The sequence below is a fragment of the Ceratina calcarata genome, unplaced genomic scaffold, assembly GCF_001652005.2.
Source record: "Ceratina calcarata isolate Rehan_Ccalc_2016 unplaced genomic scaffold, ASM165200v1 scaffold9, whole genome shotgun sequence".
In the NCBI taxonomy this organism is placed as follows: domain Eukaryota; kingdom Metazoa; phylum Arthropoda; class Insecta; order Hymenoptera; family Apidae; genus Ceratina; species Ceratina calcarata.
The window spans coordinates 999761-1071849 of record NW_017180367.1 but is presented as its reverse complement, the minus strand read 5'-3'; the positions used below and the strand labels follow the sequence as shown (position 1 = coordinate 1071849).

General features: G+C 42.8%; 2 protein-coding genes across 6 annotated transcripts in view; both read right to left on the bottom strand.

Annotated features, from left to right (window-relative positions):
- The window catches only part of LOC108631391 (segmentation polarity homeobox protein engrailed), a 66482-nt gene extending 61778 nt beyond the window's left edge, over positions 1 to 4704 (bottom strand). For all 3 annotated transcript variants that reach the window (XM_026818828.1, XM_026818829.1, XM_026818830.1), the window contains exon 1: positions 2369 to 4704. In XM_026818828.1, coding sequence (XP_026674629.1) covers positions 2369 to 3743 — 1375 coding nt within the window. In that variant the 5' untranslated portion in view covers positions 3744 to 4704. The remainder of the gene's footprint in view (positions 1 to 2368) is intronic.
- A 7567-nt stretch (positions 4705 to 12271) lies between these two features.
- Positions 12272 to 64540, bottom strand: LOC108631395 (uncharacterized). Of its 3 annotated transcripts, none has more exons than XM_026818827.1 (11): positions 63867 to 64540; positions 23032 to 23077; positions 22780 to 22944; positions 20031 to 20250; positions 17223 to 17306; positions 16179 to 16312; positions 15569 to 15705; positions 15072 to 15226; positions 14372 to 14622; positions 14103 to 14289; positions 12272 to 14026 (listed from the first exon to the last, which is right to left on the bottom strand). In XM_026818827.1, exons 1-11 carry the CDS (start codon positions 63935 to 63937, stop codon positions 13830 to 13832), a joined length of 1647 nt encoding a protein of 548 aa, XP_026674628.1. In that variant the 5' UTR covers positions 63938 to 64540; the 3' UTR covers positions 12272 to 13829. The 3 variants fall into 3 exon arrangements, with proteins under 3 accessions (XP_026674628.1, XP_026674627.1, XP_017890740.2); XM_026818826.1 differs by lacking the exon at positions 63867 to 64540 and adding an exon at positions 23137 to 23222; XM_018035251.2 differs by lacking the exon at positions 63867 to 64540 and adding an exon at positions 23137 to 23222 and having other exon boundaries at positions 14381 to 14622.
- Between the last annotated feature and the right edge of the window lie 7549 nt (positions 64541 to 72089).

The window sequence follows — 72089 nt, the reverse complement described above, 5'->3', positions numbered from 1 at the left end:
GCACGACCGGTGCAATAACAGTGATTAAGCTTTATCGTGGCCGTTTCAACGGACTATTTATCTGTCCGTCGCGAAATTACGCGCTGTAAAGACATAATAGGAACGTGATCCAATATTGTCGTTTGTCCAAAGCGAGGCGTTCACGCAACCGGCCCGAATAAAACTATTCGTTATTAATCGAGAATTTAGTACTTTTGTGTGTTCTGCGAGGGCACGACTTCATTCGACAAACAGACTGCATTAATCTCTGAGCAGACGTTTAAATATAGTACATTATTTCATATAATATTGTCCCAATGTAAGAATGTTTTACAAAATCTAATGATTTGTAGTAGACTGCGGATTTTACATATTCATATAAAATATACAAATTGTACATGTAATGGGAAAGGATTAGACAGAATGTTTCAAGCAGATAAATAATAAAATAAATTGCTACTTAAAACGCATTTTTTTTAATTGATACCATAAATGTTTCATTTTATATAAAAATCCGCAGCTTACCTGGTGGGAAGCATCTAATAACTAGTAGCTTTCGAATAGAAAGATGCCAAGTAGCTACATGCGTTCATCGATGAGAGAAAGAATGACCGTGAGAAATTCGTAGCATTCCCATTAGCCATGTCCCGACACGGCACAGGACCGTGTATTAAAATACAATAGGGTGGCGAGGCGACGGCAAACCAGTCGCGTTATCCGCGGATTTTTTTCTAACACAATGCGATCGAGCGCGGGCAGTAATAATTTTCAACGAACACGCATCCGCGGCGTACACGTGGTGCGTGGTTCGGGTGTAAAGAGGGACACCCGCGAGGAGAATGCCGCGCGATCAGTGCCGTGTAGTCGTGGTACGAAAACAGAGAACCGATCTAATAGGGTGCGATTATTTACCGATGGTTTGCATAAGAATACGACAACTGAATGACCTATAGGAAATTGTTGTACGCGTAAGTAGCGAACCGGGCGGCCGAGAAATAGTCGGGTTGCATATCGCGGTTGATTTATGGGGCAGAGAGCAGCTTATTTCTCCCGAGTGCTTAACAATTGTTTCCTGACAATGAGCGTATATCAGATATGAGTGACACGAAGAAACGTTTTCTACCATTCATCAAGCTGGCACTCGGTCGGCGAGTAAAGTAATTACACGTTTTCCTGTGTCGTTTCAAAGGGTCATCCATCTGCTCGTGAAACCGGTGGAAACAATTCCGCCGAGAGGCGACAGTATAAATCTCTAATTAGCGTGTCGCGAAAACCAAAGCCGTAGAGGGATTTTCAGTTTAAAACTGATGAACAAAAACTCGCTGAATATTCCGGGATAGAAATCGATCGAACGGAATCGTTCATTTTTACACGAATTCGTACGAGCCGGCCAGTATTCACCGATAATTAAGTTAACGCGTGGATCGAACGTCTTAATCAATCCGAGTGATGTAATAACGAGAGAGTTACGAGACTGTTACAGCGTGGGACTATAATGAATTTTATTTTCCGTGTTTCGTGGTTCGATGAATTATTAATATCTCAATTAAAATCGGGCGCTCCTCTCTATCTCGGACGTGAATCGGATTCGATGAACGTTACCGACGAGTTTTATTTATACCTGCGATATCGTCTCGAGCACGTTTTTACTCGCGAGATAATTAGTTAACCGTTGCTAACAAAAAGGCCTGATTGTTGATAATCTAAATAAAATTGTTGGAATCGTGACAGAGCGTTAATCCGTAAGAAACCATTCGCTTGCATAACGACTTTTTTAAGCAACGAAATATAATTCCTTTGTACCGTTTAAATTTATGAGCTGATGAACTTTCGGCCATTAAACTGTTCTAATGAGAAATTCCGTTATTGGGCAATCGCTCGCTAACAGCGAACAGTGTATCCACGAGTCTAATCCCTCCTGGACAAAAATCATTATACCTCCGCGAGCGTTACGGGGGGGAGGGAGGAATAAATCCAACGGAGATCACGACCGAGTATGCAGGAAATACCTTTGGTTGATTATATTAAACTGACCTTTCGCCGTGCGCAACAATTATTCCGATGTTCGGTGGAAATTTATCTACGAACCGTGTGGAACGATCGACGCGGTTCTTCGTATCGATTCGAGTTGCGCAACCGACGTGAGACTATTTTGACTTTCATAAGTTATAAAGATTACGACGTTGCCTCTTTATAAGAATTCTTTGTTAACCAGCCGAGTTAACGAAGTTGCATATCAGCACCTGTTTGAAATTTTTACATGGTGTAAAAACCGTATAGCGATAGATTACCCGGCGTATCTACCATCTATAAGCGTTAATGACTGTCATTAGTAGGAAAGACCACGGTCACGTACACAGCGGAACGACATGAAGCGAACGGAACTCACCGGAGGAAGGTCGGTCCGAGTATCTGGTGCAGTAGACCCAGGCTGGCCACGGCAACTGTTTCCCGGCTTCGGTCGCAGGTGGTCCGGACGCGTTCGACGTTGGATTCCCGGCCGTCGCGACGCCGGGTGACGCGTTGTTCGTCGCCGAGCTCGTTTCCGAATTACTCTTCTCCGAACTCTCCGATACCGATTCTAGGAAGTCCTTGGTCAAGTCGATAGGTCTCGAGCTGACTTTTTTCGGACGCGACTTTTTCAACGAGATCGGATCGGTGATCCTCCTGCCGAAGTCCGCCTTCAATATGTTGTCTATACTGAACTTTAAACTCGGCTGATGTTGCATGTTGTTGTTATGATTGTTGTGGTGGTTGTTGTTAACACCGTTGTTTTGAACACTGTTAGCGCCAGGCATGGTTCTCCCGTTCTCTTCCCTCGCCCCGGGAGATGCAGGACTACCGGGTTCCCGCTGTAGAATCTTGCTAACCGACAATCGATGCTGATGCACCGAGTTCGCCGGTACGTGTTGCACTTGGGACGTTTGATGAAGGTGAACGTGACTATTCGTGTGATGCAGATGCTGACCGGGATGCGGCATCAGCGAAGCCGTTTCCCTAAGGTCCCTGCAAACTGTGGGGTGGAGGACCGGGGTAGTAGCTTGCAAACCGGTAACTGTCATGGCCGACGGCGGTGATAACGACAGTCTGGTCACTAGAGGAACGCTGATAGGGGTTCTATGTAGCCTCTCCACGGTAGGGTAAACAATCTCGTGGCTCAGGCTGTGTTGAACGCGGGCCGGATAGTCGGGAATTTCGGTTTCCCTCGACGAATATCGCGGTAACAAGTGTGGCGGATGAGTGGACTGATACCTGGGCACTATAACGTCCTGGATACCCTCGGGACGGCCGGGGGACGAGGCAGTGGCCGAGGAAGAAGCCGGTGACCTGACCGAGGATGGAGCAGGCGATGACGGCGGTTGACTATAAGCCGGGGGACTCGGCGCGGAGATATGGTTAGAAGTTCGTTGGTAGAATCCATCGTTGCAGCTCGCCGAACTCGAAGGCGATGGTGTCGCCGACGTTCTCGTGTTATCCTCGTCCCGGAAGTCGCCGCGGCTGCTCGCCGACTCCTGGTCGTATCTGACCGAACCGCAGCCATGGATCCCGACGACGCTGGTGGGCGTCGGTTCGCTACCGACGCTCAGCACCTCGCTGGTGTCGCTCTCGCAATCGCTGTCCACGTTGTTCCCGTCACTTCCTCGTATCTGATCTCGTTTCTCGGAGTCCTCAGAGTCGAGCCGCGTCGACAAGTGATTCTGTCTGATCTCGGGGAGATCGTTCGAATCTAAACCGGTGGACGATTCCGGTGGCGTGTTAGACATGTTTTTCTAAATATTCTTTTTTTAGTCAGCTGAACTGCTTCCCGTACTCTGTCGTCCAGTTTACCGGCACGATAGGAGTTAAAGCTTATTCTACTTTAATCTTCCCATGACGACTGTTAGAGATACTCGTTGTTGATGACCGGACGAGTTTTGGGACCGTTTAGTGTACCTACCTAACGGATTCCGTTCGCTGCACGTTGCCTGGAGGGATCATCATTTTTGACCAGGGCATCTGTCCGATCATTGGTAGCTGCCAGTGTGTGATGAACAACGAATTCCAGACACGTTAGTAACATAGTATGACAAATTCTTTCGACGGTGCGCACTACCCTCGCTAATATATCCGCACAGTTTACTATGTCATTTATCGAACACTAGCTATTCTTCCCCAGTTTCTTTCCGACGGACACTGTTCAGCCCAGTTCATGATGGACTGTCGCGACGATTATCGAATTTATCTCTCATCTTCCCGGAAGAACCGTCTCTGCGATGGTAACAACACTAAGAACCAGTCCACTCGAGATGCCGGATCATTACTCCAGCCAATAGTCCAACCGATTACGAACGATATAGTTCTCACCGAAGCTGCCGGTGATTACCAACCAATTATACCGCCTCGAAATCTTCCCGACCCATCCATAATCCATCGCACTCTCACTTTCGCGTTTCTCTTTCGCCGGATGATCCCTCCAACCTCGAACGGTAACCGGGTACACGGATGGTGTCGAGCACAGGGATCAACACGCACCGAACGGAAAGACGGCGAGCATGGAACCGAGACGAGAACGCCGGGCAACGGTTCGGATGGAACAGAGACCCGGAAGAGAGACGAAGAGAATACGATGCTCCGGATGACGATCCTGTGGAAGCGTGGAGTCGGTGCACGGCGCTGGCAGACGCGGGTTTCAACGGAACCGTTGTGCGACGCTGTGGATCCAGGCCGGGCTGGTTGTCCAGTTGGTTGCCGTGAAGCGTCTGCGGCGAGGAAGCGGCGGGAGGGTCGACGATGGGCGTTCCTGGGCGTCGTTACAACGTCCGCTACGCCCCTGAGGTGACCTCTGCAGGGGTGAAGACCCCGTCTAGGGGCGCGACCACTCGACATCTGTCGGCTGCCACGAGAAATCGGGAACCGGTGGCCGCCCAGCTTTCCACCACTTCCACGAAAGGAACCGCTGATAGGCAATCCGCGCAGCCGGTTTCCCCTCTACGGGACCAGTTCCTCGTTCCCACTTTCACTCGCGCACCTTCGCACGTTCGTCTCGGTCTCACCTTTGCGTACGATGGGTTATTCGTCCCCACTCGCGTCCGCGCGAGCCTCCACCGTCTTCGTGTTTACTCGTACCCTCACTCCTCGGCGAAACCTCCTCTTCGTCGCACCAGGACGAGGCGCGTTCTCCGTTTTACTTCTGGTTCCTCTATCTATCTGCTCGTCCAGTGATCCAGTACGCTGCCCCTGTTCGGTTGTCCTTTTTAGTCGGCCGTGTTCGTCTTCTTCCTGCTAGTGCTCGATTTATCCCCTCCAGGCATTATCGCGTCAGGTTTCCAGATTGTCCCTCTCCACTTGCCGAGCATCTCGCTCACCCCGTTTTCACCCTCTCGTTTTATATCCCGTTCATACGCGTCTCCCTCTGTCTCTACCGCGTTCCGCCTGTTCTTTCTGATTCCTCTATCTGCTCTTAGGTGATCTAGCTCTTAGCCCTACCACGCCGCGTTTAGCTTCTCCTTACCTACCCCGGCTTTCTTCTCCCGTCTATTTTTCTTGGCTCGAGATTCGCCGTCGCTTTCCACTCGGGAACAAACAGAGTTTGTTCACGCTAATTCGATCCGTTTGCTTCTCCTCATTTTCTTCGCCGCATGAGTGTAGGTGAGTCTAGATTTTCCTATTTATCTATCCCTCGAACGCCGTTCCGTGGCCTAGGATCGTTTCCGGTAACTGGATAAATCAATTTTGTAGCGAGCACCAATCCTTTGATCGCGGCTATCACAGTAATACAGAATACACGTTCGGGACATCGTAAAGCCTCTATCTATCCAATTTCATCTATAGTCGGTGAGTTGTATACGGAACTGGATACTAATGTCTTCGAACACGTGCATTTATTAATCGAGCGTGGACCGAACATTTTTTCGAGAACCGATTACTCATCACCTCTCATGCATATTTATTCGGATGCAATCGAGGAACGTTGTAGTTGAATTCCATTCGTTTAAATTTTAAATTCATTCGCGCGATCCAATTACCGTGTAATTCAGATTAAACTGGACTTACGGTAAACAAATTTCTCATTCCATCCAACTAACGAGCGTACGATTGTTTGACCAGCGGTTCTTTAAGAGTCACATGACTTTTCTAACATTTGTCGGTAAATTTTTCTCCGTTTCATCGATAAGCAAACAAAAATAGTGTAAACTATGAGTTTACGCCATTCGATTCTACGTCTTCATTTCTCAGAGAATCAAGATAAAATGCGTTTTAAGGTTCGTTCCAGGTTTGGTTCTTATTTTACACAGAAGAATTTCTCTTTAATATAAAATTGCCTAAAATTCAAAGCGTAGTAACTACGATTTTTTATTAAATATTGGTATAATCTCATTGAATAATGACCAGAGCGCCTCAGAGTGAACCTTAAACTAAAGTTTTATTACTTCCCCTTTTTATAAATTGGGTCTCATTTAGAAAACCTCTAAGGTTCTTTTTTATAATTCCAACACCGTATAAATACTTTATTATTCTCTCGTTAGACTAACTCTGGAATATTGCTCCACGGTCTAGTCTGTATATTATAAAATTCGTTCACCGACTGTCGAAGAAATTCAACATCATTCCTTACGGCTCTTTGCGTATCATGAGAAAAAATCCCGAGTAGGAACAGTACTTAAAGATTCAGTAAACAGCATTATTCACTTATCAATGACCGGAACTTGGTCGTCGATTATAAAATTGTGTCTAGAAATTACTAACCAGTTACTGGCCAGTAACTGGTGTCACCCGAAGATATGTATTTCTACTAGGGATAAAAGCTTGAATTTCTATCTAATCTTTTCGATAACCTCGATTCGCAGGACTCGAATAAACTTTGGAATGAAATTTAACGAACGTGTCCGAGACTACGGTGAGAAGTTAGCTCCTCGAATATCGATTCACCCTGCGCCGGTTTTTCTTCGGCGATGGAGAACAGTGGCGTGCATGCGCGCCGTGAATCACGTATTCATTTTTCGTCGGCTTCGTGAGGAGCCCGGGTGCGCGTCAACGTACTCTTAGGGCGATCGTTAAGCCTCATTATGTGCCGATCTTTCAGCGGATAGGAGGCGGTGAAGGCAAGAAGAAGAGAGAGAGAGAGAGAGAGAGAGAGAGATAGACAGAGAAAAATAACGTCGGCTCCTAAATCGTCCAGGTGAAGTTAAAGTGCGTCAACATCGATCCCTGACATGTAACTTCCTCTCGCCGAGCATCGGGACCAATTTCCATAGATTGCCTCCCCATCGACCGGTTGAGGAGATTATCAAGGAGAGAAACCACGATGATCGATAGAGATCTATCCATACTCCTGGCACATGGTAACTTTCACCTCGTTCGTTTATTCATAAACCGATGGCGTTTAAATAATTATTATGCAAGACGCGCAGCAAACTTGGTTAACGCAATCTAACGTCGACGCCAATTAAAAGCATTCATTTGTACTCGCTGCCCTTTTTTTATTACTGTTTAATAAAGTTATGGTTGCGGCGATAGTCGCGGGGACGAGTTTGACGCTTTAGGAAGTCGCTCATTAAGAGCCGTTCCCTGCACGAGTTGCGATATTGGTTCGCGCCTTCCCCTTTTCTTACCCCATTCATTCATACTTCGTACAGGTAGAATTTACTACCGAGTAATTCCTGGTTTACACGGTGACCCTTTACCTACGGAAAAACACAGAAATCTATGCTAATCCGATCGAATCCTATCGGGATAGTGTCCAACATTTTATGCCTTGTTTCATTGGAAATTGTCATTTATCTGAATTAAAGGTATAGAAATAAGTGTGTGAATGTTTAGACAATCTACTCTCGCTTTACTCGAACAATTGATAAACTCCAAGATGAATCGTCTAGTTGTAATCAAAGTAAGCATTCTGCAAGCGTATCAATCTTCGAGCGCAATATCTCCTCACGACACCGGAGCCATAATGATATTCCGTGGTAATTGAAATTGGACTGACATCAGCAATCGTTGATTAATAAAGCTGTCGTCGAGTCATAGATCAAGTTCCTCCTACCGTCCCGCAGGATGCTGATTAACATTGATTAATAACAAATAACAGGATCGTGCACTCGCGCTTATACGCCATTCATTTTTTACCACTGATGATTCTATATGAGTGTACACGATATTTACCGGTACAAGAATGTATGAAATTGTAGTACTATCCGTGTTTGCAACAATGCAATGGTTGGGCAGCAATGATGGGTTCTCGACTCAATTGTAGAAAATCTGTGGAATGCATCGTTTGTGCCTCAGTCGTATGGATTGCGTCTGATTATTATTCATTAACGTCGAAAGTATGGTTTTCGACGTTAATGACGTGGTCGGACTTGATCTGCTCGACTGAGGCGTGGGCGATGTGTTCTGCAGGTTTTCTACGAGCTAAGTAGAAAACTGATGACATGAATCGAAAACCCATCACTGTTGGTCAGTCATTGACAAAAAATGTTTCTTGAGAATTTCAAATAGTAGTACCTCAATTTTCCACGAAATCCGTATTATTAACACGTGGCTCGCGTTTGAGGCTCACCCGACGGTATCATTTTCGCGATTACTCAGTTGATTTCTTTCTCATTAAGATGCTATCGTTTTGATTGACCGAGACGTTAGGGACCATACCTCGTTCGCGGATCGATTTCTCAAGCATCGAGCCATCGTGCATATTAGCATGAAAAAGAAGGTGCCAATTTGCTTTTGATAACCGACTGCTCGTACGAACAACGACAAGAAACGACTCCTCTATTGACTCTTCCCTATTTTTCTAGCCACGCAGTTTTCAGCATTTTTGTTTCGTAAAATCGCCCCTGTATACTCGTTATCCTTGGCTCCCTTGTTTCGCGCCAAGAAAATAAGCAAGCGAAAGATAATTATTATGCAAAAGACTGTAGTGGAGGTTTCAACGAAATGAGAGTATGAAGTGTACCAGACTATCCTTTTTTTGGAATATTATCAGCGAAACTTTGAAATATCTTACATTAAATTATCTCCAATTAGCTGAAAGATTTTATATCGCCAATTTTTTCTGAAACGTTTTGCCACGACTTCAACGTGGAACCGAATTCTCGGATCCTTGATCACATTTTTCTCCGGGGACACTCTCATTATCCCTGTCCGCGATAATCATGCGAAATCACGCGAGAGTCCTTGAGTTATACTCACAGATACGTCACAGAGGAAATCGACGAGGAGCATTCATCAGATTTTATCTGACGACCACCTCGTTTATACTCCCTCTATCGGATCAGTAATCTCGTTTATAGATCACAACCGGGAATCGGTTGGTTAATAAAATGATTTAATTAAAAGTAAACGCGCGAAAGGCAGTGAAAAAGTTTTCGAGGGTCGACAAGAAATGAAGGGTGCCATGTATCATCATTTTTTCTCTATTTTTAAACGCAATGGTACAATTCAAAGTGAATTATAATGAATATACAGAAGCTGAAGAATGAAACCGGATTATCAGGCTCGCATTTAATTACACTTTTACTTATTAAATGATCGCTGATGAAATGCAACCAATTCGATAAGGGTCGGAAATGATCGTGGCGTGGATTGGTAGTGCGGGGAATCGGGAAACAGAGTGGATCGCTGTGTTATTTGCAGTCCTCGGTCGGCAATAATTCAGGAAACATTGCCACGACTTAACGGCGATTCCGGCCGGGCATAACTTCCGCGAGCCGCTATCGCGGAACTCCACACCTCTATTTTATTAAGTGTACACGTACACGTAAATACGTGCGCAGTGGTTCGACCGCTAGCCTGCGAGATACTTGATACGCGATGATACCGTATTCGAGGACGAGTACAGAGTCGTTCGTGAAGTAATGAAAAGTAATCCTGCGACTCGTTTCGTAACAGGATTAAGAGCGGATCGAAAGGACCGAGTAATTGTAGAAGCTCGATTGCGTGCCTGGATAATTGGAAAGTTATATGTGTGTACTGCGCAGATTCTAATCGTGTTACTGAATAAATTAATCTTCCACTTTCTTGTGTTCGACGACTTCTTATAACAAGTTTATTTTATTAGTGAAAAATAAAACCAACTCTAGAAACGACCAACCCAAAATAGAAGAAAATGTTACAAACTAAAAAGGCATCGATAGAAAACTTTCATTATCTAACTTGAACTATGATAAGCCAACAAGTTTAATGGAAATCGGTTCAGCAGTTATCAAGACATTCATCATGTCGAATTAAGAACCTTCTTTTTTGAAGTCCAACAAGTTCAGTATAACAGGAAAATAATGTATATTCTCAGATATTCAACAGATATTTTCAAGGAATTTGTGAATTCTTAAATTATCTAATAAGAATCTCTTGGTATCGCAATGATAACTCGATTGCTTTTGATAAAGAATATTTACTAATTCATTTTAATACCTACTGCTCCCTCTGCTGCGATCTTATGCAACGATGCGTCCCAACTAGTGATGGCTAGAACTGCTACTTTCGAAACAGGAATGATTCGATCACGTTTGTTCACAGTGATTTCCGATTTCCATGATTGTTTCTGATTGGTGTACAAAAAGCAGAACCTGCTACTTGCGCGAGTCGTGCATATTTAAAGTAAGCTGTGGCATTACCTAAACTTACCTAACTTTACATAACACTGTTAGATACGTCATTTTGTACATCTATGGACCCATCCAGAAATTGCACATTCAGAGACACGTGCGAAATCAAAAAAGATTGAAACATTGACTCATAGGGCACAGCTTCCTTTAAATTCCTTTAATTACTTAGCAAGACTTTAAGCGAAGAGAAGATTCAAGAATTGTAAGAAATATTATCATTAACTTGTAATCGTAATCAAAATTCGATCACATTTTCTTTCATTGATCGATCGATACTTAACATTCCCTGGGAATACTTTCACTCTGTTTTCTCAACTGCGTTTTGCGCTTCGACCCACGCGTGTTTTTAATACCGCACGAAATACGAGCGAATAAAAATTCTCCCGACAATTAATGCGAGTGTCTCGCGATGGAGCGGAGCAGTAAAACGCTCAGTGGAGAATTACTCTCAAATGACGACGTCTTCGAGCAAGGTGTATGATCCCGATGTAATTACTGTTCCAATCGATAAGCGATATTCAACGGGGTAATAAAATTGCGCAAAACGGTAGCAGGCAATCTGATATTTCGCGTGACCCTTCTTCGGTGTATATGCATTAATTCGTTGTAACGTTGCAAGCGTCTGATTTGTATCGTCGATTTATTAATTTATTAATCGCGGTTCTTTACTGAAATTAAACACGGTTCCAAGGATAGGGGTTCGATCGAGATATACTTACATATCGAATTACGAGCGAATTATCGTCTCGCTGAGTGATCAACGCGTTATGCCGTAGCACACGATAATTATTTCTGCGTTAGCCATAATTATTGTCGGGGTGGCAATTAATTTCTGCCCGAGCCGCAATTAATTTATTGCGGCTTGATTAATTGCCGCGTGCTCGCCGACAAGAGACAGTTCGTTACTGTGTTGTATTGCCCGATCGCCCTTCTGGCTTGCTACTAAATCGACCGGTGTCATTACCCTTTAACCAGGAGAATTCTATGAGGTACTAACACAGAAATAAGTAGTCTCACTTGTGTCGATAAACGGTGATGGAAAATTCTTCTAGAAAATGTTAAACCTAAACGGAAGAGTCGTGTAGTCATTTGTTAAATTAACGTGGGCCACACAGAAAAATCATAGACATTTCACAGACCCACGGCTTTATTAATTATCTCTATCCAAAAAGCACTCGGGAACGTTTCGTCTTGTCGTGTCGTCGAAGAAAAGTGCAGGGCGTCGATAATACATTGCTTCGCCCTGAAACGAACTATCGTATTTTTCTTTCGTTATCGGGGGAGGATCGAGCGATAAATGGAGGGACCCAGGATCCATTTTGCGGATGAGATATTGCGTAGATTTTCACTTTTCACCGTGGATCGTGAGCCATTTGCGGCGATCTTTGAGCGCGTCGAAGCATCACGATGAAGGATACCCTGTTTGGAAAACACAATTCGTTCCGTGCCGTGGCCATTGTGGCCCTGGGAACGCGACGAATTTTTCAAAATCGACCAGGTAGAGCTCCCTTTCGTCACGCTGGTTTTCGGCCCCGTTGAATAGCTCCCAGAAACACGGAAACCGAATAAAATCTTCGAGATGCATTCTCTGCTAGCGATCCCTTGTGATACGTGAATTTCTCGGTTTCCAGGGCATAAAGAATAGCGTCATCAATATTTGACTTCTTAAAAATGTTGTTCTAATGTCGGTAGATATTCAACGATCATTTTCTTTCTATTGTTTATTGGAAACCTTGATACACTCGAGCTTAATTATAAATATTATGGATCGTACAATGCTATATTTACAAGTAATTCGATCGAGCAGGTGAATCCTGTTACTAATTGACGATTATAAAAAGAGAAGTAGTGGACGGATATACGTGGAAACGAGAACGTACAAAAATGGTTCTGGAAAACGATCAGGAGGGGAAATTAATATTTCATCGCGGTGGCGAAAATAATTTTCGCGTCGTGAAAGAGGCTTCCGTGAAAATTTGGGAACAAATTATTCAGGATGAGAGCCGAGCTTCTTTAGCTTTTGCTCTCTTTCTTCCCCTGATTCACGCGCGGAGTGATCTCGTGAAATATTATTTAATCCTCGCTGACCGTTCACGCTCGTGGCAATTCCGTGATGCTCCTGCCTCTCGAGAATTTTAAAACATGATATAAAAAGTGTAGTATGAAAAAGAACATAAGAGGAAATCCAGACACACTTGGACGCTACGTATATGTATATCGTTATGCATATTAAGTATTAACTAGATATTGTAATTGTTTATTCCATAGCGTTGTTTAATATCATACGATAATGCATTATTCGCGAACATTCAGAAACTGTGAAAGCAGGATCAGTCGTTACGGTTTTTGAATCGTTGCTCGAAGATGCAGCTGGAAGTGAAATTGAAGTATAGCTCGCGTTGTAAATTATAAATCGGCTAATAATCGTTTCGCATCAGTGATTAATTGTTTACGCAGCTGCAGCTCGAGATAATTTGTGCGTTCCTGAATATGGCGAGTAATGTTTATTAGACATACATGCTTAAAGTACTGAATCTCAGCAACGGCATTTACGCCTTTATATCTAATTACTTATTGATAACCTCGCATGATATCGTTCGCGTGAGCGAAAGCAGTTTCGTCAAATATAATATAATCCGGCGATGCTCGAATTCAAAACTCGTTCCGATCGCGCGTACGATCGACGAGGCCGTGGCAAAATCCTCGACTTCTAAATTCCGCCTTCGCTCTTCCGTATCGATGAGCGGCAACTCGCGTGTACTCGCGAAGAACGACTTGCCGTTGAACGAAGATAGGAAAATAATCAAGAACAACGTTTACAGGAAATGAAAGCGCAAATTCAGTAATTGTCAACGATCTATCGGACTAACTTTCATCGACGGTGAATCTACTATTTGTGAAAAACAAAACAGAAGTATACGCCTAATCCGTGTTTATCACAATCCTTTACAACTTTTCTAATTAAATTTTCTAACTATTCATCTAAGTATGTGTGTGCTTCGCTTTAGATGTACATACATTTTCTTTAAGTACATCCGTGTTCATTTTTTAAACTTGCCCCTTCGTTTCTTATTGACCGTCGACTGGAGCTTACCGGCCGAGATTGCGCTCGGCCGTTTACCGTCCTCGGACATGATCGTCCCCTCGCATTATCAGCAAAGACTGTTCCTCCGAAGACTTCCTCGGATACGCGGCAGTACCGACGGAAGCGGTATGAAGAAGAAGAAGAGGAAGGAGAATCTCGCTTGTACATTCGAACTGAGCCGCGGTTTAGTTGATTCTACCCTTGTGGGTCATGTAACTTATACTGTCGGATAATAATTTCTCTCTGGCCTGTCGTCTCATTCGCGAGCACATCGCCAATATTGTTCCTGCCATTAAGCATAGGAAACCGCAACCGATCCCGATCATCGAACTGAGAATCGATGATTTAAGGCACACTCGGTCGTTCGTGGGTTCACTGAGACCTGCAAAAACAATCCAAATCAATATAAATCCATTATTACGAGTATATGAAATACAGTTATTTTCAAGTGAAATTACCGCTTCGGACAGATGTAGTAGAATTCTGGAAGAATTCCGTATCCGCCTCACCCTCTTGCAGCACGCGCAACGATTGAAAGAGATTAACGTTTTCTGAAAGACTGGTCGCCGCTGTTGACGGGCCACCGATTTCTGGCAACGAACGTTTAGCCACGTTTTTGGCGTTCCTCCAGTGACACGGTTGACTCTGTACAATTATAGAATCGTATAACAACAGATACATGATCTCGTTGAGCGTGTTGGGAATAGTAATCAAAAATCGATCGTACTGCGCTTACCGGACATCTCCCGTGGCACATTCTCACGTCGCATTCAATGTATAAAGCCGGCGAGCCGGTGAACCTGAACGTCTTCATGTAGGCGAACACTTGGGTCTCAAAGAGGCCGCTCTCCGACCAGGATCCACGGAATCTGCTGATCAATTTATCATCGACCGGGCATCCGTATTGATCGATCAGTTGGATCCTCTTATTTCCACCATTGTGGGCGTAGCAATCGTTCACAACGATGTCGAAACCATCTGTCAGACAAACAACCAATTCGTCACTTTTGTTTCGTGTAAATATCTGATTTGATAAAATCATGTTTTGTGATTATCGTTGCTTTGAATCTCTCATTCGAAAAAGGGTACCAGGATCTTTTTACTTCACTAGTGATGTTGTATTATGCTTTGACTGATCAGTTCTTTATATGTTAATAAGAAGCCCTCGGCCTTGATCTATTGGGAACTCCGTATTGATCCTGATTGTTAGACCGAAAGCTCTATTAACTAATGTTAAGTCGTTGAATGGGGAAAGGTTTTTGTTTTGAGAAACCGAAGCTCTCTCTTTGTATCCCGTTATCCCATCGAATAACACCCGGCAGATGTAGCGCCACGCGATTAGGCCTCCGGGCGAACGTAATGGACGCATATACATACATAGGTAAAGAGTAACGAGCAGCGTAAAGCGAAAATGCGTGCGGCTGTACCGTATTTGCTGCGCATGTAGATAATGAGAGTCAGGGGATCGCCAACGCGAACTGGTCCAGCCACTCTAGTTCCAGTGGTCCCGTAACCGTATCTGATTTCCATGTAGCACTCCGGTGGCTGCAGGGTGAACACTACGGGATTTCCCGTCGCGACTCTGGAAGAAGATATCCGCATTAGAGGCTTCTGTTAGAAACGACTTCCCGTTAACCGGCACTGGGACGACGATAGAAAATTACGCGACAGGTTCAACCGCTCTCGCACATTTATTAATAACTACTTTAAAACATCTTTTTATATGTTTGATCTACAACTGGATTCATAAGGATATCTACGAGAAGTGATTCGTCGAATGGTACTAGTAACACAACGCGATGCGGGGTTTTCTTCCGGGTTTCCGTAATAAAATCAAATACTTCATATTGATTATTTCTGTATTACATTTGTACATATTGAAAACATCCTGTCGAGAGTAGTAGAAAAATTTCTAGTAACTTACTCGACATCGAGGAATGGAAAAGTGACGGTCTTCCAGAAGTCGTATCCGTACTCGCAGGTAACTTTGAAATGTTCGTCGAACTCCTCTTCGATCAACGGATTGTACTGCACCGTGACCGTGTTCCACATCAAGTTTTTCTGTAGCACAACAAGAAATCGAGCATCGAGTAAGTGCTAAAAAAATACCATTGAATCAAAGCGACGTTCGAGACAAAAATGTATCATATTCCGTCCACAGATTTGGATTAATCTTGACACGTGTTGAGCGCGTACCCGGTCTTGCGGCGGCATAAATCAAGTTCGCATTCAGGCGCGTTTAATAAATCATAAGCGGGGCTACGTAACAGAATTACTAGCATCGGCTTGTCTTTATGATTCGTTATTACTAAGGGTCTCTAACCGCGCGTGTATATTAATACATCGAGCTGTGAGACGCGGCCGATCGTTAAACGAATCGCGAAATAAGAGCTGAACGATCGCTAGCCGATTTTTCCGTGAACGTTGATCATTATTATTCCTTGTCAAAAGAGGCAAGTGGTCACGCTGCGATCTTAACCACGCCAGCGCTTCTATTCCGATGAGTTTGCTGTTACACAGCTTGTCTTACGTACCGTAGGATTCTTTCGGCTGTCTTGATGATGAGTGTTCTCACCAAGGGTGCCGCAACGATTAAGTTGGATGTAGAACTCGTAATAATCGCGGCCCGTCCCATTCACGTACATGCAGTCCGGATCGTAAGAGTACCCTGCAATTGAAATTGATTGTCAACGACTTTCAAGACGTTCTCCAAATTCCTCGCGCTCGATAGAATATCATACTTTAGTGACAATTATAAATTGCATCAATTTTAAGAATTCATTCAATCATAAATAACATTGTAAATAATAAAAAGTGTTTGGTTGGCGCATACGAAATGTTTTCAATATACATAGCAGATGTAGTTCATGTTTTTCGTGCAATAATTTAGTAAATAATTTTGCAATGCATCTTGTCAATGTAATCTAAAGCTATTTCACTTTCATTTGTAGCATGAAATAATAAATGATAAATTAAAAAATTCAAACTTGGGAAATTAAGCTATGTTTCATATGCATCGATCTAATAAATTTTATTCTTAAAACTGGTAGATGAGAATTGAGTCAGCAACTCGAAGACTAGCGATCAGATTTAATAAGCAAGCAGACGATCGTTCATTCACATTGAACTCTGAGGAGGAACACGCATAGAATAGTTTGGAAGCACGACGATGGTCAACAAGGACGTGCTATTTGCAGGTGCATCGCGTGTATCCTGCGGAGGAGGAGCGCAACACGGTATGTTTCTTTCAAAATAACGGAAGCGAGGCGGTTCGACCACGCTGGTCCGAGGGGAGTTCGCCTTGGCAAAAGGAAAATTCTCTTCCTCTCTCTTTTTCCCCTTTGTGGTTCTCTGTTAACGGCGAACGTCCGCGAGATCGTTTGATGATAATGTACTGCCATTAGCTCGTCAGCATCGCGGTGGTTCGAGCGTTGTGTCCGCGGAGATGATGATTGCGAACAAGGCGAGCCGGTGAGGTCGTACGGTACGGACGTGATAGCATGATCCTTTTCATGCGGATGCTCTGCGAGCACGTCCGCGATTCCCGTCGCGATGTTAATTTCTCAAAGGCTACTTACCAGCCGAGTAAAGCAGCCCGGCGAACGAACCGTTGAAGCCGATCCTGATCTTCATGTAGTCGTCCTGGCACTCCGCCTCGATGTCTACAAATTTTAATTCATATATACTGTTTTTCTGTATATTCTGTATTTTAATATTAACAACTAAAATCACATTGTGGACAATATTATTCGATAGTACGTCATCTTTACATTGACTTACAAGTTAGCTCTAATCGAGCCACGCATAAAACGCTGTCTACCCTAAAACTTCCGACTCGGAAACTTCCCCACCACGCGGCAGTTTTCGCCGGGTGTACGACCTATAAAAGTCTTCAAGGGTTTTCGCGATTCAGACCGACCGATAAACGAACTTAACGAGGCGACCAACTTCGCGGGATGGTGGCCACAATGCCGAAACTGCGGTGTTGAAATGTCGGCGGTCGGAAAATCGGGGGCCATCCGGTGGGCGGAAAGCAGCGGAAAACCGGTCGCCGATGACGAGTGAAAGTGAACCGTCGCTGCGCGGAGCGGCGAAGAGGCCCCTCATAGGCGCTCTTCGTAGTAAGAAGCCGTTTCCATCGTAAAACAACGTAATCCAGCGGGAGTGTGGAAGATGTACGGCGTTAGATGGAGGCTGCCGATAGTCACACTCGAGGTAAGCCTCGATGATACAACCTTTTCTATACGGGGAGAACGTTTCTCGCCGCGTTCGTTCCCTCCTCGTCTTTCTCGCGGCGTGGGCGCGCGTGCTACCGCGTCGCGTCGCGTCGGTGCACGCGTTTTCGAACGGTATGCACGCACGCTTATTAGAATTGCGGATGCGTACTTTGTGTTCATCGGCCGGCAAAACGTTCCGTGAGTAAACAATGGAACCGGTTGCGTAACACCGATACTCGCGCTAGTGAGTAGGAGTTAGAGCGAGGAGGAGTTGTATTTCGGTGGCGAGACGAACGTAATTCACTTGCGATTTCGTCCATCACTTTTCTACCCGTGCAGTTAACTCTACCTTGCTGTAAGCATCTGTTGTACATAAAGAATCTATGACGTAATTATCGCGTAATTTGCGATTACATTTTGTCCATTGAATGAAACACAAAAATGTGAATTAACATCCCTCAAGATCCGCTGCCGTAAAAGTATGTTAAGACAGACGTTTACAATCAGCTCGCGAAATTAATTACGATCAGCTCATATTTTTAAAATTACGAAGGTGAACTTTTGATTAATTTATCACTTAACACCGTGCTGAATCATATCGCAATACCTTCTAATAAAAGTACAATGTCTTTCTTATAGATTTTGTTGAAATATAAATTATGTCTAATCACATTATCGTACGACGTTTCCATATGCGCCAAACACATACTGTGTTTTACTAACATGTAAGACGTTTATCTCTAAGTACCACCATTTTGCTGAAATTGCAAGTAAGAAAAGGAAACTAACGTGCTTTTGCGGAAGTAAAACGGAGGAATTACACGATTTTAAGTTTACTCAAATCAGACAGCTTCATTTAACTATCGTTACGTCCTAACTTTCGCGGTTCTAAATTGCGGATGAAACGACGAAGAACGTCGCTTAAAAAGCGACGACTTGCAGTCGTTAGAGCTCAATCATGGTTCTGCGTATCTAGCTCGATCATCACTCTTCCTTCCAGCAATTATATCGCGAAGGCGCCAAGTCATCTCGAAAATTATTTATCGCGAAGTCTCGTTTCCGGGTCGCCTTTACAATAAACTTTTACTTTCAAAAACACGAGTTTACTTTAATGGGGGTATATTTTGCAGAGAAACGCAATGAGAAAAGAAGGAAACTGCAAAGTAGTGTCCAACAGACACGATGATGAAGAGATAGGATAAGCAACGAGCAAAGTTGGAGTCTGAGTAGTCTCAAGCGTGCACAAGAGGATGCATTAAAGCTAATGGGTCTTCTTTCGCGTAATTGACGATACCGCGGGTGGCCGCCGCGAATCCCGCGGTGAGGCCCTTTACGACTTCATTCGGTCTCTGGAGAGCTCGCGTATCCATCATCGGTAAGCATCCTCATGCTCGCGCGTCCATTTCGGAAACGCATCGATCTTTTAACGATTCGTAATCATGCACCTCTTAATTAAGCCACCCTCTCTCCCCCCCTTCTCGCGAACAACGCGTTAACCTGCGTGCAATTACTGTCCGGGTTTCTCGTGCGCGGCCAGACCTCGTGAACCTGTGTAGCGTAAATCTCTGGAATTATAAAGGAGACGAACAAGCGGGTAACGCCTCGTACGACACGCCTCGAGGCTCGGTCCATTGGGGAAAAACAACTGAAACGCGCAATTTCACGAATTGCGGCCGCCACGGGTCACCACTTTCTCGAGATACGATCCATAGGGGTCCTCGATCGATACGGACGCGGATAATAACGATTCGCAGTTGATCGAAAGAGATACGAATGCTGTGCACGATCTTTTGGTGTCGGGAGTGCCGTACGACTTTCCGACACCGTTTTAATTGCGTCCACTCTAACGGTAGCCATTCAACATCGCGTTCTGAATCTAGAGAACTCCTGATGGATCAATTGATCAAATACTTCCTGGCTTTAGTCAGCGGCGGCGTCTCCCTTTGGACTTAGACAGAAATGGCAATAACAGATAGCGGATATGAATACGTGTGTGATAACGGTCTCAGACAACAAAACAAGATAGATTGCTGTTCCGATGGAGTTCATCCGTTCTAGTGTTTAGTTCGATAGGAATGTGATATATGTAGATCTTGATGATATAGAAATTTCAAAAATATCTGTATAAATGAAAAACGTAATATTGATGTACTTAGAATTCGTACTTACGTTGTACTCGTGTAGTATTGGGCCTGTATCTCCTATGTTCACGGTCCCACGACTCCGGCTGTCTTTTCCAGTCGTCATCTCCAACCACTCCTGTTCCGCCGCCTCCAGCAATTCCTTGTAAACCCTGTAGCGTCTGGAGGGCTTGCAGATTTGGGCTCAACGGTCGCCCTTTTAACGATGGTACCGGTACGTATGCCGCCCCCTCACCGACGTACACCACCTTCGTTAAAAATCGATACAATTTTTAATCGAAAAAGTGCTATAGAACTGCGGACTGCTTTTTATTACTTTTTTGTTACTTCTAAAGTGATTTTGCTTTTTCATGCATAAATTCATTTTTTCTCGTTGTAACGTAAAAATGACAGGAGAATCAACTTGTATTTTTGCTTGCAACTGTTGCTTACAAAAGATAGTGAAGTTTCAAAGAGGAAATAAAACATATTTTCCACAATAAACGTTGGAATCGTAGAGAGAGAGAGAAAAGTTTAATGTCTCTTTTACGCACACCGTGACTGTAGCCGCAATTCTCTGCGCGGAAACGAGCGGTTGCAAAGGAAAAGGGAAAATGACGAGGCGAGAAGGAAAAGAACATCGCGGCGCGTGACTAACGCCCCAATGCCAGTGTGAGCGTCTCGAATCGTGTACGATTGGGATGCACACTCGTTCGGATAATACTCGGTTTCGCTTGTCGCGCAACCTGTGGCTTCCACTTATTCAACGATCGCGAGGAATCTTCCTTCTTTTTCATTGCACGTACTTTATGGAACTGAGAACGTGCGTCAGTGTCCGACAATAGAGATTTCAAAAGGAGAATTTTGTTAGCTTGGCAATTCTGGTGTTAATAATTCACCTTGATTTCGTATACTTTTTATTTGAATATAATATGCACAATTCTTGATATCTAAAAATCCTTATAGTTACAAGCATCAGAGATGACTTAACTAGAATTAGTCTTTGACGTACACATTTATTCTGTCACTAGTAAAAAAATATATCACAGTCGAACTCCAATAAAACACAGAACTGTAAGAAGTTGTACAGAATAACCCTCTCTTATCAGCCGCCAGTGCTTCAAGATTAATACCTACAAAACAGCGTCGGAGTAAAAAAGCACTGCATCTTCCTTTACACTATCTCAGCGTGTAGCTACGCGACGGTCTCAGATATCCTCGCTCAGCTGGATCAGGTAAGAGGAGACACGTGGTTGGTGGTAAACGGCGGACCGCGCAAAAAGCCAGCAAACAGCCTCCATATGCCGGTGCCAGTGGAAACAATCGTGTCGTTACACGCTCTTCTTCGCCTCTTTCTTGCCCCCGTTTCCGCCCATTCCTCTGCCTGTTACCGCAGCTTTTACGTACAAAGCGACGGATTTCGAATTCCACCTCGGATTCTTCTCAGACGTGTTGTTCGCTCGTGTGAACATCTGACACGTGGCATTTCTCCTCCGCCTCCTTTTCCACTCGCGAACATCTGGAATTATTGCTTTTCACGGATTCCACTTTTCTGGCATTTCCGCAACTCGAGCGACGTTTATGGTCTACTAGGGTGGTTACTCGATCGTTTCGTATCTTATGTCTCGGTTTCGCGAAGGGCTGGAGGAAACTGACTTGAGAGGTTTCGAGGAATGCTTATTGAAAACCTAAACTCATGAAAAGAGTACAGATAAAATGAACAGTTTCTAAAGAAATAAATTTGCACTTTTGAATTTCACTTAGAAGGTGCATCGCTTGCTATCTGAAACTCATATCTGTGGCCTCTGTGTCTGCAATTCTCCAATTTCTATGTTTTGATATTTCAAATAAATAAAATGAGGAAAGACTTTTCTCATCCATCTGCATAATTAATTTCAAATCTAGCACGCGTCATACGATGCGACGTCTGCGGACGGTATGCTCCTTTTGAGACAAGATCAGCATCTTCCATGGCCTGTTGCTTATGGTTTCCTGAGTCTCATCGCGATACGAGCATTCATGCGATGATTAACGGTCGCGCGGTTAGAGTGTCGAAAGCCATTAGTCGAGCTACGATCGGTCAGAGCTAGGTGAATGCACTTATCTCTCTTAACTTAAACATGAACGCTAGCTTGACCCTGACCTACACTTGTTTCCCAATCAAAACTACATCATCCGATCGTTTAGCGTCTTTCGTGAATTCCGTCGGAACCGAAATCTTTGTTGCTAGCGATAAGAAATCGGTTGTGGCTGAACTAGATTCCAAAATATCCGCTTCTTGGGTTTACTTTACGGTCTCTTCTTTTGCGATTTGTTACATTGTTGCGTTGGTATTCAGTTCAGCAGGTATGCCAAGCAAGAGTCTGCCGATTATCCATCAAGAAAAAGAGCTGAAAATGTACTGTGTACGGATTCTTGGGATCACTTATCTCCTCTCCGTTGAGGGCTGGTTATTTCGCGCGCGAAACGAAAAATAATAAGCGGTTTCTGCGTAACTGTTCATCGAGTGTAGCCATGAACGAACGACTGGCAGACACGCGTCAATCTTCTAAATAATCGATCATGCAGAAAATACATAGGATTCGCTTAAAGAACAGCTTTCCCGTTCGCTACCCAAAACAGGAAAAAGTCTTTCGCTACCTAAACAAATCCCTTCTGGCAGAGCGAAGATAAATCACGCAACAGATGTTCGCAACAGTAATTCAGCTTATTAGAAGATGATTAACCTACAGGGAAGTCTTGGCCATATTGACACGCGTAATGGGGTTTGCAGTTCAAGTCGAGCAACGGATACTCACGGCATCGTGGTCGCTAGCTTCGTGAGTTAACGCTTCTCTGGTCTCGTTATGAATCGAGTCACTCTCATCGGGGCCGGATCCGCTTCCGGCCCAATAGTCCTCGGTCGTTTCATCCAGCACCGAGTCCTCTCCATTTGCGTCCTCCTCTCCATTCTGACTCGTTGCCTTTGAAAATTATTTATATATTGAATTTCGAATCGGACGGAATCGTATGAAAAAAATTATCCAGGAGTCGTGTCTGTCAGAACTTACATGGCAATGATGCGTTGCTACCATCAACAACCACACGGTTGCATATCTGGAACAGAAGAGAAAGATGTTCGTTATTTCATTCACACCCTCGATTATTGTTATTACAATTTCTGAATGTTTTCAAAATTCTCTTTACACGTATTCGATTTTTTGATATGAAAGATATTTAACATTTCCCTGAACATCGTGAAGAAAATTCGCGCGGTCTGAGAACGCCGCGCGCGGTCTTGGGAACGCGCACGTCCGTTCGCCGCGGGTAGACGCGGATTCGCGATAATAACGAAGGACAACGGGCGGATAGAAATCGCGGGAAACCATAATCGGATCATTGCCACGCGTGACTTGGCCTAATCGCCGCGCGGGATCGAGAGAATCCTCGTCAATGCGTCAGCAGAGGCTGCATGCCTCGCATACGAAACGCGCTTCACCTTCTCGTTTTCGGTTCGAAATGCTCGCAGTTCCCATAGTACTTGAAGAACCAGGAACACAGACAGGATGAGTCATGTCATGATAAAGACGCCGGCGAGATGAGCAGCGAGATGATCCCGAGTAGGTAGGAGATGAAGGTAACGCGTTGTGATCCACGTCAGCTCGCCGGTTCTCATACAGCGAACCGATGAATTCGTTCCCCGTTTTTTGCTCAGCGAACTTCCTCCTTCTCTTGGCTTCTTCGTGATCGGCTACCCCTACTTCTTCTATCGCGGCGTCGGTCGCACTTCATCGACTTCCTTTCTAGCGATCTGATATAACGGGTCTCTTTCTTTGACATTGATCCCGCCGGCTTTAACCCTGTAGTTTGTACACCTCGGAGATTGCTTAGCGAAAAGCGTGACTTAGTTTTAATGGTCCAGTGACCGTAGAAATGTGTTAGGATTGTGGAGAATCTCTCGAAGTTGGGAACGATCTAACAATTTTTTCACTTCGTTACGCTGGAAGGAAGCGTCGAATAAAAATTTGTAGAATAGCACATCGTAAAGAACATTAACCGCGATCCGTTCTAAATTAATTAGAAAAAGCCGCTCCGGAAAATCGATTCTCGTTTTAATACGTTCAATCCGTAATTCGCCGGCAACTACACGTTCACCTTGAATAAATACTTATTATACCGGTGGTAATGAAACGGTCGGTAGTTGCGTGATTTCTGTTATTCAGATAAACGCACCTGAACGTTGACTCCTCTTAATGACAGGTAAGAGCAGTTCTTTCTGGTTTGCTAATTGCGAGAGCATAGCTCGGCGTGAACTTTTTAATTCTGTACACAATAGAAGTTCCTCTTGCCCTATTTGCCAAAATCCAGACCAAGATCGGTTCGTCAATTATGCTGAATAAAAACTACCTAATATTTATCATTATACCTTAAACTGTAAAAGCACGTTTCATGTTTTTCCCATTTCTTGATACAGGCTTTTGAGAAATAGCCTCGATTTGGTAGAAAATTACACAGGCTAGATTTTGTGCTATTTGACCGGATATGTAGCTATTCCGAATGTACGCTTAAACTAAAAGGATCCCTCGAAGAAACGTAATCTGTGCTCACCAGGAAGCGTCAAGAGCTCGCAAACACACCGTGTTCAGGGGATGATGTAGTACCGCAAGAAACGCGTCAACGCGAGAGTGTTCAGGAAGTAAACGCGGTAAAAGCCAGGACTCGAAGTCTCGTTAAGACATTTCGTACGGTTTTTACTTGTTTGCGTTTACGCGAACGGATCATCCTGTTCGCCTCGTAATTATCATTCGCTCGCTGGCGGCGCGGAGCGAAATAGAGCGGAAGGTGTTAGGCGTGGGACGACCGAGTACGAGAGTAAAGTACATTGCACGAGGATCCTAGACGGCGGCCGTTAATCACTTGCGCGGTGTTACACGCGAACGTGGGCGTACGATTCGCGTGCGATACACGTTTAATCGTTTCGACTTCTACGCGAGTTTTAACATCGATCATCGATCGACGTTCAAGTTGTTCCAACTTAACATTAATTGCTGAGGAGGATCTCCCGTACGAGGGGAAAGGGTGAGTGATTAATCTTACTCGAGTCTCGAGTTGCCGGATATCTAGGGATTATATTTGGTAGCAGAAATAAATACGTTTCCAAGTACTTGATCCAGACATCTAATTAAAAAGTGTTATATAAAGTGCCCGAAAAATTCATTAAAAATGAAAGAAGGTCGAGTATTTCATGTACATAGCTTCAAGTACTATGAGCTTCGACTTGAATGCATTTCAACAACCGTTTTCTTAATTTAGTTCAGTATATAATTAGACAGTGCAAGATCAACAACCATCTGAAAGGTTCAAACAGTCACGGAATCTGGCGTAACGTTATTGGAAGTATGAAAATCTCTGAATATAATGAAACCTATCAAGTTCAGCCAGCAATTTCTTCTTTCCCAGAAATTACAAGGTAAAATGAAGCTGTGGTAAAAGAAAAGAAAAGAAAAGAAATGTCGGTGGAGGAGGAAGAGAGGTTGAACTGGAAGACGATCGTCTTTCAATTCCGTTATTCCGGCGTCAGGTAGCTCGGGATATTTTCAGTCGCCGCGGGCATGTCGGAAAATCTTTGTACTTAAGCGGTCGCGGATCTGCGTCGCGAGGATGGGAGCATAATTGGCGCGATTCGCGGCCGCTTCGCAGTGCAGTTGCAGCGCCCCGGCACGATTCGCTCACGATCATCGCCGCGAGCGATTCCGCGTCCCTGTGAGAAACGCGCCCGGTCTGAAATTCAAACCTCCTCCGTTCCGCTTGCGTACCACCCGCGGCTGACCGTACAGTTACGCATTTGAAAGTCAGATCGCGACGCAGCGCTGCGACAAAACGTCCGCGCGCGATTTATGAGACTTGCACGAGCACCGCGTTACAAATTGCCAAGCGGAGTGTCGGTGCTAATGGGTGACGATGTTTCCGCTGAAAGGGGTGATAAATGGCCCGCAAAATAGAAACTTGTCGCTTGTACAGTCGTCTTCATCTTTTATCTCGCTTTGATCTATATAGAAAGGGGTTGAAGAAAGCGTGCTCGCCTCCGGGAAGTCTGAGGTCGCGAACAGTCCCGAACGTGTTGGGCATGTGAATCAACGTTTTACTGCATTTTTCGATAAATGTGTTACAAACAAAGTATTTAAATGAAATTCGTTCGATAGAACAATTATCAGTTCGGTACTTTAGTAAGTCAGTAAATGTTTGTTGTAGAAGATAGAGCCCGGCAATTAAAAATTTCATTCCCGTCTTGAAAGAGAACAATGAAAACTTATCATGTTATAGCTCGTAAAATAGCGGTTAACAAGTTACCGCTTCTTTATTGTCAAAGTATGCGGCGCATTCTGTCTGTAGTACAGTCACGATCTCCCACTTGAAATTATCCTCGTCGCTTAATCTACAGCCAGATAAATTGAAATAAGAACACAAATGATTAGATTTGTGAAACAATCTTAATTAACTATCAAAGGAAAACATGTACGGTTCTCGTAATTTGAACAAATCTTCGATAGTTTCAAAAGCCTAAAATTTTAAATTCCATTTCCACAGGTAATAAACTAAGGCTATAATTCGCACATTAAGAAAAATTATGAAAAGAGGATAGGTTTTGGTAGATATGATTTTATTGCATTCTCCGCTTAGGGGTGTGCAAGTCGAGAACACGTCAAAGGAACGAGATAACTTCTTGTATCGGCAATGGGTGACCGTGAAAAAAAGCAGACATTAATTGCTGGCCCCAAGCAGGAAGCCGGTCTCACGATGTTTTCCTCGGTTAATGGCTAATTTACCGTTCTTAATCAATTCCGAGCTTCCAGGCGTCCGTGATTCACGGTTTCGTCTGATTAGGGAGCTGCAGCTCACCCGATCTCGATTGTTTTACCACAGGTATTGCTGTAGGCTATGAGAATTCTGACACGAGTTCGGAGAATTAGAACTTCATAATTCTAATAAAACTGCACTTGTTACGAAATAAGGTGCTACGTAGTTATAAAGAAATAACTCATCGTTTTTGTACTTATCTTCGAAAGTGACCAACAATCATAAATTTCTTGCATTGAAGAAAAAAACGGTGAACCCAAGTGGAGATCATAAATCCATGTTTCCCAGCGTTCACGCATTATAATGCATACCCATAAAATTACCTATAAATTAGGTACGTGCTCGCCAGCAGACATTCTGCGGTTAACCAGCGACTAAAGGGACCGATCGAGTACCTCACGATTCCTATCCAGGACAAAAGGGTTGTCAAGGACTTCTATGTGCAAACGTGACGTCCTTAGAATGGAGAACACAATTCACTTAAAATATCTTGCCGATATATAAACGTCTCTCCCAATATTTGCCAAAAATTCTTTATTATTAGACTACATCTCTTTATAATTAAGCATCGTGACATGCATGAGAGCTTTTAATATATTTTTACACATTACATACACTCTTTTATTTAATCTTCCTATAAATGTATAAAATTCGCGGTCTATTATTACTTTTAATAAATGATACCGTAAAATACATTTCAGGATGTGAACTTATCGATCGGGGTCACTTTGATGCATACGCAGTAGCCCAGCGGTATTAATTAATCTACGATCGTAATTCGCTAGGCATATCGCTCGCCATTAACGTATAATGATGTAATGTAAAACGAGTAAATGCTTCAATGTTGCGGTATCATGCCTCGCTTGTGTCCCGTGGCTTCACGTATCCTGGATCCACGGATCGATAACTTCAACAGGATTATAACAGTGGTAGCCAAACGTTATGGTAGTTCCTGGAGGGATTGACCGGTGGGTGGTCGCATCAGACAAGTATTTCTTACACCATACGCCATATGTGGAATGCGTCAGTATTCTTTTGTTTCATTGAAAGTGACCGAAATGCGACGCCCCATATGAAAATATTATACTCCTTGTTTTCGACTAGATTTTATGTGAGGAATCATCCCCTTGCTTGTTGTACCACGATTTCGCAAACACCCTGTATATCGCAGGTATTAATGCATACGAATGTTCGTCATTAATTGTTTAATTATTATTTTACGTATAGATAATTATCAATATGCACGTAAAAACTTCTTTCATTAATTTATTATTAATTACTTTGCAGCCGGCTACATTTTTCAAGCGTTCATATTCATTATTCTCATACTACACATATTGCCTTTCCATATTATTTTATAATCTCACAATCTTAATCGTGTAATCTAAGAATTAGAACTGTGTACGTTCTGTTTTACAACAGGTTTTTAGGAACGTTATAATCCTGTTTGGTATTAAACGTATACTCCTTTTGATCACCAATCAGTATCGTGGATTATCTTTCCATTCATGCTCTCCCTTTTAATAGGATCTTTGTAAAGATTACCGATCGGTAATAAGAATTAATAGTAGCTTAAGAAGAGTGTGCCTCGGAAAAAAGGATCGCCAGGATTCGTACGTGTAACCAATACGTAATTTATAGAAGTACGCACTAATGGAATGCTCATTTTCCGTGCATACACACGGCGCGGCGAGGTGCAGCGTATCCTTATCCTTGCAGGATCCCAAGTTGGAACGATTCATTAAGTTATCAATAACACGTCGCGGATCGGTAATCACCGGCCTCGCTTCGCTTATCCCTCTCGGCCCGTACACACAGAGTGTCCATCAAAAACCCGCTTCCTACGCCGCACCTGTACGATCCGGCTAACGACTCACTAAATCGTCAATAACGCCTCGAACATCCTGTCGACGGGGATCGATTTATCGCGCGATATCTATCTCCGGGTTAGATCTGACCAGTCTCCAGCTTTCCACGAGGTTCGAACCTTTCCCGCGGTGAATCACCGCAGCGCTCATCGTCTTTCCGCCTCCATTACGGTTTTTATGGAAAATCGTGAAAAATTCTAGTTACACAAACCGGAGCTCCTCTTCCGTTTAATTAAACACGCGCTCGTTGCGGATAGTATCGCGTAGTCTTCATTAAGCGGTCCCGGCACGCATGAATCACGATAATCGCGCGCCCGGACTCTCTCCCTGCACCATATTCGTCCACGCGAATTCCCACTTCCTCCGTCTCCCTCTCGCGCGTCTTTCGCCAAAGGATTTGCATGCGAACGCAATTAAGCTTCGATCGCCTCCGGAGACACGGGGAAGTAGCGTGAGAGTGGCACAAGTCGAGGGAGTAAGAACCCGTGTAACCCGAGCTGGAAAAATATTAAAAATTAATCCACGGAAGATATAACGTCGGCCGGAAATCGTAGTACAACCGGGCAGGAGATGATTCTACGTTAAAAAAGAAGAAAATATTTTGGTATAACAATCTTTCATCCGGAGCTTCGTTTTCGTGAAAATCGGCTCCAAAGTTTGTTCAAATTGTAATAGGACCCTATTTTCTTCCAGATACACTAACTGGTAGTGGATATTTGGAATTTGCTGTGGTAACGAAAGTGGTAAGTTGGAGCTCATTCAAGTACTGCGGTGTATTATAGAAAACCATATTAAATCATTAATGTTAGATTACGTATTCTTTATGTGTTAAATAAATTTTACAGATCCATAAAGTAAGATATTGAATTATTATTAGCTAGAAGTACTAATTAAACATATTTATTTTTCTCAGCTTACCAAGTTAAGGAGATCCTTAGACTGGAGTAATTTAAGGAGCGAACTTCAACAGCTTACAATTAAGTTTAAAGTCGAGCGTGGAACTCCAGATGGTAGCCATGAATTCCTCGAGTTTAAAACGTAGAGAAATATCTAGCAGAGATCGAGACGATCTCATCGTTGGTATCTGTGAAATGATCCTGACCCGGTTCGCGAGAGGGCGAGAGCGGAGCGTTCATCGAAGCGTGGATAAATTATACAGGCGCGAATTTCATAATTTCTCCGGGACGTAAATAGGAATAATTTCGCGGGTTAATCTTCCGCGATGTAAACTATCGTTATCGTATCGATCTTGGCGAATGAATGTTTATCAGAGCGTCTTGTTGGAACTCGATTTTACTCTTATCCGCGGTTCCGCGCCGTTTATTAATACCAGACTGAACTCGAATTTTCTTCGTCTTCCCGTTCCGTTTATTCTCATACCCTCTCGTTCTTGCAACGAGACGAAGAACAGGCGGGAACGCGGAAAAACTTAGCAACGAGTAGACGGAGGCAGAAAGAGGATACATAGAATGATCCACGAGTGCGGTTACCGTTGCTCTTATAATCGATCCGAGCTGGAGATTAGGCTAATGCGCCTCTCGCGATAATTATTATGCCTGCGCACCGCCAACGGCGGGAAAAGAAGCGCAGATTCCTTCGATCGATCGGCGAATTTAATACAACATCATAATCTCCGAGGAAGTGCTCTCCCTCTCGCGTTTAGATTGATCAGCCAGCGGATAGAAAAAATCAATAAAGCTCGTGAACGCAAAGAAAAAGAAATCTGCGAACGCTTCCATGGCTACCAACTACTAATTACGATTGTGTAAAAACTTGCTCGTGGCGCTCGCGAACTTAGAGATCGGATTTCCGTAGTCGCATTTGCTTTTTCCAAATGAAGCATTTAATAAAAGAGGTACGTGTCAGAAAAATGATACCTAAATGACATAGCTTCTAATCGAGCGCCCCGGAATTACGCTAGCTTTTTGTCCAAACGTGTCTGTAATTCTTTATGACGCTCCAAAAGTCTTAAGATATTTGAAAATTAACTATGAATTAACAATAGCTAATTAAATCAGCTAATTAAACTTCGTTTTCGTGCAAAATCAGCGAGCTAGTCCAAATTGCCAGCAGTTCTTGAAGAATCGTAACCAGAAAACCACACAAATCGCTCCCATCCGATTTCATGATCAATTCTCCACATCTCGGTCCTGGGAATCAGATTTCCTCGTCGTCGCGACAATTTCGCGTTTCGCGGTTGTTGACTCCGGCATCGATCGCTCTTCGATTCGTTTAGCCGTGAAATGAACGTATCGCGCCTGGAAATTGTCGTCTACACCATTATTAGTAGTTGCTATTGGATGATGTCTGATCTGCTGTGCGATACAAAAGAAAAGAGCAACGCGGCAGAAATCGGTGACGAGCAAGAAGCGTTCTTCATCCCATTGCCGATAGCGACCACGCGTTTATACTAGCGGCCGGATGCGTGGACTTCCCGTGTCACTCGATTTCTACTCATTTTACAAAGGAATCGAGGGGGCAAATCAACGTCTTCCTGCGCGTGCACGCCGCTTCGTGCACGCGCCCTCCTCGCGTCTTCCCATTGTGAGGCTCATCGCGAACGACGGCTTCTTTGCGAGCAACGGGTAAAACGTTGCTCTACATGTTCAAACGCGGATCTTCGAGCAATTGGTTGGAACGATTCGCGGAAAAGCCGCAATTCGTGTCGGTTCGCGCTGGAAAGAATGCTTGGTAATTGTTGCCAATGATCTTTCTCTTCGATGAAGGATGTACGTTTTTGTGAGCCTCGGATTAACTTCACGGTTTTTCTAAGTAAATTATATGATTTAGATTGGAATCGTATATGATTTTTCTTTATTGCAGATCAAATGAAAAATAGGTAATGTAAAAATATCGGATAATGTATACTATTCTAAGCTCGGGCAAAAAGCACAGCTCTCAAGCGTTTAAAACGAATTGCTTGAATTATAGAAAATTGACCGCTTTTCTTAAGAATTTGGTTTACAATTAGTAGGAGTACAGGATTCCATTCGAAGGCGGACATGTTCGGATCTTCAAAAAGAGGAAATCTGCGTTCTGCTAAAGGATTAACGGTTACACGATCCCACGGGCAAAGACGCCGACCGTCTTTAGGGATATCGAACGCGCCCAGAAATAGACCGTGGACGATTTGGACGATAATTGCAAGCATCGATCGGATTGAACCAGCTTCGGGCAGAATCTAAGACCTGTCTCTCTCTTTCCTTCGCACCACTGGCGAATTCCGGACCACGATAAATCCAGACCTGCACGGAAGAGAATGTTCGGTCACGCGTGGTTGCGGTCCTTTAGAGCGGTCTGATCACTTGCGAAGAAACTAGCTGAATCGGCATTAGCCCCCGATTTACATGTTACATAAATTGCACCGGATTAGACCGCTCGCCAAACAGTTATCCTCAATTCTCGTCGCCGCGTAACATTACTCAGATGACTCAACTGCCTGATTAATCGAATCGAAGCTTATAACCAGAGTTGACGTCGAAGTGGTTAATGAAATTCTTTTTTGTAGTTTCGAGTTTAAATTGCTTTGTGAGAACATGAAGATTCAACAGTGCGGTTATTGTGGTTAGACGTTATGAGACGTAGTGATTCCTGATTGAGATTTAAGGTTGGAACCGTGTACATATATTTATATATTATTCTATAACAAGTGAACTAAACATTCTAAAAACTAAGAAATTGTTTTCCTTTTTCCTTTTGTTGACCTAAATGCAATTTTTAATTGAATTAGAATAACAATAAGAACCGTGTGGAGGAAGACAAAAACAGGTACGAAATTGCGAGGCTCCTTTTCCTAGAAACATTTGTTAAACCAACAGGGAAGTGGTCGACATCAGCTGCACGCACGTCACCCAATCATTATCGGTTCATTAATTTCTTCTCGCACCGGTCGGCACGATTAGTCGACAGAGCGACTATATCACGTGCAAGGAAATATTACGTTTTTCACCGTGTCGCAAACCAACAGCATCTTCAAACGTGGTTTTCTTTTTAGTCAGCACGTCGCGGCGCGAGCGGTGCTATAATAGCTTCGCTCGAAATCGTAAAAGTGCATTTCCCGTTTCCCGGCTGCTTCTTCGCTTTTCTTTCTCCGGATTCCAGCGCGTGACACCTCCAGCGCCATTCGCTTCCACTCTTTATTGGAACCAGTCGGTTACAAGACATCGAATTATTAGGTTGGTGCATATAAAATATCGTCATCTTCAAGCCTAACAGGCGATCATGTAAAACACTCCTCTATGTACGTATCATATATCAAATAATTTATCAATTACTTTTACGCATTCCTAAATGTTTGAATAATTTTATTATTATGTATCTGTTAAATATTGCATTACAAATAAAATGATGAAAAAACAAGGTAGATATTTTTCCGATAAATGCAAACGACATTTCGTACGTTTCAATGAAATATTATATCTTGCATGTTCATCGCAAGTTCCAATGTTTAACGAGAGTCCAATTTGTTTCGCCAACTTTGAATTCGGTAATCGTAAATACCGGAGATGAAGATCGTCGTCGTTCAAATTTTTCTCAATTAACGGCCGATTCCGGTCGGTCCGCTTTACGAGCCATAAACCGCGATATGCACCGCAGCTTAAATAAAATTCCTGCGTCGAGGAACGTCTTTGAAGTCAGCCAGTGAATTCGTGATACCCTTTTACTTGGATACTCATTCGGTTTGTGGATAACTTGTATAAGTTTCTGTTGGTTTCTCACGCGACTCTGCCTTGCGGAACTGCCATACGTATCACCGTATCGGGTAAGGCGAGTGAAATTCGCGTGCTTGTGCGTGTCTACGGGTAGGTATAGCGTGATTGAACCGCTTCTTATTGGATAAAAAAGACGAATGGATGTGATCAGGAAGAGAGGAAGAAATAGGAACGTGTGACACCGTGCATTGGTTCTTTAATCATTCATACCGGCAAACATATTTACCGAAGCGAAATGAAGAAATTGTCCAGAGCAGGAAATAAATTCAAGACTCAATTAATTTTATACAAACAAATTGTACATCACTTTAAGATAAATAAACGATAAGGATTACAAACCGAATCAGGTGTTAAAAAAACTAAATTCATTTTGGATCATATCTTTTTATTTCCAGTTCTTTTTGCATAACATAATAATATCCAGTAACATAATCGCATTTCGTCGATTAGTTTAATTAGAATCAAAGTTTAACTATTACAAATGTCAAATAGAATTGTGTCAATCGTTCTCGTTGCATCGTTCCCATGAAAATGAACCGTGCAATAGTCAGAAATCTCGAACGGGCATCTCCCATAGCGAGATCAAGGTGAGCCACGGCGTCGTAACGTAATTACGAGCACGAACGAAAGTATCATTATCATCGTTGATCCGGTTGTCACGCTCGTGGTCGAGGGAGGATCGCACGGTTCGCGATTAGCCGGCCGCGAGAAAATATTCGCTCCCTATTGAATTCTCCAAGATAAAGGAGCGATCCATGGTGAACGCTTCGCCCTGGGAAATAGGTCGGAGCCACGTTAGCTCGCTCGGTTATCTCATTTCGCGCGGTAGTATCTGCTCGCCTTTTTCGCTCCCTAACCTTTATTCGCCTGGCTCTCGTTTTTCCACGGAGCCCCTCCGCCAGGATCGGATATTATAACTGTTTATTTTAATCTACATCATCGGTATCTACGCAACGATAAATCTCGCTGGACGTCCATACGATCATTCTCTCCTCTTATTCCGTTGCGCCTTTGATATCGTTTTACATCATCGTCTCCTGCATTATTCTCTCTCGGTCCCTCGTTCGCATCGCCGAGCGTAATTTGCCGTGTAGGTAGTAGGTATACGGGTACTTTCGTTCGTGGCTTGTTACGCAGGAAGCTAGCCGTCCGAACAATGCACGGCTATATCTACTTGCGCCATCGCGAGATCGACCGACGATCCTTTGCGCGAAATAACCATTAATAACGAATCCTAGCCGGATGATTTCGGCCCCGGTTGCTCCCCTTTCCATGTACCATCGCTGCAAATGAATTGCCAACTACATTGTTTCGCCTGTCCTGTGTGAATCTAAGCAGCTTCTAGTTAATAAATCTTTCATTTACGACGAAGCTTCTGTTAGAGATACGCATCGATCTGGAGATACCTTACATTATATTATATATTGACGATTCCATTAAAATTATCAAATATACAAAATGCGGCAGCTTTCATTTTATTATAACGATTTCCTTTAGCCTCTTCCGTATTAAATTAATAAATTATTTCAAGAAACGAACTTCCACTGATATTACGTATCTCATGCACATACGCAAGAACTTGCGTATTTAGCTTTCTCATTCTGCTGATAGACACAAAAAGCAGCGTCATTAACCAAATATAATATTCTAATCAGCGTATTTCCTCGAAGCACTCGATTTGCCGTTGAATGAACCAGTTATACAGATCGTAAACATTCTCAAGATGTTAGTCGCTCTGCGTTTACGACTCATTCAGGAAGCTGGTTTCGTACAAATCAGTGGCAATTGACACGGCGAGCTACCCTCGCAACTTCTCAGCTGGCAAGTATCAATTTCCCTCGAAACGGTGATCTTTCGTTTTGTTCCGCCGCGAGGTGGGACCGAACACGGTCTAGCGAATCGATCAGGCGTCTCCAACTCTAGCTTCCATATATACCGTTAGAAGTGCGCCTCTTTTCCTTTACGCAGCGCGGCGATACACCTGCGTCGATCGTTAAACACGTGATCGTATCCATAACATTTGAATCCCGATTACCAGCTCTGGCCTTTTCTCTTCCTTCAAACGTTCCCTAATGGACCGTTTACCGTTCGCCAAAGGCAAACTACAGAGCATTCAGCTTCGTTACTGATTATTAGGACCATGCAGAATTTGGGATACGTCATGCTAAGATTTGACCATAATCATTTCTGTCTCGTGACGCTTTTAGCATAATTCTTTAGCCAATGTAAATATGTGGCAATTTCATTGGGTCACATCACATATTTGTGGGATTTAATTATGTTTATAATTATGCAATTCTCGTTCAATGTAAAGGACGATGTCTTCCACGTTCACTCACCTGTCCCTGTAATACCATCATTGTATGCAAAAAAAAAAAAAAATGATATGTCGGTTTCCATCGCGTCGCATCGATGTCATACCACCGTGTAACGTTATGGTAATAAAAGGATTTGCGCGTATAAATCAGCGCGATCTCCCTTCAGTCGGGGAAAAGAGGAGTAATACTGGCAATGAACGTTACGAGTAATGTTACTTGACCCACGGTCTCCGTTGAAATCATTGGAATCGCAAGCGCGACGCTTCTTTCCTCTTCTGTTGAGCGTGCAATATTGCAGGAAGCAAATAAGAGGAGGATTATATTTTTAAGTGGGGAAAAACGGTGGAGCGGCATTTTTTGCGCTTTATTGCTGGGTGATAAATTATTCTCGTGGCACGTGGCGCGGATGTTCGGATCGCTCGTTACTGTTTGAACCGCGTACGGTAAACGTTCATTAGTCTGAAAGTAACACGTGTGTCTGTATCTCGGTCGGTGTTTTCTGCTAACGACTCAACGGTCGGCTCTTTGTGATCCTCCGGAGCCGACCGGAAGCAGTGGATCGCTAAACCGAAGCTTGGGTGTGGTCGTCGGCCATGCGAGTAAGCCTTTGTGCTCGTGATCGCGAACGGTATTATTGATGGGGTATTACATCTGTCATACTTGTCAAACTGCTTACGATTCGAAATTCGAGGTGTCACGATGGAAAGTAATTCCATCGAAACAGCTTATAGGTACGTAAGTGACGTCGCGAACTGCTTATAACGCGATGACTTATGGCGGTAAGCTGTCGTAATGTCAGGATATTCAGTTAGAACGATGGAGCTTGGAAATTGTACGAATCACTGTCCACCGATCTTGACGAGCCATCATCTTTTATATCAGACTGTTTCGAACGTAGCAGACACTAACGAGATCTGCTTAACTTGTCTTTCAATGTTTTATCATCATTTTTTTATTCACCGATGAAGAGAAAATTGAATGTGCAGGAAATACAAGAAATGCATGCAACGTGTAAAAATATATGGAATATCCGAAGCATATCAGAGTGCATGGGCGAAAAAAAATTTGGATTTCAATCAAGTTTTTTATGTCGATAGTGTGTGTGTTCTATGTCGTGGAAGTCGCATCGACTGGCTTTCAAACAGCGCGGGTTCAAGGACGGCAAGACGTTAGAGAAAGTATAATAGGAGCGGCAGGGAGCAAGCAAAGGCCGCAGTCTTCGGTTAATTAATCAGCTGATTGATTAACACCGGCGAGAGTGCAGCGTGAGAGACAAGAGGTAGCTCTCCGAACAGTTTTCAGCGCTGTTGGAAACCAACAAAGTGGAGAAAATTACGCAAAAATCGAATCGCGCGTTAATCACTTATCACGTTGATTAATAGACCCCTGTCAGAGGTAGCGTCGCCTACGAAATGCGAGAGAGCCGCGCATGATCGCGATATCATCTTTCATTCGTATATCTAACGTGTGTTATTATCGGCGGAGGGTGAAAAGTCTCGAGCTCGTTTCTCACGGCTTTGATGAAACGGCAAATTGAATTTATGATAGGGACTCGAATTAATAATAGTTTAAAGCCGCGTGGATAAGAAAATTGAAAGGGGATTTACACAGTCATTTTTTAGCAAACTGTTATAGATGAGCACAAAATTCATAATTACATCGTGTGCTTTCCGAGAACACGCAATAAGGACATTATGTGAACAAAAGAGCCTAAAAAGTAATGATGAATGGGCTACTGATTTTTAACCAAAATCAGCTGTCAGAAGATCTGGGACGATCAGACACCTCGGGGCTCGTATTCCGTCCGGAAGAAGACCGATGGAAAAGAAACGCGGTTAATCAATTGGCAAATTGTTGCCCGTAGGTCGGTGTCGACCCTGAGTCGCTACAAACTCGGAGCAATTCCCTCTCTCGAGGGCAAAACGGCTTTCGTTCTCTCCCTGCTACCTCGAGCAAGATCCGACGCGATTAATCGAAACGGGTACGACACTCGATTACCTGGAACGACGCGTCGTTTTCCGAGAGGCAAGACCACCGTGCTGCCGGCAATCCAGATCGATCGAACACCACCAATTATTGGATTCCCAAGGATAGAGTCGTCGTCGATCGTCGTTGCACGAGGAAACTAGGCGATCCAGCTTCTCCATCGAGAGCTGACCTAAAGTCCACTTTGTCGACCGGTTATGGTATTCGATGCGAGATGCTTTTGTTGCATTGTGCTCGCGCGAGCCACTCTCCCGAGCTGTTTTAGCAGGAATTTCGAGGGCTTATCTCGGTACATTTGAGAAATGCAAGTAAATGAGGATATATATCCGAGATAATTCGATGGTTTATAAGAGGCGGGAAATTGCTTCTCGTCTGAAGTGGATTAGATACTTACATAAATACATACACTCGATCTTGGGTCGATTGCGATCCATTTTCACGTAATTTGCACCCTATGGTTTTAACGAGGGGCGAACTGATTAAGTAGTTATGAACTTATAATGCTCGCGAGATACCTAACAGTGTTTTTATATTTATACAGATTCTATATACATATTTATGAAATGAAACATTAAAAGTAAAATATACATTATTACTTTTAAATTGTAGACTTCCTTTCCACTTTTCAAGCTGACATTGCAGATGTTTTATTCTGCATAAAAATTTGCGGTGATAATAGATTTTGATCTCATAAGTAAGTAAATTAAACTCGGCTTTGGATAAAATCCATCAGATCTAACTTCATAAGCGGAATCTCAGCTGCGAGACTGCAGTAATAATCAGAATGCGGTCAATGCACGAGCATCGGTGAGCAATTCGGAATTGGCACGATTTCGATTCCCCGAATCGTTTGAAAGTTGCATTGTTTTCCGCCAAGCGGAATTCCACAGAGTGCGTTTACGTCGCTCAACGTGACGTTCTATCTCGGTCTAATAAGATCCCGCGGCTGCATTTATTCGATATAGCAGTTGGTATTCTGTCGTATAGAATCCGGTGTCTGCTTCGCAAAATTCCTTGGCGCGGACGCACGGATCCTGCGCACGTCTATCAAAATTAATTAACGTCTACCGGAATCGCTTACGGTAAATCTGAAATGCAAAGACAGATCAATTAAGAGGACGCGACGCAACGCACCGGATAACGATCGTTACTGAATTCTAATTACCGGGTAATCGACCGATTCAATGATTAATCGATAAGTTACGCTCGTTTATGCCCATTAAAAAATCGATCGTGGCATACCGAGTTTCTACATGAATAACGATGAGAAAAATTAGTCGTTGTACGTAAATAAAAAATAGACACCATATGTATAATTTAGTACAATGCTTAGATTCTTCATTTGTAATAAGTACATATTTTTTAAGTCAACATCCGGGGTCTAATGATAAGCGACCTATAATTATTATAGATCTGTAATAATTTCATTACTCGGTGATTATGATCGGATTGTATTGGGATTATACCGCTACATCGGGGAACCTGCTCCGGTAACAGCTCTCCGAATGAAATTACTCGTCCTGGCGAAGTGAACGTCGATGCGCGCTGTATTTATTGGACGCGAGACATAAATTTCCCTTAAGACCCTCGATCTCGCAGGCAAATGATGATGAATTGCCGCGATCGAGAAAAGGCAATTTCCTTTGAGTTATAACAGAACTGGCGAAACCTTTCTGGCATTTATCTTTTTGTAGGAACGAAATTTAATCAACAAGCTAAACACACCAATCATTGAATCGAAGAGTCAAACTAAATCTTGTTAATGCGAAGGATTTAATCTCAACGTTCCTCGTGAATACTTCGTGAAAAAGTTCCGTGGCTTCGTTCTAATATTAACCGTCGATCGTACCGATGCAAACAGGCAGTACTTGCAGATGACTGACTCATGCTTAGAATGTGTTACACGGCTATGCAGATATTGCTGTGCCGGTATCAATGAATTTTTCCCAGTGAGGTTGTTGCGGTGGCATTTTTGACACGTCGCGATGCAGCATCGAGAGCAGCAGGATGTCTGGATGAGACGCTGGACTGGTTGTAACGCGATCCTCGTAACCGCGGACCAGGATAACTAGGTAACGGGTAACACACAGCCGCTAAACGCATTCGTTCTCCTATACGCTGCATCCTGAAACCTTCACCGACTATTCAAGAACGTATACGCGATATCCGCTACCGGCTCTCATAGCGGGACAACGGGGCGGTTTCCACTTTATCGTGAAATTCCACAGCTGTAGAAGAGAAGAGCAATGAAGATAGAAACGATTCTATCACTATTTTCGTTAATTAGTTGGATTAAGAGTATCCGTAGAGAGTTAACAGTTCGTCAGTTGCGATGCAGCTGGTTCGTCCATTTACTTTTGTTCGAGTCGAGTTCGATGGCTTCTCGAGCCGCCTTTAAAAGCCAGCTATGCCAGACAATTCTATTTAAATACGGCCGCTCGGGCTCATAAATAACCCCGCATCCTGCTATAGATTTCGTCGAAACGATATTGATCGATGTTCGTAATTGCTTCCGTTTTAAACTGTTCAATGCAAGAAGACTTTTATCGGTTCATCAATTGGTTCATCGTTCATTCTGATTTAAATCGACGTTGCTAGATTATTAATAGACTGCGGGTTTTTATACACTTGTAGGAAACAAGTGTGCTGAATTTTTAACAGTTAAATACTCACGTCAGTTTATATACAGACATACGACATGATTTACAAGCGAAGTGCATGTTATGATAAAACCACGCATATCTAAATTATTATTCATACATCTTATATTCTAAACACTCTATTTTGTGTAAAAATTAGCAATTTAAAAAAAGTATGTGGGTAGATTAACTCAGATTATCTGTCCTTAGGCAAACAATTGAAGAATGTTTCCTAATTTCTATAAACCATGATGTAATTTCATTGACAATTTGTGCACGAAAAAAGTTTGTTAGAAATCATCGTCATCAGCCGTAACATTGCTTGGGAACTTTCACGCGTGTAGATCTCGCCACGCTTGTTCTCCAGAAAGCAGCACACTTTTCCCGGTACGACTGGCGCGAGGAAAATTAATCTCGGCTCTTTGAACCACGTCGAAACGAATTTCCTTTTCCACGTTCACGGAACAAGTTCATTCGTACCATCGTCGCCTATGAGGAAACGTTATTCAACCGGACGCCTGCAGAGCTACGCAGGTTTATTATGCGAATGCTGATTCGAAGTGACGAGGAAAATGAGAGTAGAGATAGGAAACAGGTGAAGTAAGGAGGCAAATAAGAAGTAAAAATGTAAATGATTAAAGATAATAACTAGACGTCGGATGTTCATGCACGATAAATATGTAGAAAGTTTATGACATTTATGCATAAATATTTCTGATACATTATAATTCGAATTCCAATATATTACAAGCAATTTTTTCATACTTAATGGCATAATTTGGTGACGTTTATCAATTTGTATGCGAAAATTTTATGATTTAGTCCCATCGACTGATCTGTTTTCTACAAAATTATGAATATCCCTAAACATCCGAGGTCTAAATAATAACTGAAGTAAGAAAGATTTTTTTCAAAAGAAATCAAAGCGGATCTGTCGTTAGAAGACCCGACGCGTTAACTTGTTTCTACTTAACGAACCGTTACCGCACGAGAGCAGCTTACGCCTAGGCTGCATTCTTCTTCAATGTATATCTCTACGAAGCGAATGGTCAGTTACAAATTGCTATAGAATTGGTAGAAAAAAGACTAGATCCTTTATCGACAAATCGAACGTATCCCGTGGCAACTTATCAACAGGAAAACGTATGGTGTTATGGTAATACGGATCTGAACTCGTAAACCATCGACTCTTGAATGACTGTAGAAAGAGGAATAATAGAACGAATATACGGTACTTCTCATGTATCGGCATTTTTTAAAAGTTAAAAATTGCTGACTTCAAAAATTCTTTATTTGTAAGAAATCTTCACCGATTTGAAGGACAGATTATTCCATTCATTGTCGACGATGCGTAGTCGTAAAGAATGGGCTAATAGAGTTGTAAACCTGAAACGACAAGCGGGAAGTTCGATCGGGAATTGTATAGTACAGTGCATAGGCTGCACATTGATCGTACGACAAACGAGGCGGAACGGATTCATGCAAATTCAGCTATACATGAATGAAATTCAGGAATCGCAAACGAGAAAGAAAAATAGGACAGCGTGGAAGACGTTCATCGGTTCCGTGAAGTTTTATACAATAAACGATGAAACGGCAACAGAGAGCCGGAAACGCATGCAATAAGGAACAGTAAATCGAATCGATCCGCCTAAACGCGTTCTACTCCGATAACGAAACGGTTGTTTTATGCAAAACGCCGTGGATCTCGTTCTAGGAAGAACGATTTTATTCTTCGTTACAGAACGGTCCCTGCTTCACGGTTAAACAACTACAAATATTCCTGGAAATTGAGCGCGCGATGAAAAGGTGGAATAAAACTTGCCCGAGGCTCAATCACATGGATGCCAATCGCGTGGATATTACGAATAGTACTACGAGCTCTTTTATTTGTCGGTTCCATGTATGTGTCATCATAGGAGTAGAGATACTTTGAAACGAATGCTCGAAGCGTCGCGCAGATTTGCAGAGAAATCGTTAGTGGCGGAAAATCTAATGCACAGTAACCTCATTCTCGAGGTAACATCACTAGTAGCATTCAAAGCGGATCGTATTAGATATACAATTTTTTTTCAAATAAAATCACCGATAGTCCTGTGCGATAAAAGCACGGGGATTTAAAAATTGAACATTTTCAAACACTTTTCTCTTGTTTGCGATCCTTGTCACCATCTCATACGAAGTCCCGTTCTGCCTACGGAATGCCGGTGCAAAGAAGCATTGCGGTTCGTATCGATTAAAGGCGAATAAAAAGCCACGTGCGCGCATACTTTATTGGACTCATTTAGCCTCTTACGTTTAAACGCGGTCGGCTTATTTTCCACGTAGCCTAGGCTTGATTTGCCAGCTCGTTGATTAGAGTGATACATAAGCCAGCAGGCGAACAAAAATCTCCGACGACGAAAAATAAGAGGAGATGCGGCAAAGAAGCGGATGATGACGGGATGATGACGAAGAAGAAGTGGAGAAAGAGGAAGAGCAAGAGGACGGGGTAAAATAAGACGAAGGTGGAACGGGACAGGGGAAGAAATGCATATTTACTTGGTCGCATGACCGACGAAGGAAATTCAATCCCGAGCGATCGACCGCAACGACGAGGAAACGGGGCGACGCGGAAGAACAATGGCCTCTCCTCGTCTAACGTCGTCGTCGCTATCGTCGTCGAGGCCACATACGCTTCGGAATTCCAGCGAGGTAACGTCTTCCCGCCGTGAGGAGCGTATACGTAGGTAAGTATCGGGCGAACGAAAGCAATCGGCGCGTTACACGCGTGACGTAACGGACACGTGCTCCGCTCACGCGTCCACCTCTCCTGGCGATCGTTTCCGGCCGCCTGAGTTCAGTTCTCCTTTTACTACTTACCCCTCTGCGATCTTTTTAACGACCCTGCATACATCGTTTAATTACTCTGCTAACGTGAGTGATAAGAAACGTCACGTAATTGGCATGGTTTTTCGAATGGTAATTGCAGGTGTTCAAATTGATTGCTGAGGATCAATTTCTTTCACGGCCATAAATTAAAATGAGCAATCGAGAACTTGTACTTGCTCATTTTTTTTCTGTTCTCTTACTCTACCGATGCCTATTATACCGCATCCTTTCACAGGACTATTAAATCGACATTAAGCTTGTATTAGATACATTTAATTAGACAGTTTAGGGATTCTCGCGTTTCTGTGCAGAAATCTTATCTTGTTATATCTATTTCTAAGATTCAAACTACAAACTGTATCGTACAAATACATGAATTTAATGATCAAAGCGGCCGAACATCTGATAGTTGCGTCTCATTAACTGACTATTAGCCGAACGATCGGCCGGTAGGAGCAATCTCGTGCCAATAAAATTGTTTGTGATAAACGATTACGTCGTGAGTAATCTACGCGAGTCTCGTTTAAACGCGCCACAGGCGGTGCTAGAAGAAACTCCTTTGGAACAACGGAATTCAATGCATGAGACGCAAGAACAGCTAGATCGTAACGAATCGTCTTTTTCCTCTCAGGCTTTTTGCAAAACTCCAGCTGAATCGATTCGTTTATCAATTGTTTATTACTTCGTTATTATTATTTATTCAGTCACAAAGTTTAATGATACGTAATGACGAGTGCCAAGCATTGTCTGTCTATCACTATCACTCTGTTCCTCTCGTTGGAGGAGAAAGAGAACGAGCTATGTATGTATACGGCGGGTGTTCGTAAATCTACCCCTGGCGGCAATAGCCAGCTCGTAAACCCGCCAATGCACCCCTGTTACGGGGCTGTAATGCTACTTCAAATGGGTCATAAGAGATCGTTATTGCGCCTGTTAATGCGCCGCGAGCAATTGATGACGCTTAATTGATAGACGTTATCGCGATCAGACTTGTTAGGCTTCTCTGCTTTCCTCCTTCAAAAATAAAGTTTGCATCCGGATAGCTTCAGGAGTAATGGTGATTGTGTCCCTAGAAATATTCGTTATTGGCTACTGTGTCAGAAGAAAATGAAAGCGAGTTATTGTAGTGTTCGTATCTTTACTGATGAAGATTGTTCGTGCAAATATCTAAAACAGGAATATTTCCAGAAAAATTGAACTACACTTCAACATGTTTGAATGTCAATTCTGACTTGTATTCCGTATTTTTTAAATGTTGTTTAATTTTCAAGTTGTATGTAAGTATTATAAGTTGTATTTAAAGTTTTGTTGTATATTAATTATTATTAAAGTTGTATTAACAGCTCCAATCTAAGTGTTAAAGCAAATACAATGATCTGTACTTTTAACAATCACTTTGAAAGCATTGTAGTCGTCACTCGTATGACTATAATGAATACTATTCATCAATGCGATTGACCGATTCTCATGTAACAAGAAAAACAAGATTAGACATGGCACTCTCCTGCGCTCTAGTCTGTAAAAACGGACCTGTTAACAAATTTGCTTCCGATCGTCGTGCTGCTCTAATTTTAATGCATCTCGAACAAGATTCATAAATCAGCGTCACGCATGGTGGCTTCGTTCGATTTCCATTATCGTTTCCTCTCGTTCGAACGAATCTACACTCGTGAAAAATCACGCACGGGTCTCGCCTATTTATCCTCTATTCCCTCGATGACGGAAGATCGATGCGACTTGGATGCGGATGCGAATTCAATCTTCGTTTTCGCTATGGGCGCGATTCTCGGGCTCGTGAGTAATCGGCGCGGTACGATGCGATGCACAGCCACCAGGTATAATGAGAGAATAACCGAGGACATTTACTCGGGGCGCCACATGGAACGAACCGTTATCCTAGCTTCTCGGCCCGTCGTCACTCTCTTTCCTCATTCTCGTCGTTTTTCCATATGCTATCTCGCGACACGCAAAAGAGTGAATTCGAATTTTCCACCGGATTCCCGACGCCGATGTCCCTGGCAATTATTACGGTAAACGGTGATGGAGCCAAAGGATCGGCGAAACGACTGTATCAAGGGAAGATTAATGGAAATTTTGTGGAGAGAAAAGTAGTAAAAACGGGATGGGGTGAGCGAAAGAAATAACTCATCTATAGCTCTTTTGATAATTCTCGTCTACAAGGTGTTTATCAAAATTTTCCATGCACAATTTAAGATAAATTTATTTTCATTTCTACGTTTGTCAGCTTACACTGAATTTGAATTTCATTGGGAATTGTTTTAAATTGATTTATATGTATATTCGTAATTGAAACCGTACTCGTTTAGTTTGTATAGAAACCTTTCGGACACCCGGCATACAATGTGAAGATAAGAATACAGTGAAGAATGGATAAAGTAAAAGGATAAGAGGTTCAGAGCAGAGAATTCGCCGTTGAAATTTATGCGATTCATATCTCTCGCGCAAGCTACATAAATTCTCCGTTCCACCTCAATACTTTTACTCGGTCGGACAAAACTGCGAATACCTGCTTACTGGCCCATTTCGCGCAGATAAACACGTCATATTCAGTCGACTGTACAATACCGGTGTAATATAAACATTGACGATACCACTGGATGTATTCACTTTTCTCTTTACATTTTTTCGAAAAATGACACCCCGTATGAGAAAACTATGTTCCTTGTTTTCGATTAGATTTTATGTGAGAAATCATCCCCTTACCGGTTGTACCACGATTTCGCAAACACCCTGTATATATAATTTCCAGTCTTTTAATGATCGATAACTTACTGGACTCGTAGTACTTTATAGCAATTTTATAAACTAGCATTTACAATTATAAAAATAAGAGTTTCCCAAAGCCTTTATCTGAACGCTATCATTCCATTAGTTTAATCGAATAATTTGTATGAATCAGTGGTATAATACTATTAGCGATCATTGTCGTTATCAACGTATTACCATGTTCCTTAATGGCGGATGATTTACATCCAAGATATTACTGAATTGCTGCTCGCGCGAGGAATCCGAAAGTCGTGTAATCGTGGCCGACCGTTAGAAATTGGCTGGATTGCAGCAGCTGTTAGGTGTGTTTCTAACGCTTTATTATTTCCCGATGAAATAGTCGAGTTGACCTTCGGTGACGTTAATTGACCGTGTCCGATAAAACTCCTGGGATTCGCGACTGTGTATCCGCTTGATATATCGAATCGTGCTAGGGAACGAGAGCGGATTTACACGGACAGCGACTCCGTTCGTGGAAGACAAACGAAAGCAAGCATGCCCTCGTTATTACGCGCGCCAACGATCTCTTAGGCTTATTGTGTCGTTTGTATCAACCTGGGTGTACTAAATCAGGATAAGCAGCCCGTTTCAAAGGAGCGCCCCAGAAACTATTATTCCCGAGCGCGCAATTACCTTCGGGATAATATTCGCGAGTATCTCGCGATGCTCTCAAACGATTCTCGTTGCTGCTTCTACCTTTGTTACCGTTGACTGTCCGACCCGTCGTGCCACCCAGAAATCTAACTAGCCAGCGATTACTATTAAATTATACGATTGGGATTAAATAGCGGCTCGCATTATGTCTGTGTACTATATCTGTATTTTTATAAGCTTCGTTATTATCAAGAAAGATATCGTCTGTTCACTTCAATAATTCGTATTCGATATTAAATCTTACCAGTGATTATTTTTTCAATAATGCAGACAGCTGTATGAAAAATGCATACTTTCTGGAATAATAATTAGTCTAAACTTCTTTCGAGTCAGAAGTCCGCATGCAATAAAAATTATTCGATGTCGAAGCTGTCAGGAGGCGAGAAGTGCATTGTTGCACAGCAAGAAACAGGAAACAGCCGTGTACCACGCCACGAGCGAACTTCTTGTTCAAGCAATGTCCATAAAAGTTCCTGTTGATTTTTTCGAGAAACGAAGATGCTCGCAGGAAACATTTCGTACGAAGATTTTCTGCCGCACGATTAAGTCGATGCCACAAAAAATTAGATAAAAACGTTATCGATAATAGGCACTCGTAAACTGCGTTATCGTATTACATAGATGCATTAATTACTCTAATAGCAAATAATTAGTTTCCGCTGTATAAGATGTACCAATAAGAACGATCGATTGAAATAGAGAGTTGATGTATCTATTTTATCAAATCTTAATGAACGATCTTATATGCATTTAATATTCATTACTTTGTTTTACAGATGTAAAGTAAAAGGGATATGAAATTAGTGCCAATCAATTAATTAAAGTATTTGTTTACAAAATCGTTTAAGATGACTAGCATTTATGTTTAATATGTTCACGAAACTGACTGAACCGTCGATGCGTGAAGGAAGTACTGAAAACATTGAACTAAAAGTCCCGTGAGGTTTCTACTTTGTCAAAGTTATCTTCGCTAAACTGCGAAGTATAGTTTCCGTTAATCCACGCTCGAGCCTATAATTATGCGAACACTGTACGATGATCGCAAATGTCGAAAACGGTTTTTGACACCGACGTAACGCTTAAGCTTGCGATCTAATGACGCATTGCGGCTTTTCTATCGCAGTAGCTATAATTACTCAAACCATAAGCACCATTGCTAAATATCCCCGCTATTTTATACCTGTACCGTTGAGATTAACATCGTAATAACTGATAGCTGTACCATCAGATTGAAGGACGTGATTCAATCCCCTTTAATTGTAGCATATCTGCTTCTTTTATACTGTTCTCGGATACAATGCAGAATAATAAAATAATCACTGAGGAATTGCCAGATTCAGTGAATATTTTTATGCAGTATGATCAACAAATTAAGTGCATTTTATTTCTTCCTACAATTCTTTATAATTCGTCGTATTTTATCAAAACCGCTTGGTTGTCTCGCATTCTGTTTCCTTTACCAATTCCCTCTGGCGTTATCTTTGTTTCACGGACATAGACGAGCGCGCGATTCAGAGCAGAAAACAGAAACGCGACGTCGTTTCTCATGGTCGATGACATTCAACGGTGGGCAACGGAAAACGCTGCGATAAAACAATACGCCAGTTTCATTCTCACGCGTCGGCTTGCGCGATTGTTCGTTATTCGGGATTGTGGCACGAGTAACGTTGATCAATTTCGCGCGCCGCTCTTTCTTTCTTCGTTATTTAACCGGAATCGGTTCACCGTTCTCAAATTTTGTTAACCTCGAGCCATGAAGATAAACGACATAAAACATCAGTTAGATTTTTTTAATGTCTCAATGGAATTTCGTTATTACCGCGATCTCGTTCGTTTTATAATTTAGAGACAATTAACGCGACGTGCCTGTAAATTGCAGGTTGGGAACGCGACCGAACAAGCTTTCTGGGTCTTCCTGCAGCATTGTGCAGAAATAAAATAAAATCGAGGACACAGAAAGAGAAAGATGTTATTAAAACGATCTTTCTAAACGACCTGACGGTTCGTTGGCCGCGAAGGTTGTCCGCAGCAGATCGTGCTATCTTTAAGAGAAATGCACTGGCAAGCGTCGCTTTAGCCGGTGTATTAGAGTGACAGTTCGTATAAGTAGTTAAGGTCAATGATTTAACAGCCGCATAGTTCGAATTCGCATCGAATCGAATACAGTTACAGAATACGTTTTGTCTCGCTTTTCACCGAGTCATGACGGCTCAAGTAACGAGAGGTCACGGGCGGAATTCGTTACAAATCGATTACACATTTACAAATCGCATTCTCTCAGCGCTGGTAACGACAATAGGGAACGTTTGTCTGGCTTTTCGTCGACCCTCCTATCATTGTCAACTGTTGAGGAAAGGTCAGGACCGATCGAGTGAGGCATGAAAGATTTTCGCTGCGTCATTCGACGAGGAAGAGACTCTGGTCAACATGCTTGTCATTAATCACGTTTAATAATTGCATCCCGACTGGCATTTTGATCTCTGTCTTTGTGTATTGTTTGTAACGATAAGTTGAGATCGAGCGCGCCCGACTAGACACGATCTGAACCCTTGAACCTGGGAATGCACGGCGAAACGTCAATCTCGATGGGAGTGATCAAGGTTATTTCAAGGTCAACTATTTTTCGGATCCCGTAATTATACGGAAAAAGTATCTGTTTAAATGTTTCCTGGTACTCGCGTGGAATTAACTACTTATATAGACGGCATTTCCTTTTGAACTTTAATAGCACCCTTTCAATTGATCGCCTCGCCGAAATCAAACGGAGTCACTGGGCCACTTCCCGGACGCGTCGAAACAGCGAAAATGTCGGTTACCGGCCGGTTCTAACATCGAAGAGGAGGAGTGAGTATCCGCGAGAAAAAAGAAGAGGAGCACGTCGTGGATGAGAAGGAAGAAGAAGAAGAAGAAGAAGACGACGACGAAGAAGAAATACAAGAAGGAGATCCGTTAGAACGACTGACACGTTGTTACCGTGGCGTCTGTTCGCTCTCTGTTATTGGCCCGCAAACCGAGCTAATGAATGCATCGCCCACAGCCTGACATGACTTGCTAAAATAATTTCACAGCTAGCTTACTTCAACAGGGTGTAAGCGCGCCCGTGATTTGCGCGAAAACAGATTGACCTTGGCCGTTCCAGGGCCAGCATAATGTCGAAACGCCGGGTCTGTTGAAATTAATTGCGATTCCGATAGTGACCAGCTGACTCAATACGCGAATACTGTTAGCGGGCGCATTAACCGCCCGTTCCCCTACTAACTGTCGGCGAACGCGTTGACTGGCTCCAATTTCTGAAGTCACGATTGACCTCGTATTCGAAAAATGTTAATGGATCAACCTTGCCCAACCATTGTTTGCAAGTTTTTTCAGAGAAACGATAATAATGGAGAATCATATAAGAATATTTTTTTAAACAACAAGGGGATATGTACTTCCTTTCTGTAATACAGTGAAAATTTATTAACGTTTTTGAACGGGAAATGATGTTACTAATGATTTAACTACCGAAACCGCAGTTTATTACCATTCCAAGGCCGAACTGGCCGTTTCGTTGAAACAATGCTGCAACGGAATGACAAAAGGAACCTTCGCGGTCGGTAGCTGCGGTTAGTCAAAGAAATTTATCGCTTTGTTATCGCTGCAGTAATTCGCGAGTAATTTCACGAATGTCACGAGTAATTTCTTCGCGACTATTACACATAGATACTCTAACTACTCGGATGACTGTCACAGCTTGAAAATACGATTAAAAACTTCACATGAAAACCATAATCGTTAAATTGCAGATGTTTACAATATTCAATAAAATCAATTCATAATGTCAATTTATATAATTGAATCTACATAGGAATTTCTTATATACTTTAATGATAGTATGTATTTTACTTTTGGTCTTTCGAACATTCTTGGACATTACTTGCATCATTAATATTTTCAATAAATGTATAAAATTCGCAGTCTAATGATCAACGATCAACGTGCCAACCATAAAAAAAATTATACTCTCTTACAAGAAGGAGGATGTGTACAGAACCGTACTTTCCCACTCAACCAGTTTGTAATTTCGATGATCCTCGTGAATTCCAACTAGCGTTCACATCGATTAAGCGTAGGCTTACCTCGTCGACCAGTGCGACGAGAGGACGGTTATCTCGAGATGTCTGACGGCGTGATTCGCAAAATTAACCCACCGTGGAGTTGTCAGGCGGTGTTAGGAAGCGAGGAATACTGTTACCACGAAGAGGTAGACGCGTTCCGCGAGATAAATGTAGACACGCGAACGAACCGGCATATCCTTATCCCCCGGCGTTTCTAGGACGAGGACGTGGCCGACCTCGAAATCTCTCGAGGTAACGGAACGACCTTGCTCGCCTCGTCGGCCGGCACCAGCTGCTACGTAGCCGATGACGGCGCTGAGGATCGAAGTGAACGGTCGATATCGTTTCCTTTAGGCACCACCGGCTCCGTAAACTCACGCGCAACGAGCCACTTATCCCGATATCAAGTAGATCTTAACATCGCAGATAATTCGAAGAGGTACTTGTGTTAGAGAAACTAGTTACTCTACTGTTTTGCTATCAGTTTTCAAAGTACGTTTGCGAAAACGCTACCAAGTATGTGAAACGAAAGATATGAAAATGTATCAATGAGCCGATAGTTTTTCTTTCTCGAAGCGTATTTCGATTGATGCATTAAGCTCTTCCCTCAACAACTCGCTAAACCGGCGCGTTAGCAACCACTCAATTTCAAGGATCACTCTTGAACGATACTTAGCAGGCTCCTCGCGTTTCTCTCGCGCCGATAAAGGTACCAATCAGTTCCGAAGATCAGACGCTGAACTTGGTAAAGTATGTAGGAAACGAAACGCGAATATCTTCCTTGAGCAGCAGCAATATACATATACATGTAACAACAGCTTCCTAGGTGCTCAGATCGATGGCTCTCGCGTGTCTAGCTTCCCAATCGAAAACAGACCGCGTTCGTAATCCTTCTAAATGCACGGTCTGAGAGCATTATTCAAATTTGCCCCCGTGTTTCACACGTGTGCAGCTCGTCGAATTACAATATTCGCGAGCGAAATCGATTCGTCTTCGCCCGACGTGACACGGAAATCGGCGGCGCATCGTTGTATCGCGATCACGATGGATCGTGGCGCAGCGGAAAAAGCGGCATGCAAATAAGAAAGTGAGAGGGCCCGCGACTGTATAAAACGAGCCGGGCGAGAGTGTTTCCTGTTCGCGGACTGAGGAAGACGGTGGGTGGCGAGGCCTGAACCGTTAAGGTCAGCGTATAAACAATCACGCCGTAATCAACGCAATCAAATCATCATCTAATTTCTTTTTACGTAACGCGGTTCGTTGTGAGAATTTTTCTTTAATTCGCGCCACTCGGCGAAAGCGAAGCCATTAAACGCGATGACATTTATCGTAGATCAAGATAGAGCTTAATGAGTATGATAATAATTGATTGAGACGATAGATAAGTATGTGTCGATTGCAATTCATGGAGTTAAAACAAAGGTGATAATTATTTGCGGATGACGAGCCGATGAGATGAATTGTCATGATCTGGGGATAGGAAATGCGATTATCATTGCGATGATTATTTGAAAATATTTCAAAACGAGAAGCAAAGATGAATAGATATTATCGTGTACGAAATATTTTATGTCTGGACCCGTGTACGCATTCCTCGGTTTCCGCGGCACGCAACACTGGTGAAAAGAAGATTGAACGGTGCTGATGAAAAGAAGATTGAAACGCCTCGGAGCAAAATACTCGCGGGGATTCCTTAATGGCACGAGCGACGATCGCGACGAATCGATCCATGCTGTGTTCAGTTCACTCCACAGGAAAATGTTAAATCTTCAGCCTCGATCACTAGAATTATTAGGAATTTCCATTTCACGAAGTACGAAACACTTGCTCATCAGTCTATATTATTGCGTAGCACCCGTGTTACATTAGCATGGTTCATTCCTGAATCAACTTTTTACAGAATACGGAGGAGTCATCGCATAGCCCGAGGGAGTACCCACATGTTATACCGTAAGTCGCAAATATCCCGTAGGAAATGTTTAGGATGGTAGTCATGTCCCGCTACGACTACCGCGTTAAACGAAAACGCGGTATGTACATATTAGCGACAGTGTATCATTAGATTGGAGCCAATGGCGCGTTATCCGAACAATTTCCATCTTGGTTACGGTTTACCCCTGCCGAACCATTACAAGTACGAGATTTCTTAGAATTATTTTTTATCCTACGGTAATCGTTAAGGCATAACGAGCATCGATACTGCGCAACGTTTTTTCCGAGAGGCTGAATGTCTCTATTAAAATTCCACCATTGTTCTTTACGACCAGCCAGAGCTGCATGCCTCGGTGCGTGAACACGTTCGACCACGCACCTATGTATTTGCTTCCTTGTTCTGTACAATGTGTAACGCAACGGAATACCATATATTGAGTGTACAAGATAGCGCAACTAGTAAGTTACGGCGGCTAGTGTTAGATGTAAGATGTCATATCGTAATGTTGTACATCTATCAACAACGTAACATCGAAGTATTAGCAATTCTGTATCCGGATACTGCCAGAAAGATGGGAAAAAGTAGTGACCAGCAATGGACAATAATTTGAATAAAACTTTCGGAATAAATGCCCAATTTAAGATAGAAAACGGCGGAAATATATTTACACTCCTAATAATAATGATTATTAGTCGTTCAATCCTAATACCCAAATTTGCAATCAATCGGTGGAGTTCCATTATTCACCATTTTTGCATTAATGAAATAAGACATGATTTTGATAAAATTAGTGAAAAAGAATATCTGTAACTGAATGAAAATAAATTGTGTTAAATATGGAATTGATTTTGAAGTAACTTCAATAAAATTCATGATCGTACCCCTGAGATTCCTTTAATTATTATTCGGCAACCGTAATCATGACATTACGTGCAACGATGGATTACCTTCACAGATTACTGTCTTACCGAATCTTTCCTCATTGCGTTACAATTGTTCGGGACTATTTATACGTAAAAGGTCCCGTTACAGCTTACTGTTCCGGTATTCTTCCTTACATCGTGTCAAAGCGGTTCTCGCATTCCATAAGGGAAAATCGCTGCGCACAATGGAAACTAATGCGCGCACGGTTCACCGGATAATTTCATAAATTAAACATTTCTCTCAGCTCGGTGAGACGAACAAAGAATCGATGCCTCGTTAGCGTGCGAGTGCATACGATTCCGTAACGGGAACACCATTTGTGCGCAGCTGCGTCCCTACAAAAAATTCGTCGATCTTTATCCTTCGAGATGAATGAGTAAGAGTGGAAATTATTGCGGGGCACAGAATGGAACGAGATTCTCATAGACTTGACTCACTTAATTCTTGTCCCGTTTTTTTGCTATTCTTGGACAATTTTCAATTTTGGTACATAAAATACGGACACATAACATTCAGAATTCCATTTTCGATTTTGTATCAAATCCGCAGTCTAATTACTAGATTTGTCATAAAATAAATAATTGAAGTGAAGGAAATTTTAGTTTCGAAGCCTGCTTATTGTGTGCTCATCTTACGATGCTGATGTCTATTTTACAACTGGATACGAACTTCGTTCGATTCCTCTTATTCCGCCTCGCAGATGGTTATCCGATGATAGAAAGCCGATCGTTAAACGAACCGAACGATCGGGCATCGGTTCGTATCATCATTTCGCACCGAGTGTAATCTGCGTCGCCGCACCACTCGATCGCCCGCGAATAAAACCACCCTCGTGACTGCCATCTTTCAATTTTACGACTGACTCCTTCATTCTTGGCCTGGACTTCCTGATTCTTTAATGGCCACGTGTTCGGCGAATTGAAAGAGGAGAAGAAGCGGAAGCGCTCTGGTATTTTAGTTAGGGAAAATTGAAGGGTTGATTACGTAGACTCTGTGGTTTGCGCGCCAGAATGCTAAGTGTTATGGCACGTGCTGTTGCTCTGCGGTTTCCTGGCGCCCGTGTTTGTTAGCACTGGATAAGGATAACGTTCTTTATTCTACACGATCTTTATCGTCATTTCCAAAGTGAAGAAAGTTATGCCAAGATTATTGTAAAATACCGCGGAAAAGGAGATCTGAATTGCTACAACGATCGCGTCTGCGAACGAAGGTTCTCCACGGGGTAAGCTAATAAAAAGTAGAAGAGCCTCGAATGTTTTGCAACGGTTACTTGTTTCACAGCATTCAAGGCTGTTGCTTCCTGCCCGAGGCGTTGAGTCGAGGTTTCCAAAGTTGCACCGTAACGATTACATGCGTTATCAGGACCTCGATGGAAAGCAAAATGGTATTGGTTGGCGCAAGAAGCCAAGTGAGAACGCCAGGCAACTTTAATCGACGCATACTTTCATCGAGTTTAATCAGCGTCATAAAAAGATTCCCAATATTTTACACAGACGGATAATGACAAGATTACACTTAAGGAGGTTCGTATTTTCTCATGACGAGTCAACTAGTCTTCCTCGACTTCAATTTCAAAAGGATGCAGCTATGCTGACTGGGTAAAAAGGCTGCTAAGGGGAATATCAAACAACCCTTAACGATAGGGATCTGAATAAAAACAGCATATTTCCATAGAATCCGAGATCGATTCACGACTAATCTGGTCGACCGATCTTCGACACGGCGAGGCCAAGCACAAGATCATCAGCTCGATCTTGTGGCACCGTACACGGGACACGCCGACGGGGGGGGGGAGAAGGAGTTCAAATCACGGAATCGTAAGCGGACTCGGATGATCGCAGGAAGCGGAAGCTATGGATGCTCACCGAGGTTACGGAGTTGAGCCCGTTGTAATCCTGTAGGAGGCACTTCATGCCGCGTTGGTTCTATGCGTACAAACGCCGTGCCGGCGTGCACGGGGGGAAAGGGGGAGAAAGTAGAGATGGAACGTTGTTTTCCTATTATCCAACCACCGTCAAGTTCCCAGTATTTCTAACTACCCAGAATCGGTCCAGGAAGCAGTCCTCACGCTCGCTTTTCGCCGTTGCTTTGTTTTCTACGGTCCCTTGCTTTCTGCTACTGCTTCTATATACGACAGCATTTACTACATGTTGCATACAGTGTTCAAAGTATATCGCACGGACAGACAGTACAAAGGATGATCGTGTAAATATGAAAAGTTTCAGCAGCATATTTTCGCAGCATAATTATTACTGATACAACGAGCATTAATCAGATAACAAAATAGCCTATTACTATTTTAACTGCGTTAAATGCAATGCTTGTAAAACTTTAACAATATCATTCGCATCTTTGACGTAAGAGTAATGAAGAAAATACGACTTCGGACAGTCAACTGATTTGGTATAAATTACATCTATCACCTGCATGTCTATTCATTCGTCATCTTTGACGTGATCTTTGCTATTAAAATCAAAGTGATCGACAAGCATTATTCGTCATGTTAAATCCACCGGAGTCACCCACGCAACATGTACATCCCACGCGGATTCAGAAAATGATCGCTTCTCTGACATCAGTTCTAGGTGAACGCAGATAATACCGTTTCAATTGGTTCCGAAGTACGCAAAGCGTGAGCGCGTATCGTCATAGTCGGAGGTCAGAGAAAATCGGAGGGTTTCATGGATGGGTTGCAATCGAGCTGGTTAGTCTCGGGCTGGTCGATCGAGCAGATTGTCTAATAAACACGCACGGGTTCACTGAGCCCCCCTAAAGAAGGTAAAAAAACGAGTTGATGGCTAGTCGCTTCCTCGAGCGATGACCAGGTCGTAATTGCGACCTGAGTCATGCTTGCTACAACACTCGATGCCGATGTCCTTCCGTTGATCCACCTTGAAAAACCTTGCAGAAGTTGCGGAAGGTCCTCAGGCGAGTCTTCCGTAAAATCGGATGCCTTAAGCCGCGTCCTCACTTAAGCAACAACGAGCAACTTTTTGTTGTTGTTGAAAACTTCTTGAAAAAGTCATCGTTTATCGCAGAATGTCTTCCTCAGTCATCATTGTTAGCTCGTAACAAACTGGCTTGCGTGTGGACAGCCCATCGCTAGCAACAGTCTTGAAATCAAAGGGAAACTTAAATGCTCTCCAGATTCTGTTGCTTCAGTAAGGACAAAGTTTCAAGTCGAAACGAATTTCTTTGAAAACATCTAATAGTCTTTATCTGTTACAAATTTACTTGGAAATATTTGACGTGGATTTTAAAACGATCCAACTTTGAAATCAGGTTAAAGTTTGAAGTAATACGGTTCTTCAATATCATTTTCTGTTATCTCATTATTACGGTAATAGATCACTTGTTTACTAATTATTGCTATGATCAGGCGGAAGCATATTGCAAATGTAATATTCAAACGTATCCTTGAAATCATTGAATCGCGTGCAGTATTACGGTTTTAACGATGCTCTTTCCATTTGGTCCATGGCTTCGCGCATGAAGCATTCAGATAACCGGAAATCATCACGGCAGGGTACATAAAAGGGTTCACCGGTAGACCGCAATAATTACAAGGAGTCTCTAAAATAACAGTGATAAGCAATAATCATCTAACTGCCAACGTCCCACTTCAATCCTTTCTTTAACGTAGATCCTCCTGCTCCCAATAGTTTTTCAGCCTACCCTCTATAGGGGAACTGTTTCTCGTCATGTTATTTCTACTTCATTAACGCATTATTCGTGAAGGAAAACCGTGTGAAGATTTATTTTTCATAGCCTGATAACTTAGTAGCATCAATTTAGAAATGAAGTAGCACCATTTCAATAGAATGAAACATTTGAAGATAATGATTCGATCTAAATAACTGTACAGGGTTCTGATGAATGAACCTTGTGTTTTCTCACAGTTTTATCATTTTCCACGTGCGCTTTTTAAGTATTCGGAAAATAATCGATGAAAGTAGAAGAAAGAGGACGAATAGGATCGTGAGGAGAGAAAACAGCGATGAGATGACTTGTTCACGTAATTAAACGCTTATCAGATTGCCGGGAATGCTCGTCGTTATTATCATTTACAACGTGCACGTGGCAGAGGATCGTGGTCGGAAGCGGCAACGTGGCAATTATGAAGTTTCGTTCGTTTACACCGAACTCCATTACGTTAGCGTGACATAATCGGTCGCGTTTTGTCGTAATACTACGAAAGCAGGCTCGAGCAACTACTTTTAATACCAAACACATCTTTCTTTTAATTCTCGATTTAGCTTTTCAGTTTTTGTACGACGACATAGATTCTAATTAAAATACCATATAAAATGACACAAGAAGAATTGTTACAAAAAATTCGCTTACATTGAGTAAATTGAGTTTGTAAATTAAATAGTCACGTTTGATCCCATCCGACGTTGGATCTAGTGGACAGGTTAATAACCGTTATCTAATGACGTTCAAGGGGACAACAGTTTATTTTGTCGCCTTCGTACGATTTAACGGCACGTTTTGAGATTCAGCTAGTTGAACATCATAATGAAGCTAGGTGAAATTTTGTGTCTCCTATGTAGCCGAAACCGGTCTTACGGTACTTTTCACTCTCGTCTATGGTCGGTAGACAAAGAAACGTTGTCAGTTCACTTGCATGCCTGTTCTGATACTTACTTTCTCAATTCCGGTTTTTGCTGTTAGTAATACAAAAATTCCAATCCGTTCAAAGATGTTTCCACAAATGTTTGCTTCCCGTATCTCCTAAATTAAATCAGCGAACATCAGTGAATCAAAGTCGATGAAGATATCGTCAGCGAAGCAATTATAGATAAGTGCAAGGTAACGTATCGAAAAAACGTGATCGATATTCTCTGTCGGAAGCCGAGCAAGCAAATTAACCGGGTTTTCCACGGTGCGCGTCGCGTTAACGTGGCTCGGAGCGTAATTATTAACAGAGAGGCTACGTGAATGGCTCCCGGACACGCCGACAGCCGTTTTCCGCGAGCGATCGCTCGAACGTAATCAAGTCGCGATAGTCCACGCTCGTGCGTGACAACGCGGACTCGATGAACTTCCCTTAGCGATACGACCGAACGGTTCCCGAGCGGAGTCGTTTACCGAATAACTGCAACGCGTTCCACCGATTAATGGTCAACTCAAACATAACGCAACGGTCACAATAACCGTACCGCTAGGCTCTTTATACACGGTAACACGCGAAAAACAACTTAAACTATAATACATAGTTGCCGACAAAACCGGAAAATCTGTAGGACGCTTCGCGTCGCGGCGCGCGTTCCCGCGGTCTCCGACGTAGAGGAGGGAGGAGGGGAATTCATCAAGGTCATTGCGCGGGAATCGCTTGCCCGAGGTGAACGATGGGATTACGCTCGGATCGTTTACTTTTCATGAAAACGATTACGTACAGTGATATGTAAATTGAGGTGATTCGCGTCGTTTATTCGTGGCTCATGAGAGAGGTGATACACTGTCGGACCGGGACTGGTTTTGTTGATGATCATATTATGGCGCTCCGTTAGGTTCGCGGCTTGCAAAAACTCCTGTATCATCGGTGAGATTAATTGCGGATTAAATTTGCATGAAACGACTAGACACGAAAAGAGCATCGGCCACGTATATTATATGTCAGAGAGCGGAAATGGTCAATAGATACAATTTTTTGTAAACGTCTTTGAAGGAATGTCTAAATGTAGAAAATAATGATATTGTGTTCGTTATTATTATAACTTCATTAATGGCATGCGTCATTTCCAAACAAAACAAACGATTACTAAGCCTTGACGGCACAATGCAACGCGATGTACAATAAATTAATTGTATGCAACAGGACCGTGAAATCACGATCTTAGCGCCGGCTTTGCGAAGCCAATGGGGTCGCGGGGTCAGTTCGGTAAGGCGCGGTTGCTCGGTCACGTTCAGCAATCATTCCTCCTTTACATGCATATCAATTTACGTCCACCTGTACTACTCGAGATCCATTACGCCCGATTTATTGTTATCTTTGGATCCCGTACTACGTGGGAGGGGCCAGGCATCTCTAGCGTAGGCCGGGATGTATTTGTCCTGCCACGGTAAAACGTTTGCATCTACGATACTCGATATTACGGGAAGTGAATCGTTTCTCACGGTCAATGTTGCACGCCGGATCCGAAACGTTAAATCGTGCACCGGCAGCGATAACTTGCGAGAAACGAGCAGTGCATTCCGCTCGATTGATGCCAAGATGTTTCGTTAGTTATAAAGATCTTTAGTGCGGATAGAACAACGAAATTCATGGAATATGGTAGTAAAGATAATAGCGACCGATATGTAATGGCAACTGGGAATCAGGAAGAATTGTGGAATTCGTCAAAATCTCACAAAGGCTGCTTAGTTGCTTGTTAAGGAAAATTTAGGAGACGTAATTGCATAAAGACAAAGAAATCTGTTCTGGCATGCAATGATTGCTGGACACGCTAGCTTGGCCGCTATCGTTTTCTAGAAAATATCTTAATAATTCCACGGAAGAGAGTCTCTAGGCTGTTTCTTAAGTTCCCCCGGTAACGGAGGAGGCTGTGCTCTGACGGATGCAACTGATGCGATGGGAGGTAGCGTACCGGTGATCGGTCAAGATTTGCACATTTCGCTGGCGGAATTGCAAGGCGAAACCGACCTATAAATACACGTTTCAACTGCCACTTAAGATTCCTATAGCTGCTATCTCTGTCTTTCGCGTCGGACTCCGTATACCGTGTTCGATAAAACGAATCGAGAGAGAGGAACAGGAAGCCGGAGGAAAATGTTCTCCAGAAACAATAGCAACGGCGGCTTGCGACGTAAAAGCTCTCCAACGAGGGAATTAAACGAGCAGCTCGCAGAGATTAATGGATGATCTACGTAATTGAACACGACTCGGCGAAATTTTCCTATGGGAATAGATGCATTAAAAAAATTAGACCGCACCAAGTCAAACTGAAGTCCTTTAGGCACTTCATATAATTGTAAATAGTTGGGATTTTTTTACCAACATTTCTTCTTCCTTTTTTGTACCTTTATAAAGGGACACTTATGGCCCGATGGTACTAATAGAATCCGTATCGATACCGAGGAAAAGAAACGTGGAGTGGTCATCGTTGCGGTTAGAAGTCGGTGATCGAGAGAGGATGAGGATTTGAAATGCTGACGCGATCTTCTTGCGCTAACCCTTTACTCGCTTCAAGAGTACACAAGTAAATATCAGCTGTAATTCAGCGACGAATCAAAAATTAAAAGAAAGGAAATATATAGGAAGAAATTTTATAACCAGAACGTAATAAGTCTTTTTACGAATGGTTAGTATGTTAACCAGAGATGCAAATACGCTGAAATGCAAATTAAAAATTCTCGTAGTTGAGAGCTATTTCCAAAAGAACAGACATGAGATGATGAAACATTTTCATACGTGCGATCTGCAAAGCATATCTCCTGTTGACATTGATCAAGATTTAATTCGTTACAGTGTACAAGTACGACCGGCGATAACATGATGTCTCCATCCGACGAGAAACATGCTTAACACCGTGAAGAATCAGAGCCCGTGCCAAACAAGGTATACATACCTGTCGATATTTATTGCGCGTGCGGCTCGTAAAAGCAACGACTAGGTACATTCTGCGTAAGACACTTCCGCGTTTGGCTAGTTCACTAGTGAAAAATCTCTGCTTTTGCGTTGAATTCAGCGGATGCGCGTTCCCGTTTGTTCGAGCTCATAAAACAAGAAGATTACCCGTCCCGAAGATGCGCGATTTTTGTCGTCAGAAAAATGACAGGGCGTCCGATTGATACCCCCGTTTCTTGGCCACCGTAAATCCACCTTGACTTACGATCGGTCCGGTCTTCGGGACGCGAGGAATTTTTACCGGAGCCAATTAGCCAGTCGATCGACCGGAAGCAGTGACCCGGTTGTAATTTCTGATCGGGGCGCGCGCCGGGATTGCGATCCCGAGCTCGGTTGACAGGAACGTCATAGGAAGAGGCGCGATCGAGATTACAACGAGGGGTACGGGCCGGAGAACTAGCTGTAAATTAACCACACGCCACGGACCTGGTGGTATTCGTCGGTTCGCGTTCTTCTCTATCCGCTACATCCGTGTACATGTTACATTAGACGAGTATCGAGCTACGTATGCACACGACGGAAGGGCTACCGTGGGCATCATGATTTCAGATATCCCATACGCATGCACACGCATCCATGCGCTCTTCAAGAACTCTTCACCGTGAGATCTCTTCATCTTGATGAGTCCATCCGCAATAGAGAAATTTGCACTTTTTTTATGGAAGTTGCACTACATTTGTATATCAATACGGAATTCCTTAAACATTTCGAAACACGTATTTGACATTCTTTGATTTCGGGTTGTACACATACAATTTTTTACTTCGTTATCTCATTCATTATTCACTATGTTAGATAACCACGAAGCAACATCTGCAACTTTCAGTTTCAATATATGCGAGGTTGAAGCGTACATTTTAATTGCTGACATGCGATTTACACGCCACTAGACAAATAGATGTAGATCTCTCTTGATCATTTCTTATCTTTGTATGCAAACCGAAGACGCTGGATCCTCAGCATCGGTGTGGTTAATGTTCCGTTTGATTGGTCGACGCTCCGATCGACGGCTATCAAGAGATCAAGGCCAACGTTACGATCTACGGAATCGATCGTTTTTCCGTTGGCTCTCTCTGAGGATAACGATCGTTTCCGTGATCCACTTATTACGGCACCTCTCGCGCGCACTCACCGCTAATAATTACCTAATTATTATCCAATCGCGGCCTGCTTTTTAGTCGCGACCTGAGATTTATATGCGTCCTGGGACGTGCGTCCCGTACTCTGTTATTAGTAGATTCATTAAACGAGTATCGATCAACGATATCCTTTTGCATAGATACACGCACGAGGTGTATGATTGATTTAAAGCCCGATACGTAGCAGCGATACTTTTTTTCTCGACGTAACATATATTTAAACCCTTTTCTAGATATAAATTCGAAGTTTTATTAACTGTCTACAACATTAATATTATAAAATCAAGAGTCGTAAATTATAACCAATCATTAGAATCAAATATTTCCCTGTATCATACAAATACGATCTAAGAGGATTTTTATTTTTATATTCGTCATCTCTCACGGAACAAGGATGACTTGGATGGAAGTAACGCGCGATTGCGTCAGGAAGGACACCGGTTCACCACAATCGCGTCGCGGAGACTAATAAAAACGGTAATTCCGATTCGGACCAGTCGTTGTACGAAAAAAAAAAGGATGACCGTGCCATTCCAGCGAAAACCGTCAATTATTACTTACTTCAGCGCGAAACGATCACAACTTCTTCGAAGATCGATCGGCAGGAAAAACGGATAACAGATAAACGAACGATGCGCAGCGTTTCACGGTCGGTGATTCCGTCCCTAATCGATTATGTATTTTTCATCGTTCATCAATCGCGATCGAACAGTTCGTCGTATCGGCTGAGAAGATCGCGGGCGAAAACGCTGGACGAACGAATCGCAAATGAACGGGCAATCAGCGTTTTAATACGATACCGCGAGATGATCGACCGATCCGACTCGCGTTTTCCGCTTTCGACCGCGAAGATATTAATCCATCGCGTAATTGTTTCCTTTTCTAAACCGTTCTATCGTGTCCACTTGTGGATGTTTTATTAGATGTCTGAGTTAACCTTGACTGGTATACTTATTTCAAAATGTCCTTAACCCTCATCCCAGTCTCGCGTCGATTTCACATACTTAAGATCAATATAATTGATAGCTCGCCGCGGATTTTTATTCCGAATCTCCTTCAATCCTTGAAACATTCTGACGTGCACTTGTCGGTTGATACTTCATTCACTTTTATACTACTCAAATTCCGTGTAAACGTATGAAATTCATGGCCTATTGATAACTTAGGAACACTGAATCTACCACTGTTAAAATAGAAAAGTAATGCAAATTGCATGCAGCAACACGTGCGTCACTAAGCGATCATCGTCTCTGTTTATTTGAATAAAAACGGTCAGCCAACAAAGATCACCGTGAAACGCCGGAATAAAAAAGAGTACCGTTCTCAGCTGGTCTGGTCCATAGGAAGAGAACGAAACGACGGAGAGTGCAACCGAGAATAAAAAAGAGTAGCTGGATGCACAAAGTTCGCGGTGCACCGTTGATCGCGCCCGCTCACCATCGAGCGTCCCCTTAAACAACTAGAGCGGAGTAATAAAAATAATCACTTACAATCTAATCTTCCAGTCCATCCTCATGGCGCGGTATGCCTCCTTGGTTCCACGGACCTGCACGACCTTCATTCGCCCTCGACGCCCTGGAACCAGTCCCTGGAAACTCACTGGGACAGGGTCTCTCACGAATATCACCGGCGCACTTTGTTCTTCCCTTTCGTCGAAAACGAAAGCGCGCGCTCGCGTTATGTGCCGTGCACGCGTGTACTGCGTATACACGTGTAGGAACGAAACGTATGTCCGTCGTTAGAACCCGTTCACCACCGGTTTCCGTTTAGCCGTGCCACGAACGGTCCGTTTCCACTGTCTGGTTGCGGCAGACGACTCGGATCCACTTCCACTGGTGTGACGGAAGAAGAAATGCACTATTATGTGTCGAACGAACGTGTCCCTTTTCCGATATTTCGATTTTGTATATCATTCAACGATGAGTGTCGTGGAGATCGAAGGGTACTCGTTCGAAGTTTATGTCGGCCAGTGCACGGAGAACAACGAATGGGCAATCCCAAAAGTTATTCTAACTAGAAGTTAAAACTAGCCCGCCGGTCAGCCGATCGAGAGTTAGAGAATAGTTATGACGAAACAGAAGAGAACGGGCTTCCTGCGCGCGATGCACGAAAATGGAGCAACGTGCGTTCTGTGCCACTGTTCTCCGTTCTCCGTAACACTCTGCCAGGATATCCGCGCGTGGCTGCTCGTCTTCCACGGCCGCGAAAGGTGGGAAGATGAGGAGGAGAAGGACGAGGAGTCAGTAGAAATAGAAGAGGTTACCGAGGTGGAGGCGGTCGACGGTGGTGGTGGTGGTGCTGGTGACGGCTGGTGGAGGTAAGAGAAGACGTGGTGCACGACGTGGTGGAAGTTGGTGAACGACGGTGGTAGACGATGACGGGTGACCGGTGTGTGGTGGTAAGTTGATGACAGTGGTGGTGGTGATGGTGACGGTGGTGGAGGTGGGTACTCGTGAGAGGAACCTCGCCGTGTGGAGGACTAAGCCGTAATGACATCGTCTAGGATATGCCAGTCAGTTTTGTAATAAGCTCCGTAAAAAGTGAATTTCCGAGCGAACGGTGGGGAAACTTGGTCGGGTCCTGAGGGTCCTCGAAGATGGTCAATCGGTGCCCCACGTATTGGGTACCGAAGTTTTTGGGGGTCTTCGATTGTTTCTGTTAGTGCTTAAGGGCGCATCGTTTAGGCATGGACTGCATTGGATTTTCAAATGGATAAATGAAATAGAGAGTATTGTATCGGATCATTCTATACAAATCTACTCTCTAAAGATTCTAAGAAATCTATTTTTCAGGAAATGGTCTGAATAGTTAATTTCGAGAAAGTAAGAGGAGCCTGTTAGGGGTGGTATGCAAAATAAATAAATTGTTCTCAAACGCGAAATCGTAAATATAGATACACGTACGCATAATTCATAAAATCTCAATATTCAAAACAGATACAGATTTTATGATTATATATACGTATTAGAGGATAAGACATCCGGGATTGTGAATGAGCGTAATGAGGAAAGTTGATAAGATATTGAAACCGAATATACATGAGTGCAAAATCGAGGAGCGGATGTATCCACGCATAAAGACAAAATGTTTGCGATGCAAGGCATCGATATAATTCTCGATATACGACGCACAGGGGCTACCATCATTACGGTGCATTATTCATGCACCACCAGCCACCCGGTACATTTAACGGTGAACAATAACGTCGATGGTATGTCAATAGGGTGGTACCGAGCTTGAAAGATGATCACCGCGAGGACACGCTTGTCCACAGTGACGAAAAAAGATGATTCGCGTCATAATAAGCGTTACAGGCGCCGATGATCGTCAGTGATAACTCCTTCTTTATTGCATAACAGTAACTTAGTTCTTTCTGTCACGGTGAATGCCGCTGCACGCTTCTCCTTAGTCCTTATTACTTCATTTATCACGCCGGATCGCCGGCGCGTTTCACGGCTCGTCCTTTCTGCCTTATCAATGTTTGAGATCCTGCAGCAAGAGATAGCGACATTCTTCGCGTTTTCCCTTCACTGACACTTGTCAGGAATTAAAAATTGTCAAACTGAATTATAGTCCCTTGCGATCATTAGTTTTCAACCGGATAATTTAATAATTTTGTCATGACGTACGCGTACCCATTAAAAAATAAACCAGTAAAGCTTTTAAGAGTTGGGATAATGTGTTCATAATATTCAAACTTCAATGTTTCTTACATAAAAAAAGAAGATATTTACTGTTTACGAATTTATACTCTTCTTTCATACGCGTATTGCCTAGTGCAATGTTTGATTAGAAGAAAAGCCTGGTGGTCCCTCATCCTTAGTATATAACAAAAATATGTAATAAGGACATGAAAAAGCATGCTGGTGGAAACTACGTAGTCGTTTCCACGAGTAATAAAAAGGGTCATTGTTCGGCAGGAACTACTGTCGCTTCGAGGAGCGTTTCCGCGAAGATTCCGTTTCGCACTTGTCTAACGGCATCGACCGCATCCTCGCCAGAGAAATCGTCGAGGTGTTAGACAGAGAGAAACTAGAAAGGATACTAGAATAGCAGCAGAAGAGCAGCTCCTCTCGCGTTCTCAAAGAAATTACACATTTTTTCAGTCAAATTTCTCATGCTTCGCTAATTGCATCGCTCGCGTCATTAGCTCGAGGCCTTATCTTCCTCGCCCACCACTAATTCGATATCGATACCCACGATTAACGTTTTATGTTTCCATATCGTACATGTCCGGAATCCGGCTGAATCCGTGGTATTCTAATTAGAATTGGGATAAAAATTCGTCAATACATCGTTCATTCTGCATATCTGTTCTTGCATGTACATCCGGAGTCTAATAAATCTTTTCGATTAACGAAAGAGATCGTTTACAACTATCACAGGTTACTTAGTATGACGCATTCATTTGGTAATCAACTCAAGTTAGAACTGGAGGCTGTGAATTGATTGATACGATTTAAATCTTGTTACGCATTGTACGGAACAGGGACTACCGTTGCCGGGAACGTTTCCGCAAACGCTTCTGCTTTCGCGTAACGGTACGACTGTCCATAGAAATTGACGAAATTGTCGACGATAAGGAACACAGTTGTTGAGGAAACTCTATTGCGTAAGACGTTTCAGCGTGTAAAGACGAACGCGCATTGCGAACGGTTTTCGTTTTCACTCAACTCTTTCCTTCGTTCCCAAGATTTTATTCGAAAGGATTCTAAAATATTTCTCACGTTTTTTAATGTAAAGGTAACGGGAAATAAATATGTGCTTACACAGAAAACGATATCATATGAAGAGAACATATATTAAATGTTATTAAACAGCTAATCTATTTTATCGTAATCTAAAGTACGTGCTAGACTATTTTATGAAGAATATAAAGTATATGAAGTTCTAATTTAAATATTAGATACAATCAAGAATCTGTAGTAAAGGAATGTTTTTTTCAAATAAGCTACGCATAGTGGAGAGGAATTTCAGTCGAGATTCCGCATTTGAGTAACGGAAAACGCATCCAGCGAGATGGACGAAATCGACGATGTCGATAGGATAACTCGCGGGGCAGTTTCACGGCCAGGAGTAAGATAGTAGAAGAAGCTATATAGCGGGGAAAAAAGAAAACGGTCTAAGTTCCGGGTTCGATTCCCAGGGCTGAGTCGGGGAACGCCGCCGCTTCCCTCGACCGATCTAGATTGAGAAGAACCAAGGCGCCTACCGGCCAGAAACACGAGCTGGTAGCAATAAATTATTATACTAGGTACGGATGATTCCATGGGTAAGGGTCAAACGAGCCGAACGGAACAACGGACTCCCTATGTGGTTCGTTGGAGGATAATCAAGACGTCCGCGTCGTCTCGAATCGGAAGTTCATCGCGCTCTGCTACGCTTCATATCGAAACGAATCAGAAGGCGTATGTGTTTAAATGCGTTTCGTGATTCGAAGCTTGATTCGATCTTGCATGGTATGTAAGAGCATGCTCCGATACGTAGCGTTGCGAAATTATTACGTACCATGAAACGAAGGACAAAAGTAATAACTCTGTTAGAAAGGAAATTAATTTTACAATTCCTTTTATTATTTCACATACAGTAAATAAAAATGTATACCCCTTTGAGACTCTTCTTAAGAAACATTCTTTCTTGATCTATCAATGGAAAGAATCAGATGCGCTGCTTGAAATGCATGATGCACAAACATAAAGCAACAGCTTTTCTTTGACGTTAAGGCTATACGACAAAGGGTATTTCAAACGGTGCTATTTTTCAACTTGTGGAATTCCTTCTGTACGAATGCGTGATAAGGAGTGAACTATATTTCCTTTATTCGTAATGACGGATAACATTTCATCACGAGATACGCGAGCAGATGTAATTCATAATTTGCCCGAACGGACGGTTCCCTTCCTTCCCTCGTTGAACGTGCCCATTGAGCGATGAAGGGGAGACAGCTCGGTCGACGTGGCCTCTAACATCCAGCGAGAGGTCGATCGAAACCCACGATAGCCCGGTTGACGCTGCATCTTGCCGAGCATAATGCAACAGTTCCTGCAGTTCGACTTCTGGTACCATTGTTCTCGACTGCGTGAACTTTCAGGGTCGTCAACGAGTAAAAACGCGGATATAATTTTATTTAAAAGATAATCTTATGAGAAACAATTTAAAAAATTTGCTCCCAAACGGTAGAAAATTCAGGTAAGATTCTTCTCAGCTGCATTTCATAACATTGAGCTGTCAATCGATTGATTCTGACTGTACTGCTCCTTAATTCGTATGCGCTGCCTTGGACAAGAAGGGATTTCGCGGAGCTTGTAAGTATTCTCTGTATAGAAAATTGTAACGAGATTAGGCGCGTTGAACACCAGAGTTTACTTGTTAAACACGTGATTCATGCGCACTCGTTACACCTGTTTTACTATCCCATCAAATCCTAAACCTACACTTTACCCCTTAATCTATTAATACAGTAATCTGCTGCGTATGAAACGTTGCTTTCTTACAATTCTCTAAGCGAAAAATCTCAATGCTTCCTGTTTTCGCTAGTAAATCATTAATTGTATGTTTAATATACTTGGGATAATAAAACACAAGAACCAAACATGACCTAGTAAACTTTATGTAAAATATTCATCAAGGAACCGAATAAAGTTTACGATGATTAAAAAGATTTGATGCGCCGAAAAAAGAAGTAGTCGCTCGCCTTGATCAATGCTAGGCTAACAGCTTAGTGATTACGTGCACGCAACGGTGACGTATCAAAGGAACCGCCATAAGAAAAACGCTGGGATATAAACAATTACATCTAACTAGTCGTATATTTAACAATTTCTGCTGCTTCGTGTAGGTCAGGTTTGAATTGCTCTTTTTCATAGTCATTGTCAATGAGATTTCTCATGAAACGTGGCCTCGCGCGTGACCTCCTTCGCGAACGAAGACGCCAAAATTGCATCCGAGTTATAGACTACTTCTTTTCATAGTACACTCTGACGTTGAATTTTTACTCGACTACGCTAGAAGGAGAATACATATTGTGTTTAACCTTAATGCACGTAAGTATGTGTTAGATATAAAATCGTGTTCTTTGTACATAACAGACATAATTCTCGTTTTTCGTGCAATAATTTAGTAATTGGTTTTGCATATTTCTGAATATATGACAAAAAATTGAACAATTATTACATATCCTGTTTTCTTTTGTTTTTAGTTTTTCGTAGTCGGGTTTTATTTTTTAATCCTCATATTTTATGTGGAAAGCAATAATTTCTCTTCGAACACGCGAGAAAACAATAGCATCTGGCTGCGCTCGAACAGAGAGCCGAGCTCGTAAATGTCAATTTTTTCTCTGCTCCTCGATGTGGAACAGAAATTTCTTTCCACCGAGTGGGAGGGTCATCAACGTCTTCGTTGGCCTCGTATTCTACGTCGCCGGATTGTTAACACTTGATGTATGAAACGTTTCAAGACTGAAACGAGCAACCGTTACCCAAAAGAAGTCCGCTGAAAGGAATTCTAGTTCAAAACTGAGATGCGTCATTCGGGAACGATCTACCCGAGGTCCGCTGACCGCGTAATTTAATGGCGATAGTGATTAACATTCCACGTGGAGTAGTGAACCTAAACAATGTGTGCGAAGGAGAAATCCGGTTGATTCGTGCCAACGATGAACCAAAAATCAGGCCGCAAGGGCAACGGGGAGGCCAGAAAGGGTCTTGAACAACGTGCGGTTACGGCATCCCGCTGGACGAGGGTAATAGACAAGAGCAGTAGAAAGATTGGCTCGAACAGAGAACCTACGTGTTCACCTGAGCCTCCTCTGCTCCTGTTGCCGCTCGTAATGATTCTTCTTCCTGGAGTCGTTAAAAAGATCCGATTCACTTGCCAGGATGCTGCCCTTACCATCTCTTAACAGCTCATTAAACACGTTCAGCCCTGGCTGACCTCAGTTTACATAAATTGTACCTGACCTAACTGCCATTGAGTCTGCTAATTCTTGAGGAAGAAATATATACCTGTATCAATGTTCGAAGCATCCTTTACTTTAGTCAAGTAATTGTAAAGTATTAAAAAAATTCAGGAGATTTGGGAAATTCCGCAGAATTATTTAAGAGGATAAAAGTTTTCAAGGGTCTTGGATTTATGTCGCAGAGAATGGTATGTTGAAGAGACTCCTTGACTGGTTGTTCATACCGTTAAAGTATTTTGCACGCACGAGACTTAATGCGAACGGCTAGCACGTAGTGAGAAACGGGCCACCGTCTATTTTGCTCGATAAGCGAAATCAGATAAAAATTCGCGATGCTGGATCTCGAGCGAGAGAGGCTCGTTAAATTTATCAAAAGAGGATAATTAAGATACATATTTTGTTCGCACGGGCTTGGGGAGAGGTTCACCGTTACGTCGTTCACGTTACAAAACGTGTAATAGGCAAAGCACGCCGCGATCTTAAGAGACGATAAAATGATAAGGACAGAGTAAAGAAATCTGGGAAAGAATACGCGAACAATTTCTTAATTGCAAATATTATATTCACGAGACATAACTTGGATTTTAGTTTAAAAAGAATATTCCTATAGCATGAAATGTTTTCATATATAGAATACTTTTTAGTTTGCACTTATTTCCTCCACTCAACTGAATAAAGTAGCTTGATTTCATAACATCTTATGTATCCTTTTACAAACATTATTAAGTCCACAAACAAAGACGAGCTGGATAACTAAAGAGAGTATCGAGCGGAACCGATAAGGAACAGCAGCTGAAAGTAACAGCTCTATTAAACGTGATCGTTCGATTCCATTAAGCGTGATCGACAGGTTGAACTTCCTGCTACTGATTCCACCGACGACGATAATCGATATTAAATATACGATGACGAAGAGCAGTTGTTTTATAAATACCCATCAAAGATTGAATGCGGAGAATACATTTTTTCTTCGCAAATATCGGAAATTCACTGCTACACCGTTCATCCGGTAAAGTCCGCTGGATAAAAGGATCGAGGGAAGAACAACGCAATAACGATTCGCGACGCAATAACGATTGGATAGGGAGTAAAGTTAATAGTCGAGGGAGGGAACAGTCACGCGATCCTTGCCACGAGCTCGATCCTGGAACACGATCGACGATCATGCTTTTCCGATGCACGCCTCTTCAGAGCCGTATTTCCGAGCTTCCGTCGTCGTGGCCGTTCGCGGCGTGCTCGTCCTAATCTGAAATGCGTCCTCCGGTTATGGTGTCACTCGGCTATTGTTCCATCGTTAATTGCGTAGGTGATTAGAACCTTGTTCGCACGTCACGTTCTCCTTTTCCCAATGATGTTACGGTGACATGTTGATACGTAAATGGAAAGGAGAATATAGAAAAATGGTACTGAAACTTACATGGTGACAATACTGCAAGTTTTACGTTCATCAAGAAGTTATACAGGGTGAAGCACTAACTATTGCCACCTAGAATAACTCCGAAAGTATGACAGTAGTAGAAAAGTTTTCGATATAAAAGTTACATGGGACAACAGGATTTGTGGTACGACGTTAATCTTTTATTGCTAGGTGGGGTCGATTCAGAAGTATGTAGGTCACCTTCCTTTTTTTAAGTAGAATGGGGTACTTCTTTATACTTACTTACTTAACTTATTCTCAAGAATCCTTTACTTATAATATTATACGAACCAACAGTTGCGTTAATGATCTCGAATCTCTTAAAGGATACAAAGATGA

Bases quoted from the DNA above. Each gene is read 5' to 3' on its own strand.
- LOC108631395 (XM_026818826.1), bottom strand. From the start codon at position 23,216: ATGTTCAGGGAAATGTTAAATATCTTTCATATCAAAAAATCGAATACG. The intron at 20,251-22,779 runs GTGAGTATCCGT...TTTTTAACGAAG, and splicing joins AAGCTAGCGACCACGATGCC to GTGGTGTACGTCGGTGAGGG. The intron at 14,623-15,071 runs GTACAGCCGCAC...TTTGTCTGACAG, and splicing joins CTACATGCGCAGCAAATACG to ATGGTTTCGACATCGTTGTG.